Below are 69,509 nucleotides of genomic sequence, written 5' to 3'. Positions count from 1 at the left end.
CACAAGTTTGAGGTGGGGACAACTTCGGTGTGGGGTCCATCCTTCGATATAAGGATTTTTTGCAGTCAGGGCCAGGGGCCCCTGGGCACATCCTTTTTCCATTTTCCCTGGGAAAGAAAACTCAGCAGTCCAGGTTGCTGATGTCAGTTTGTAGGGCTCTCTTGGGTCTATCAGGGCAGCACAAGTTTGAGGTGGGGACAACTTCGGTGTGGGGTCCATCCTTCAATATAAGGATTCTTTGCAGTCACGACACAACCGTGGGCCAGGGGCCGCCGGGCACATCCTTTTTCCATTTTCCCTGGGAAAGTAAACTTAGCAGTCCAGGTTCCTGATGTCAGTTTGTAGGGCTCCCTTGGGTTTATCAGGGCAACACAAGTTTGAGGTGGGGACAACTTCGGTGTGGGGTCCATCCTTCGATATAAGGATTCTTTGCAGTCAGGGCCAGGGGCCCCTGGGCACATCCTTTTTCCATTTTCCCTGGGAAAGAAATCTCAGCAGTCCAGGTTGCTGATGTCAGTTTGTAGGGCTCCCTTGGGTCAATCAGGGTAGCACAAGTTTGAGGTGGGGACAACTTCGGTGTGGGGTCCATCCTTCGATATAATGATTCTTTGCAGTCAGGGCCAGGGGCCCCTGGGCACATCCTTTTTCCATTTTCCCTGGGAAAGAAATCTCAGCAGTCCAGGTTGCTGATGTCAGTTTGTAGGGCTCCCTTGGGTCAATCAGGGTAGCACAAGTTTGAGGTGGGGACAACTTCGGTGTGGGGTCCATCCTTCGATATAATGATTCTTTGCAGTCAGGGCCAGGGGCCCCTGGGAACATCCTTTTTCCATTTTCCCTGGGAAAGAAAACTCAGCAGTCCAGGTTCCTGATGTCAGTTTGTAGGGCTCCCTTGGGTCTATCAGGGTAGCACAAGTTAAAGGTGGGGACAACTTCGGTGTGGGGTCCATCCTTCGATATAAGGATTTTTTGCAGTCAGGGCCAGGGGCCCCTGGGCACATCCTTTTTCCATTTTCCCTGGGAAAGAAAACTCAGCAGTCCAGGTTCCTGATGTCAGTTTGTAGGGGTCCCTTGGGTCTATCAGGGTAGCACAAGTTTGAGGTGGGGATAACTTCGGTGTGGGGTCCATCCTTCGATATAAGGATTTTTTTGCAGTGAGGCCCCAGCCCTGCGTCAGGGGCACCTTGGCACATCCTTTTTCCATTTTCCCTGGGAAAGAAAACTCAGCAGTCCAGGTTGCTGATGTCAGTTTTTAGGGCTCCCTTGGGTCTATCAGGGCAGCACAAGTTTGAGGTGGGGACAACTTTGGTGTGGGGTCCATCCTTCGATATAAGGATTCTTTGCAGTCAGGGCCAGGGGCCCCCGGGCACAGCCTTTTTCCATTTTCCCTGGGAAAGAAAACTCAGCAGTCCAGGTTCCTGATGTCAGTTTGTAGGGCTCCCTTGGGTGTATCAGGGCAGCACAAGTTTGAGGTGGGGACAACTTCGGTGTGGGGTCCATCCTTCGATATAAGGATTTTTTTGCAGTGAGGCCCCAGCCCTGGGCCAGGGTCCCCTGGGCACACCCTTTTTCCATTTTCCCTGGGAAAGAAAACTCAGCAGTCCAGGTTCCTGATGTCCGTTTGTAGGGCTCTCTTGGGTCTATCAGGGTAGCACAAGTTTGAGGTGGGGACAACTTCGGTGTGGGGTCCATCCTTCGATATAAGGATTTTTTGCAGTCAGGGCCAGTGGCCGCCGGGCACATCCTTTTTCCATTTTCCCTGGGAAAGAAAACTCAGCAGTCCAGGTTCCTGATGTCAGTTTGTAGGGCTCCCTTGGGTTTATCAGGGCAGCACAAGTTTGAGGTGGGGACAACTTCGGTGTGGGGTCCATCCTTCGATATAAGGATTTTGTGCAGTGAGGCCCCTGCCCAGGCCTAGGGGCCCCTGGGCACATCCTTTTTCCATTTTCCCTGGGAAAGAAAACTCAGCAGTCCAGGTTCCTGATGTCAGTTTGTAGGGCTCCCTTGGGTCTATCAGGGCAGCACAAGTTTGAGGTGGGGACAACTTCGGTGTGGGGTCCATCCTTCGATATAAGGATTTTTTGCAGTCAGGGCCAGGGGCCCCTGGGCACATCCTTTTTCCATTTTCCCTGGGAAAGAAAACTCAGCAGTCCAGGTTGCTGATGTCAGTTTGTAGGGCTCTCTTGGGTCTATCAGGGCAGCACAAGTTTGAGGTGGGGACAACTTCGGTGTGGGGTCCATCCTTCAATATAAGGATTCTTTGCAGTCACGACACAACCGTGGGCCAGGGGCCGCCGGGCACATCCTTTTTCCATTTTCCCTGGGAAAGTAAACTTAGCAGTCCAGGTTCCTGATGTCAGTTTGTAAGGCTCCCTTGGGTTTATCAGGGCAACACAAGTTTGAGGTGGGGACAACTTCGGTGTGGGGTCCATCCTTCGATATAAGGATTCTTTGCAGTCAGGGCCAGGGGCCCCTGGGCACATCCTTTTTCCATTTTCCCTGGGAAAGAAATCTCAGCAGTCCAGGTTGCTGATGTCAGTTTGTAGGGCTCCCTTGGGTCAATCAGGGTAGCACAAGTTTGAGGTGGGGACAACTTCGGTGTGGGGTCCATCCTTCGATATAATGATTCTTTGCAGTCAGGGCCAGGGGCCCCTGGGAACATCCTTTTTCCATTTTCCCTGGGAAAGAAAACTCAGCAGTCCAGGTTCCTGATGTCAGTTTGTAGGGCTCCCTTGGGTCTATCAGGGCAGCACTAGTTTGAGGTAGGGACAACTTCGGTGTGGGGTCCATCCTTCGATATAAGGATTTTTTGCAGTGAGGCCCCAGCCCAGGGCCAGGGGCCCCTGGGCACATCCTTTTTCCATTTTCCCTGGGAAAGAAAACTCAGCAGTCCAGGTTGCTGATGTCAGTTTGTAGGGCTCCCTTGGGTCTATCAGGGCAGCACAACTTTGAGGTGGGGACAACTTCGGTGTGGGGTCCATCCTTCGATATAAGGATTTTTTGCAGTCAGGGCCAGGGGCCCCTGGGAACATCCTTTTTCCATTTTCCCTGGGAAAGAAAACTCAGCAGTCCAGGTTCCTGATGTCAGTTTGTAGGGCTCCCTTGGGTCTATCAGGGCAGCACAAGTTTGAGGTGGGGACAACTTCGGTGTGGGGTCCATCCTTCGATATAAGGATTTTTTTGCAGTGAGTCCCCAGCCATGGGCCAGGGGCACCTGGGCACATCCTTTTTCCATTTTCCCTGGGAAAGAAAACTCAGCAGTCCAGGTTGCTGATGTCAGTTTGTAGGGCTCCCTTGGGTCTATCAGGGCAGCACACGTTTGAGGTGGGGACAACTTCGGTGTGGGGTCCATCCTTCGATATAAGGATTCTTTGCAGTCAGGGCCAGGGGCCCCCGGGCACATCCTTTTTCCATTTTCCCTGGGAAAGAAAACTCAGCAGTCCAGGTTCCTGATGTCAGTTTGTAGGGCTCCCTTGGGTCTATCAGGGCAGCACAAGTTTGAGGTGGGGACAACTTCGGTGTGGGGTCCATCCTTCGATATAAGGATTTTTTGCAGTCAGGGCCAGGGGTCCCCGGGCACATCCTTTTTCAATTTTCCCTGGGAAAGAAAACTCAGCAGTCCAGGTTCCTGATGTCAGTTTGTAGGGCTCCCTTGGGTCTATCAGGGCAGCACAAGTTTGAGGTGGGGACAACTTCGGTGTGGGGTCCATCCTTCGATATAAGGATTTTTTGCAGTCAGGGCCAGGGGCCCTCGAGCACAACCTTTTTCCATTATCCCTGGGAAAGAAAACTCAGCAGTCCAGGTTCCTGATGTCAGTTTGTAGGGCTCCCTTGGGTCTATCAGGGCAGCACAAGTTTGAGGTGGGGACAACTTCGGTGTGGGGTCCATCCTTCGATATAAGGATTTTTTGCAGTCAGGGCCAGGGGCCCCCGGGCACATACTTTTTCCATTTTCCCTGGGAAAGAAAACTCAGCAGTCCAGGTTCCTGATGTCAGTTTGTAGGGCTTCCTTGGGTCTATCAAGGCAGCACAAGTTTGAGGTGGGGACAACTTCGGTGTGGGGTCCATCCTTCGATATAAGGATTTTTTGCAGTGAGGGCCCTTCCCAGGGCTATGGGCCCCCGGGCACAACCTTTTTCCATTTTCCCTGGGAAAGAAAACTCAGCAGTCCAGGTTCCTGATGTCAGTTTGTAGGGCTCCCTTGGGTTTATCAGGGCAGCACAAGTTTGAGGTGGGGACAACTTCGGTGTGGGGTCCATCCTTCGATATAAGGATTCTTTGCAGTCAGGGCCCAGCCCAGGGCCAGGGGCCCCTGGGCACATCCTTTTTCCATTTTCCCTGGGAAAGAAAACTCAGCAGTCCAGGTTCCTGATGTCAGTTTGTAGGGCTCCCTTGGGTCTATCAGGGCAGCACAAGTTTGAGGTGGGGACAACTTCGGTGTGGGGTCCATCCTTCGATATAAGGATTCTTTGCAGTCAGGGCCAGGGGCCCCTGGGCACATCCTTTTTCCATTTTCCCTGGGAAAGAAAACTCAGCAGTCCAGGTTCCTGATGTCAGTTTGTAGGGCTCCCTTGGGTCTATCAGGGTAGCACAAGTTAAAGGTGGGGACAACTTCGGTGTGGGGTCCATCCTTCGATATAAGGATTCTTTGCAGTCAGGGCCAGGGGCCCCTGGGCACATCCTTTTTCCATTTTCCCTGGGAAAGAAAACTCAGCAGTCCAGGTTCCTGATGTCAGTTTGTAGGGGTCCCTTGGGTCTATCAGGGTAGCACAAGTTTGAGGTGGGGATAACTTCGGTGTGGGGTCCATCCTTCGATATAAGGATTTTTTTGCAGAGAGGCCCCAGCCCTGCGTCAGGGGCACCTTGGCACATCCTTTTTCCATTTTCCCTGGGAAAGAAAACTCAGCAGTCCAGGTTGCTGATGTCAGTTTGTAGGGCTCCCTTGGGTCTATCAGGGCAGCACAAGTTTGAGGTGGGGACAACTTTGGTGTGGGGTCCATCCTTCGATATAAGGATTCTTTGCAGTCAGGGCCAGGGGCCCCCGGGCACAGCCTTTTTCCATTTTCCCTGGGAAAGAAAACTCAGCAGTCCAGGTTCCTGATGTCAGTTTGTAGGGCTCCCTTGGGTGTATCAGGGCAGCACAAGTTTGAGGTGGGGACAACTTCGGTGTGGGGTCCATCCTTCGATATAAGGATTTTTTTGCAGTGAGGCCCCAGCCCTGGGCCAGGGTCCCCTGGGCACATCCTTTTTCCATTTTCCCTGGGAAAGAAAACTCAGCAGTCCAGGTTCCTGATGTCAGTTTGTAGGGCTCCCTTGGGTCTATCAGGGTAGCACAAGTTAAAGGTGGGGACAACTTCGGTGTGGGGTCCATCCTTCGATATAAGGATTTTTTGCAGTCAGGGCCAGGGGCCCCTGGGCACATCCTTTTTCCATTTTCCCTGGGAAAGAAAACTCAGCAGTCCAGGTTCCTGATGTCAGTTTGTAGGGGTCCCTTGGGTCTATCAGGGTAGCACAAGTTTGAGGTGGGGATAACTTCGGTGTGGGGTCCATCCTTCGATATAAGGATTTTTTTGCAGTGAGGCCCCAGCCCTGCGTCAGGGGCACCTTGGCACATCCTTTTTCCATTTTCCCTGGGAAAGAAAACTCAGCAGTCCAGGTTGCTGATGTCAGTTTGTAGGGCTCCCTTGGGTCTATCAGGGCAGCACAAGTTTGAGGTGGGGACAACTTTGGTGTGGGGTCCATCCTTCGATATAAGGATTCTTTGCAGTCAGGGCCAGGGGCCCCCGGGCACAGCCTTTTTCCATTTTCCCTGGGAAAGAAAACTCAGCAGTCCAGGTTCCTGATGTCAGTTTGTAGGGCTCCCTTGGGTGTATCAGGGCAGCACAAGTTTGAGGTGGGGACAACTTCGGTGTGGGGTCCATCCTTCGATATAAGGATTTTTTTGCAGTGAGGCCCCAGCCCTGGGCCAGGGTCCCCTGGGCACACCCTTTTTCCATTTTCCCTGGGAAAGAAAACTCAGCAGTCCAGGTTCCTGATGTCAGTTTGTAGGGCTCTCTTGGGTCTATCAGGGCAGCACAAGTTTGAGGTGGGGACAACTTCGGTGTGGGGTCCATCCTTCGATATAAGGATTTTTTGCAGTCAGGGCCAGGGGCCCCCGGGCACATCCTTTTTCCATTTTCCCTGGGAAAGAAAACTCAGCAGTCCAGGTTCCTGATGTCAGTTTGTAGGGCTCCCTTGGGTTTATCAGGGCAGCACAAGTTTGAGGTGGGGACAACTTCGGTGTGGGGTCCATCCTTCGATATAAGGATTTTGTGCAGTGAGGCCCCTGCCCAGGCCTAGGGGCCCCTGGGCACATCCTTTTTCCATTTTCCCTGGGAAAGAAAACTCAGCAGTCCAGGTTCCTGATGTCAGTTTGTAGGGCTCCCTTGGGTCTATCAGGGCAGCACAAGTTTGAGGTGGGGACAACTTCGGTGTGGGGTCCATCCTTCGATATAAGGATTTTTTGCAGTCAGGGCCAGGGGCCCCTGGGCACATCCTTTTTCCATTTTCCCTGGGAAAGAAAACTCAGCAGTCCAGGTTGCTGATGTCAGTTTGTAGGGCTCTCTTGGGTCTATCAGGGCAGCACAAGTTTGAGGTGGGGACAACTTCGGTGTGGGGTCCATCCTTCAATATAAGGATTCTTTGCAGTCACGACACAACCGTGGGCCAGGGGCCGCCGGGCACATCCTTTTTCCATTTTCCCTGGGAAAGTAAACTTAGCAGTCCAGGTTCCTGATGTCAGTTTGTAAGGCTCCCTTGGGTTTATCAGGGCAACACAAGTTTGAGGTGGGGACAACTTCGGTGTGGGGTCCATCCTTCGATATAAGGATTCTTTGCAGTCAGGGCCAGGGGCCCCTGGGCACATCCTTTTTCCATTTTCCCTGGGAAAGAAATCTCAGCAGTCCAGGTTGCTGATGTCAGTTTGTAGGGCTCCCTTGGGTCAATCAGGGTAGCACAAGTTTGAGGTGGGGACAACTTCGGTGTGGGGTCCATCCTTCGATATAATGATTCTTTGCAGTCAGGGCCAGGGGCCCCTGGGAACATCCTTTTTCCATTTTCCCTGGGAAAGAAAACTCAGCAGTCCAGGTTCCTGATGTCAGTTTGTAGGGCTCCCTTGGGTCTATCAGGGCAGCACTAGTTTGAGGTAGGGACAACTTCGGTGTGGGGTCCATCCTTCGATATAAGGATTTTTTGCAGTGAGGCCCCAGCCCAGGGCCAGGGGCCCCTGGGCACATCCTTTTTCCATTTTCCCTGGGAAAGAAAACTCAGCAGTCCAGGTTGCTGATGTCAGTTTGTAGGGCTCCCTTGGGTCTATCAGGGCAGCACAACTTTGAGGTGGGGACAACTTCGGTGTGGGGTCCATCCTTCGATATAAGGATTTTTTGCAGTCAGGGCCAGGGGCCCCTGGGAACATCCTTTTTCCATTTTCCCTGGGAAAGAAAACTCAGCAGTCCAGGTTCCTGATGTCAGTTTGTAGGGCTCCCTTGGGTCTATCAGGGCAGCACAAGTTTGAGGTGGGGACAACTTCGGTGTGGGGTCCATCCTTCGATATAAGGATTTTTTTGCAGTGAGTCCCCAGCCATGGGCCAGGGGCACCTGGGCACATCCTTTTTCCATTTTCCCTGGGAAAGAAAACTCAGCAGTCCAGGTTGCTGATGTCAGTTTGTAGGGCTCCCTTGGGTCTATCAGGGCAGCACACGTTTGAGGTGGGGACAACTTCGGTGTGGGGTCCATCCTTCGATATAAGGATTCTTTGCAGTCAGGGCCAGGGGCCCCCGGGCACATCCTTTTTCCATTTTCCCTGGGAAAGAAATCTCAGCAGTCCAGGTTCCTGATGTCAGTTTGTAGGGCTCCCTTGGGTCTATCAGGGCAGCACAAGTTTGAGGTGGGGACAACTTCGGTGTGGGGTCCATCCTTCGATATAAGGATTTTTTGCAGTCAGGGCCAGGGGTCCCCGGGCACATCCTTTTTCAATTTTCCCTGGGAAAGAAAACTCAGCAGTCCAGGTTCCTGATGTCAGTTTGTAGGGCTCCCTTGGGTCTATCAGGGCAGCACAAGTTTGAGGTGGGGACAACTTCGGTGTGGGGTCCATCCTTCGATATAAGGATTTTTTGCAGTCAGGGCCAGGGGCCCTCGAGCACACCCTTTTTCCATTATCCCTGGGAAAGAAAACTCAGCAGTCCAGGTTCCTGATGTCAGTTTGTAGGGCTCCCTTGGGTCTATCAGGGCAGCACAAGTTTGAGGTGGGGACAACTTCGGTGTGGGGTCCATCCTTCGATATAAGGATTTTTTGCAGTCAGGGCCAGGGGCCCCCGGGCACATACTTTTTCCATTTTCCCTGGGAAAGAAAACTCAGCAGTCCAGGTTCCTGATGTCAGTTTGTAGGGCTTCCTTGGGTCTATCAAGGCAGCACAAGTTTGAGGTGGGGACAACTTCGGTGTGGGGTCCATCCTTCGATATAAGGATTTTTTGCAGTGAGGGCCCTTCCCAGGGCTATGGGCCCCCGGGCACAACCTTTTTCCATTTTCCCTAGGAAAGAAAACTCAGCAGTCCAGGTTCCTGATGTCAGTTTGTAGGGCTCCCTTGGGTTTATCAGGGCAGCACAAGTTTGAGGTGGGGACAACTTCGGTGTGGGGTCCATCCTTCGATATAAGGATTCTTTGCAGTCAGGGCCCAGCCCAGGGCCAGGGGCCCCTGGGCACATCCTTTTTCCATTTTCCCTGGGAAAGAAAACTCAGCAGTCCAGGTTCCTGATGTCAGTTTGTAGGGCTCCCTTGGGTCTATCAGGGCAGCACAAGTTTGAGGTGGGGACAACTTCGGTGTGGGGTCCATCCTTCGATATAAGGATTCTTTGCAGTCAGGGCCAGGGGCCCCTGGGCACATCCTTTTTCCATTTTCCCTGGGAAAGAAAACTCAGCAGTCCAGGTTCCTGATGTCAGTTTGTAGGGCTCCCTTGGGTCTATCAGGGTAGCACAAGTTAAAGGTGGGGACAACTTCGGTGTGGGGTCCATCCTTCGATATAAGGATTTTTTGCAGTCAGGGCCAGGGGCCCCTGGGCACATCCTTTTTCCATTTTCCCTGGGAAAGAAAACTCAGCAGTCCAGGTTCCTGATGTCAGTTTGTAGGGGTCCCTTGGGTCTATCAGGGTAGCACAAGTTTGAGGTGGGGATAACTTCGGTGTGCGGTCCATCCTTCGATATAAGGATTTTTTTGCAGTGAGGCCCCAGCCCTGCGTCAGGGGCACCTTGGCACATCCTTTTTCCATTTTCCCTGGGAAAGAAAACTCAGCAGTCCAGGTTGCTGATGTCAGTTTGTAGGGCTCCCTTGGGTCTATCAGGGCAGCACAAGTTTGAGGTGGGGACAACTTTGGTGTGGGGTCCATCCTTCGATATAAGGATTCTTTGCAGTCAGGGCCAGGGGCCCCCGGGCACAGCCTTTTTCCATTTTCCCTGGGAAAGAAAACTCAGCAGTCCAGGTTCCTGATGTCAGTTTGTAGGGCTCCCTTGGGTGTATCAGGGCAGCACAAGTTTGAGGTGGGGACAACTTCGGTGTGGGGTCCATCCTTCGATATAAGGATTTTTTTGCAGTGAGGCCCCAGCCCTGGGCCAGGGTCCCCTGGGCACACCCTTTTTCCATTTTCCCTGGGAAAGAAAACTCAGCAGTCCAGGTTCCTGATGTCAGTTTGTAGGGCTCTCTTGGGTCTATCAGGGCAGCACAAGTTTGAGGTGGGGACAACTTCGGTGTGGGGTCCATCCTTCGATATAAGGATTTTTTGCAGTCAGGGCCAGGGGCCCCCGGGAACATCCTTTTTCCATTTTCCCTGGGAAAGAAAACTCAGCAGTCCATGTTCCTGATGTCAGTTTGTAGGGCTCCCTTGGGTTTATCAGGGCAGCACAAGTTTGAGGTGGGGACAACTTCGGTGTGGGGTCCATCCTTCGATATAAGGATTTTGTGCAGTGAGGCCCCTGCCCAGGCCTAGGGGCCCCTGGGCACATCCTTTTTCCATTTTCCCTGGGAAAGAAAACTCAGCAGTCCAGGTTCCTGATGTCAGTTTGTAGGGCTCCCTTGGGTCTATCAGGGCAGCACAAGTTTGAGGTGGGGACAACTTCGGTGTGGGGTCCATCCTTCGATATAAGGATTTTTTGCAGTCAGGGCCAGGGGCCCCTGGGCACATCCTTTTTCCATTTTCCCTGGGAAAGAAAACTCAGCAGTCCAGGTTGCTGATGTCAGTTTGTAGGGCTCTCTTGGGTCTATCAGGGCAGCACAAGTTTGAGGTGGGGACAACTTCGGTGTGGGGTCCATCCTTCAATATAAGGATTCTTTGCAGTCACGACACAACCGTGGGCCAGGGGCCGCCGGGCACATCCTTTTTCCATTTTCCCTGGGAAAGTAAACTTAGCAGTCCAGGTTCCTGATGTCAGTTTGTAGGGCTCCCTTGGGTTTATCAGGGCAACACAAGTTTGAGGTGGGGACAACTTCGGTGTGGGGTCCATCCTTCGATATAAGGATTCTTTGCAGTCAGGGCCAGGGGCCCCTGGGCACATCCTTTTTCCATTTTCCCTGGGAAAGAAATCTCAGCAGTCCAGGTTGCTGATGTCAGTTTGTAGGGCTCCCTTGGGTCAATCAGGGTAGCACAAGTTTGAGGTGGGGACAACTTCGGTGTGGGGTCCATCCTTCGATATAATGATTCTTTGCAGTCAGGGCCAGGGGCCCCTGGGAACATCCTTTTTCCATTTTCCCTGGGAAAGAAAACTCAGCAGTCCAGGTTCCTGATGTCAGTTTGTAGGGCTCCCTTGGGTCTATCAGGGCAGCACTAGTTTGAGGTAGGGACAACTTCGGTGTGGGGTCCATCCTTCGATATAAGGATTTTTTGCAGTGAGGCCCCAGCCCAGGGCCAGGGGCCCCTGGGCACATCCTTTTTCCATTTTCCCTGGGAAAGAAAACTCAGCAGTCCAGGTTGCTGATGTCAGTTTGTAGGGCTCCCTTGGGTCTATCAGGGCAGCACAACTTTGAGGTGGGGACAACTTCGGTGTGGGGTCCATCCTTCGATATAAGGATTTTTTGCAGTCAGGGCCAGGGGCCCCTGGGAACATCCTTTTTCCATTTTCCCTGGGAAAGAAAACTCAGCAGTCCAGGTTCCTGATGTCAGTTTGTAGGGCTCCCTTGGGTCTATCAGGGCAGCACAAGTTTGAGGTGGGGACAACTTCGGTGTGGGGTCCATCCTTCGATATAAGGATTTTTTTGCAGTGAGTCCCCAGCCATGGGCCAGGGGCACCTGGGCACATCCTTTTTCCATTTTCCCTGGGAAAGAAAACTCAGCAGTCCAGGTTGCTGATGTCAGTTTGTAGGGCTCCCTTGGGTCTATCAGGGCAGCACACGTTTGAGGTGGGGACAACTTCGGTGTGGGGTCCATCCTTCGATATAAGGATTCTTTGCAGTCAGGGCCAGGGGCCCCCGGGCACATCCTTTTTCCATTTTCCCTGGGAAAGAAAACTCAGCAGTCCAGGTTCCTGATGTCAGTTTGTAGGGCTCCCTTGGGTCTATCAGGGCAGCACAAGTTTGAGGTGGGGACAACTTCGGTGTGGGGTCCATCCTTCGATATAAGGATTTTTTGCAGTCAGGGCCAGGGGTCCCCGGGCACATCCTTTTTCAATTTTCCCTGGGAAAGAAAACTCAGCAGTCCAGGTTCCTGATGTCAGTTTGTAGGGCTCCCTTGGGTCTATCAGGGCAGCACAAGTTTGAGGTGGGGACAACTTCGGTGTGGGGTCCATCCTTCGATATAAGGATTTTTTGCAGTCAGGGCCAGGGGCCCTCGAGCACACCCTTTTTCCATTATCCCTGGGAAAGAAAACTCAGCAGTCCAGGTTCCTGATGTCAGTTTGTAGGGCTCCCTTGGGTCTATCAGGGCAGCACAAGTTTGAGGTGGGGACAACTTCGGTGTGGGGTCCATCCTTCGATATAAGGATTTTTTGCAGTCAGGGCCAGGGGCCCCCGGGCACATACTTTTTCCATTTTCCCTGGGAAAGAAAACTCAGCAGTCCAGGTTCCTGATGTCAGTTTGTAGGGCTCCCTTGGGTCTATCAGGGCAGCACTAGTTTGAGGTAGGGACAACTTCGGTGTGGGGTCCATCCTTCGATATAAGGATTCTTTGCAGTGAGGTCCCTGCCCAGGGCCAGGGGCCCCCGGGCACATCCTTTGGCCATTTTCCCTGGGAAAGAAAACTCAGCAGTCCAGGTTGCTGATGTCAGTTTGTAGGGCTCCCTTGGGTCTATCAGGGCAGCACAAGTTTGAGGTGGGGACAACTTCGGTGTGGGGTCCATCCTTCGATATAAGGATTTTTTGCAGTCAGGGCCACGGGCTCCTGGGCACGTCCATTTTCCCATTTTCCCTGGGAAAGAAAACTTAGCAGTCCAGGTTGCTGATGTCAGTTTGTAGGGCTCCTTTGGGTGTATCAGGGCAGCACAAGTTTGAGGTGGGGACAACTTCGGTGTGGGGTCCATCCTTCGATATAAGGATTTTTTGCAGTCAGGGCCAGGGGCCCCTGGGCACATCCTTTTTCCATTTTCCCTGGGAAAGAAAACTCAGCAGTCCAGGTTCCTGATGTCAGTTTGTAGGGTTCCCTTGGGTCTATCACGGTGGTACAATTTTGAGGTGGGGACAACATCGGTGTGGGGTCCATCCTTCGATATAATGATTCTTTGCAGTCAGGACACAGCCCAGGTCCAGGGGCCCCTTGGCACGTCCTTTTTCCATTTTCCCTGGGAAAGAAAACTCAGCAGTCCAGGTTCCTGATGTCAGTTTGTAGGGCTCCCTTGGGTCTATCAAGGCAGCACAAGTTTGAGGTGGGGACACCTTCGGTGTGGGGTCCATCCTTCGATATAAGGATTTTTTACAGTGAGGCCCCTGCCCAGGGCTAGGGGCCCCCGGGCACATCCTTTTTCCATTTTCCCTGGGAAAGAAAACTCAGCAGTCCAGGTTCCTGATGTCAGTTTGTAGGGCTCCCTTGGGTCTATCAGGGCAGCACAAGTTTGAGGTGGGGACAACTTCGGTGTGGGGTCCATCCTTCGATATAAGGATTTTTCGCAGTCAGGGCCAGGGGCCCCTGGGCACATCCTTTTTCCATTTTCCCTGGGAAAGAAAACTCAGCAGTCCAGGTTCCTGATGTCTGTTTGTAGGGCTCCCTTGGGTCTATCAGGGCAGCACAAGTTTGAGGTGGGGACAACTTCGGTGTGGGGTCCATCCTTCGATATAAGGATTTTTTGCAGTCAGGGCCAGGGGCCCCCGGGCACATCCTTTGGCCATTTTCCCTGGGAAAGAAAACTCAGCAGTCCAGGTTCCTGATGTCAGTTTGTAGGGCTCCCTTGGGTCTATCAGGGCAGCACAAGTTTGAGGTGGGGACAACTTCGGTGTGGGGTCCATCCTTCGATATAAGGATTTTTTGCATTGAGGCCCCTGCCCAGGGCTAGGGGCCCCCGGGCACAACCTTTTTCCATTTTCCCTGGGAAAGAAAACTCAGCAGTCCAGGTTCCTGATGTCAGTTTGTAGGGCTCCCTTGGGTCTATCAGGGCAGCACAAGTTTGAGGTGGGGACAACTTCGGTGTGGGGTCCATCCTTCGATATAAGGATTTTTTGCAGTCAGGGCCAGGGGCCCCCGGGCACAGCCTTTTTCCATTTTCCCTGCGAAAGAAAACTCAGCAGTCCAGGTTCCTGATGTCATTTTGTAGGGTTCCCTTGGGTCTATCAGGGTAGCACAAGTTTGAGGTGGGGAGAACTTCTGTGTGGTGTCCATCCTTCGATATAAGGATTTTTTGCAGTCAGGGCCAGGGGCCCCTGGGCACATCCTTTTTCCATTTTCCCTGGGAAAGAAAACTCAGCAGTCCAGGTTGCTGATGTCAGTTTGTAGGGCTCCCCTGGGTCTATCAGGGCAGCACAAGTTTGAGGTGGGGACAACTTCGGTGTGGGGTCCATCCTTCGATATAAGGTTTTTTTACAGTGAGGCCCCTGCCCAGGGCTAGGGGCCCCCGGGCACATCCTTTTTCCATTTTCCCTGGGAAAGAAAACTCAGCAGTCCAGGTTCCTGATGTCAGTTTGTAGGGCTCCCTTGGGTCTATCAGGGCAGCACAAGTTTGAGGTGGGGACAACTTCGGTGTGGGGTCCATCCTTCGATATAAGGATTTTTTGCAGTGAGGGCCCTGCCCAGAACCAGTGGCCCCCGGGCACATCCTTTTTCCATTTTCCCTGGGAAAGAAAACTCAGCAGTCCAGGTTCCTGATGTCAGTTTGTAGGGCTTCCTTGGGTCTATCAAGGCAGCACAAGTTTGAGGTGGGGACAACTTCGGTGTGGGGTCCATCCTTCGATATAAGGATTTTTTGCAGTGAGGGCCCTTCCCAGGGCTATGGGCCCCCGGGCACAACCTTTTTCCATTTTCCCTGGGAAAGAAAACTCAGCAGTCCAGGTTCCTGATGTCAGTTTGTAGGGCTCCCTTGGGTTTATCAGGGCAGCACAAGTTTGAGGTGGGGACAACTTCGGTGTGGGGTCCATCCTTCGATATAAGGATTCTTTGCAGTCAGGGCCCAGCCCAGGGCCAGGGGCCCCTGGGCACATCCTTTTTCCATTTTCCCTGGGAAAGAAAACTCAGCAGTCCAGGTTCCTGATGTCAGTTTGTAGGGCTCCCTTGGGTCTATCAGGGCAGCACAAGTTTGAGGTGGGGACAACTTCGGTGTGGGGTCCATCCTTCGATATAAGGATTCTTTGCAGTCAGGGCCAGGGGCCCCTGGGCACATCCTTTTTCCATTTTCCCTGGGAAAGAAAACTCAGCAGTCCAGGTTCCTGATGTCAGTTTGTAGGGCTCCCTTGGGTCTATCAGGGTAGCACAAGTTTGAGGTGGGGACAACTTCGGTGTGGGGTCCATCCTTCGATATAAGGATTCTTTGCAGTCAGGGCCAAGGGCCCCTGGGCTCATCCTTTTTCCATTTTCCCTGGGAAAGAAAACTCAGCAGTCCAGGTTGCTGATGTCAGTTTGTAGGGCTCCCTTGGGTCTATCAGGGCAGCACAACTTTGAGGTGGGGACGACTTCGGTGTGGGGTCCATCCTTCGATATAAGGATTTTTTGCAGTGAGGGCCCTGCCCAGGGCCAGGGGCCCCCGGGCACAACCTTTGGCCATTTTCCCTGGGAAAGAAAACTCAGCAGTCCAGGTTCGTGAAGTCAGTTTGTAGGGCTCCCTTGGGTCTATCAGGGTAGCACAAGTTTGAGGTGGGGACAACTTCAGTGTGGGGTCCATCCTTCGATATAAGGATTTTTTGCAGTCAGGGCCAGGGGCCCCTGGGCACATCCTTTTTCCATTTTCCCTGGGAAAGAAAACTCAGCAGTCCAGGTTGCTGATGTCAGTTTGTAGGGCTCCCTTGGGTCTATCATGGCAGCACAAGTTTGAGGTGGGGACAAATTTGGTGTGGGGTCCATCCTTCGATATAAGGATTTTTTGCAGTCAGGGCCAGGGGCCCCCGGGCACATCCTTTGGCCATTTTCCCTGGGAAAGAAAACTCAGCAGTCCAGGTTCCAGATGTCAGTTTGTAGGGCTCCCTTGGGTCTATCAGGGCAGCACAAGTTTGAGGTGGGGACAACTTCGGTGTGGGTCCATCCTTAGATATAAGGATTATTTGCAGTGCGGGCCCGGCCCACGTCCAGGGGCCCCTGGGCACATCCTTTTTCCATTTTCCCTGGGAAAGAAAACTCAGCAGTCCAGGTTCCTGATGTCAGTTTGTAGGGCTCCCTTGGGTCTATCAAGGCAGCACAAGTTTGAGGTGGGGACAACTTCGGTGTGGGGTCCATCCTTCGATATAAGGATTTTTTACAGTGAGGCCCCTGCCCAGGGCTAGGGGCCCCCGGTCACATCCTTTTTCCATTTTCCCTGGGAAAGAAAACTCAGCAGTCCAGGTTCCTGATGTCAGTTTGTAGGGCTCCCTTGGGTCTATCAGGGCAGCACAAGTTTGAGGTGGGGACAACTTCGGTGTGGGGTCCATCCTTTGATATAAGGATTTTTTGCAGTGAGGGCCCTGCCCAGAACCAGTGGCCGCCGGGCACATCCTTTTTCCATTTTCCCTGGGAAAGAAAACTCAGCAGTCCAGGTTCCTGATGTCAGTTTGTAGGGCTCCCTTGGGTCTATCAGGGCAGCACAAGTTTGAGGTGGGGACAACTTCGGTGTGGGGTCCATCCGTCGATATAAGGATTCTTTGCAGTGAGGCCCCTGCCCAGGGCCAGGGGCCCCCGGGCACATCCTTTGGCCATTTTGCCTGAGAAAGAAAACTCAGCAGTCCAGGTTCCTGATGTCAGTTTGTAGGGCTCCCTTGGGTCTATCAGGACAGCACAAGTTTGAGGTGGGGACAACTTCGGTGTGGGGTCCATCCTTCGATATAAGGATTCTTTGCAGTGTGGGCCCTGCCCAGGGCCAGGGGCCCCCGGGCACATCCTTTGGCCATTTTCCCTGGGAAAGAAAACTCAGCAGTCCAGGTTCCTGATGTCAGTTTGTAGGGCTCCCTTGGGTCTATCAGGGCAGCACAAGTTTGAGGTGGGGACAACTTCGGTGTGGGGTCCATCCTTCGATATAAGGATTTTTTTGCAGTGAGGCCCCAGCCCTGCGTCAGGGGCACCTGGGCACATCCTTTTTCCATTTTCCCTGGGAAAGAAAACTCAGCAGTCCAGGTTCCTGATGTCAGTTTGTAGGGTTCCCTTGGGTCTATCACGGTGGCACAAGTTTGAGGTGGGGACAACATCGGTGTGGGGTCCATCCTTCGATATAATGATTCTTTGCAGTCAGGACACAGCCCAGGGCCAGGGGCCCATTGGCACGTCCTTTTTCCATTTTCCCTGGGAAAGAAAACTCAGCAGTCCAGGTTCCTGATGTCAGTTTGTAGGGCTCCCTTGGGTCTATCAAGGCAGCACAAGTTTGAGGCGGGGACAACTTCGGTGTGGGGTCCATCCTTCGATATAAGGATTTTTTACAGTGAGGCCCCTGCCCAGGGCTAGGGGCCCCCGGGCACATCCTTTTTCCATTTTCCCTGGGAAAGAAAACTCAGCAGTCCAGGTTCCTGATGTCAGTTTGTAGGGCTCCCTTGGGTCTATCAGGGCAGCACAAGTTTGAGGTGGGGACAACTTCGGTGTGGGGTCCATCCTTCGATATAAGGATTTTTCGCAGTCAGGGCCAGGGGCCCCTGGGCACATCCTTTTTCCATTTTCCCTGGGAAAGAAAACTCAGCAGTCCAGGTTCCTGATGTCTGTTTGTAGGGCTCCCTTGGGTCTATCAGGGCAGCACAAGTTTGAGGTGGGGACAACTTCGGTGTGGGGTCCATCCTTCGATATAAGGATTTTTTGCATTCAGGGCCAGGGGCCCCCGGGCACATCCTTTGGCCATTTTCCCTGGGAAAGAAAACTCAGCAGTCCAGGTTGCTGATGTCAGTTTGTAGGGCTCCCTTGGGTCTATCAGGGCAGCACAAGTTTGAGGTGGGGACAACTTCAGTGTGGGGTCCATCCTTCGATATAAGGATTTTTTGCATTGAGGCCCCTGCCCAGGGCTAGGGGCCCCCGGGCACAACCTTTTTCCATTTTCCCTGGGAAAGAAAACTCAGCAGTCCAGGTTGCTGATGTCAGTTTGTAGGGCTCCCTTGGGTCTATCAGGGCAGCACAAGTTTGAGGTGGGGACAACTTCGGTGTGGGGTCCATCCTTCGATATAAGGATTTTTTGCAGTCAGGGCCAGGGGCCCCCGGGCATATCCTTTGGCCATTTTCCCTGGGAAAGAAAACTCAGCAGTCCAGGTTCCTGATGTCAGTTTGTAGGGCTCCCTTGGGTCTATCAGGGTAGCACAAGTTTGAGGTGGGGACAAATTTGGTGTGGGGTCCATCCTTCGATATAAGGATTTTTTGCAGTGAGGGCCCTTCCCAGGGCTATGGGCCCCTGGGCACAACCTTTTTCCATTTTCCCTGGGAAAGAAAACTTAGCAGTCCAGGTTCCTGATGTCAGTTTGTAGGGCTCCCTTGGGTCTATCAGGGCAGCACAAGTTTGAGGTGGGGACAACTTCGGTGTGGGGTCCATCCTTCGATATAAGGATTCTTTGCAGTCAGGGCCCAACCCAGGTCCAGGGGCCCCTGGGCACATCCTTTTTCCATTTTCCCTGGGAAAGAAAACTCAGCAGTCCAGGTTCGTGAAGTCAGTTTGTAGGGCTCCCTTGGGTCTATCAGGGCAGCACAAGTTTGAGGTGGGGACAACTTTGGTGTGGGGTCCATCCTTCGATATAAGGATTCTTTGCAGTCAGGGCCAGGGGCCCCCGGGCACAGCCTTTTTCCATTTTCCCTGGGAAAGAAAACTCAGCAGTCCAGGTTCCTGATGTCATTTTGTAGGGTTCCCTTGGGTCTATCAGGGTAGCACAAGTTTGAGGTGGGGAGAACTTCTGTGTGGTGTCCATCCTTCGATATAAGGATTTTTTGCAGTCAGGGCCAGGGGCCCCTGGGCACATCCTTTTTCCATTTTCCCTGGGAAAGAAAACTCAGCAGTCCAGGTTGCTGATGTCAGTTTGTAGGGCTCCCCTGGGTCTATCAGGGCAGCACAAGTTTGAGGTGGGGACAACTTCGGTGTGGGGTCCATCCTTCGATATAAGGTTTTTTTACAGTGAGGCCCCTGCCCAGGGCTAGGGGCCCCCGGGCACATCCTTTTTCCATTTTCCCTGGGAAAGAAAACTCAGCAGTCCAGGTTCCTGATGTCAGTTTGTAGGGCTCCCTTGGGTCTATAAGGGCAGCACAAGTTTGAGGTGGGGACAACTTCGGTGTGGGGTCCATCCTTCGATATAAGGATTTTTTGCAGTGAGGGCCCTGCCCAGAACCAGTGGCCCCCGGGCACATCCTTTTTCCATTTTCCCTGGGAAAGAAAACTCAGCAGTCCAGGTTCCTGATGTCAGTTTGTAGGGCTTCCTTGGGTCTATCAAGGCAGCACAAGTTTGAGGTGGGGACAACTTCGGTGTGGGGTCCATCCTTCGATATAAGGATTTTTTGCAGTGAGGGCCCTTCCCAGGGCTATGGGCCCCCGGGGACAACCTTTTTCCATTTTCCCTGGGAAAGAAAACTCAGCAGTCCAGGTTGCTGATGTCAGTTTGTAGGGCTCCCTTGGGTCTATCAGGGCAGCACAAGTTTGAGGTGGGGACAACTTCGGTGTGGGGTCCATCCTTCGATATAAGGATTCTTTGCAGTCAGGGCCCAGCCCAGGGGCAGGGGCCCCTGGGCACATCCTTTTTCCATTTTCCCTGGGAAAGAAAACTCAGCAGTCCAGGTTCCTGATGTCAGTTTGTAGGGCTCCCTTGGGTCTATCAGGGCAGCACAAGTTTGAGGTGGGGACAACTTCGGTGTGGGGTCCATCCTTCGATATAAGGATTCTTTGCAGTCAGGGCCAGGGGCCCCTGGGCACATCCTTTTTCCATTTTCCCTGGGAAAGAAAACTCAGCAGTCCAGGTTCCTGATGTCAGTTTGTAGGGCTCCCTTGGGTCTATCAGGGTAGCACAAGTTTGAGGTGGGGACAACTTCGGTGTGGGGTCCATCCTTCGATATAAGGATTCTTTGCAGTCAGGGCCAAGGGCCCCTGGGCTCATCCTTTTTCCATTTTCCCTGGGAAAGAAAACTCAGCAGTCCAGGTTCCTGATGTCAGTTTGTAGGGCTCCCTTGGGTCTATCAGGGCAGCACAACTTTGAGGTGGGGACGACTTCGGTGTGGGGTCCATCCTTCGATATAAGGATTCTTTGCAGTGAGGTCCCTGCCCAGGGCCAGGGGCCCCCGGGCACATCCTTTGGCCATTTTCCCTGGGAAAGAAAACTCAGCAGTCCAGGTTCGTGAAGTCAGTTTGTAGGGCTCCCTTGGGTCTATCAGGGTAGCACAAGTTTGAGGTGGGGACAACTTCAGTGTGGGGTCCATCCTTCGATATAAGGATTTTTTGCAGTCAGGGCCAGGGGCCCCTGGGCACATCCTTTTTCCATTTTCCCTGGGAAAGAAAACTCAGCAGTCCAGGTTGCTGATGTCAGTTTGTAGGGCTCCCCTGGGTCTATCAAGGCGGCACAAGTTTGAGGTGGGGACAAATTTGGTGTGGGGTCCATCCTTCGATATAAGGATTTTTTGCAGTCAGGGCCAGGGGCCCCTGGGCACATCCTTTTTCCATTTTCCCTGGGAAAGAAAACTCAGCAGTCCAGGTTCCTGATGTCAGTTTGTAGGGGTCCCTTGGGTCTATCAGGGTAGCACAAGTTTGAGGTGGGGATAACTTCGGTGTGGGGTCCATCCTTCGATATAAGGATTTTTTTGCAGTGAGGCCCCAGCCCTGCGTCAGGGGTACCTTGGCACATCCTTTTTCCATTTTCCCTGGGAAAGAAAACTCAGCAGTCCAGGTTGCTGATGTCAGTTTGTAGGGCTCCCTTGGGTCTATCAGGGCAGCACAAGTTTGAGGTGGGGACAACTTTGGTGTGGGGTCCATCCTTCGATATAAGGATTCTTTGCAGTCAGGGCCAGGGGCCCCCGGGCACAGCCTTTTTCCATTTTCCCTGGGAAAGAAAACTCAGCAGTCCAGGTTCCTGATGTCAGTTTGTAGGGCTCCCTTGGGTGTATCAGGGCAGCACAAGTTTGAGGTGGGGACAACTTCGGTGTGGGGTCCATCCTTCGATATAAGGATTTTTTTGCAGTGAGGCCCCAGCCCAGGGCCAGGGTCCCCTGGGCACACTTTTTTTCCATTTTCCCTGGGAAAGAAAACTCAGCAGTCCAGGTTGCTGATGTCAGTTTGTAGGGCTCTCTTGGGTCTATCAGGGCAGCACAAGTTTGAGGTGGGGACAACTTCGGTGTGGGGTCCATCCTTCGATATAAGGATTCTTTGCAGTCAGGGCCAGGGGCCCCCGGGCACATCCTTTTTCCATTTTCCCTGGGAAAGAAAACTCAGCAGTCCAGGTTCCTGATGTCAGTTTGTAGGGCTCCCTTGGGTTTATCAGGGCAGCACAAGTTTGAGGTGGGGACAACTTCGGTGTGGGGTCCATCCTTCGATATAAGGATTTTGTGCAGTGAGGCCCCTGCCCAGGCCTAGGGGCCCCTGGGCACATCCTTTTTCCATTTTCCCTGGGAAAGAAAACTCAGCAGTCCAGGTTCCTGATGTCAGTTTGTAGGGCTCCCTTGGGTCTATCAGGGCAGCACAAGTTTGAGGTGGGGACAACTTCGGTGTGGGGTCCATCCTTCGATATAAGGATTTTTTGCAGTCAGGGCCAGGGGCCCCTGGGCACATCCTTTTTCCATTTTCCCTGGGAAAGAAAACTCAGCAGTCCAGGTTGCTGATGTCAGTTTGTAGGGCTCTCTTGGGTCTATCAGGGCAGCACAAGTTTGAGGTGGGGACAACTTCGGTGTGGGGTCCATCCTTCAATATAAGGATTCTTTGCAGTCACGACACAACCGTGGGCCAGGGGCCGCCGGGCACATCCTTTTTCCATTTTCCCTGGGAAAGTAAACTTAGCAGTCCAGGTTCCTGATGTCAGTTTGTAGGGCTCCCTTGGGTTTATCAGGGCAACACAAGTTTGAGGTGGGGACAACTTCGGTGTGGGGTCCATCCTTCGATATAAGGATTCTTTGCAGTCAGGGCCAGGGGCCCCTGGGCACATCCTTTTTCCATTTTCCCTGGGAAAGAAAACTCAGCAGTCCAGGTTGCTGATGTCAGTTTGTAGGGCTCCCTTGGGTCAATCAGGGTAGCACAAGTTTGAGGTGGGGACAACTTCGGTGTGGGGTCCATCCTTCGATATAATGATTCTTTGCAGTCAGGGCCAGGGGCCCCTGGGAACATCCTTTTTCCATTTTCCCTGGGAAAGAAAACTCAGCAGTCCAGGTTCCTGATGTCAGTTTGTAGGGCTCCCTTGGGTCTATCAGGGCAGCACTAGTTTGAGGTAGGGACAACTTCGGTGTGGGGTCCATCCTTCGATATAAGGATTTTTTGCAGTGAGGCCCCAGCCCAGGGCCAGGGGCCCCTGGGCACATCCTTTTTCCATTTTCCCTGGGAAAGAAAACTCAGCAGTCCAGGTTGCTGATGTCAGTTTGTAGGGCTCCCTTGGGTCTATCAGGGCAGCACAACTTTGAGGTGGGGACAACTTCGGTGTGGGGTCCATCCTTCGATATAAGGATTTTTTGCAGTCAGGGCCAGGGGCCCCTGGGAACATCCTTTTTCCATTTTCCCTGGGAAAGAAAACTCAGCAGTCCAGGTTCCTGATGTCAGTTTGTAGGGCTCCCTTGGGTCTATCAGGGCAGCACAAGTTTGAGGTGGGGACAACTTCGGTGTGGGGTCCATCCTTCGATATAAGGATTTTTTTGCAGTGAGTCCCCAGCCATGGGCCAGGGGCACCTGGGCACATCCTTTTTCCATTTTCCCTGGGAAAGAAAACTCAGCAGTCCAGGTTGCTGATGTCAGTTTGTAGGGCTCCCTTGGGTCTATCAGGGCAGCACACGTTTGAGGTGGGGACAACTTCGGTGTGGGGTCCATCCTTCGATATAAGGATTCTTTGCAGTCAGGGCCAGGGGCCCCCGGGCACATCCTTTTTCCATTTTCCCTGGGAAAGAAAACTCAGCAGTCCAGGTTCCTGATGTCAGTTTGTAGGGCTCCCTTGGGTCTATCAGGGCAGCACAAGTTAGAGGTGGGGACAACTTCGGTGTGGGGTCCATCCTTCGATATAAGGATTTTTTGCAGTCAGGGCCAGGGGTCCCCGGGCACATCCTTTTTCAATTTTCCCTGGGAAAGAAAACTCAGCAGTCCAGGTTCCTGATGTCAGTTTGTAGGGCTCCCTTGGGTCTATCAGGGCAGCACAAGTTTGAGGTGGGGACAACTTCGGTGTGGGGTCCATCCTTCGATATAAGGATTTTTTGCAGTCAGGGCCAGGGGCCCTCGAGCACACCCTTTTTCCATTATCCCTGGGAAAGAAAACTCAGCAGTCCAGGTTCCTGATGTCAGTTTGTAGGGCTCCCTTGGGTCTATCAGGGCAGCACAAGTTTGAGGTGGGGACAACTTCGGTGTGGGGTCCATCCTTCGATATAAGGATTTTTTGCAGTCAGGGCCAGGGGCCCCCGGGCACATACTTTTTCCATTTTCCCTGGGAAAGAAAACTCAGCAGTCCAGGTTCCTGATGTCAGTTTGTAGGGCTCCCTTGGGTCTATCAGGGCAGCACTAGTTTGAGGTAGGGACAACTTCGGTGTGGGGTCCATCCTTCGATATAAGGATTCTTTGCAGTGAGGTCCCTGCCCAGGGCCAGGGGCCCCCGGGCACATCCTTTGGCCATTTTCCCTGGGAAAGAAAACTCAGCAGTCCAGGTTGCTGATGTCAGTTTGTAGGGCTCCCTTGGGTCTATCAGGGCAGCACAAGTTTGAGGTGGGGACAACTTCGGTGTGGTGTCCATCCTTCGATATAAGGATTTTTTGCAGTCAGGGCCACGGGCTCCTGGGCACGTCCATTTTCCCATTTTCCCTGGGAAAGAAAACTTAGCAGTCCAGGTTGCTGATGTCAGTTTGTAGGGCTCCTTTGGGTGTATCAGGGCAGCACAAGTTTGAGGTGGGGACAACTTCGGTGTGGGGTCCATCCTTCGATATAAGGATTTTTTGCAGTCAGGGCCAGGGGCCCCTGGGCACATCCTTTTTCCATTTTCCCTGGGAAAGAAAACTCAGCAGTCCAGGTTCCTGATGTCAGTTTGTAGGGTTCCCTTGGGTCTATCACGGTGGTACAAGTTTGAGGTGGGGACAACCTCGGTGTGGGTTCCATCCTTCGATATAATGATTCTTTGCAGTCAGGACACAGCCCAGGGCCAGGGGCCCCTTGGCACGTCCTTTTTCCATTTTCCCTGGGAAAGAAAACTCAGCAGTCCAGGTTCCTGATGTCAGTTTGTAGGGCTCCCTTGGGTCTATCAAGGCAGCACAAGTTTGAGGTGGGGACAACTTCGGTGTGGGGTCCATCCTTCGATATAAGGATTTTTTACAGTCAGGGCCAGGGGCCCCTGGGCACATCCTTTTTCCATTTTCCCTGGGAAAGAAAACTCAGCAGTCCAGGTTCCTGATGTCTGTTTGTAGGGCTCCCTTGGGTCTATCAGGGCAGCACAAGTTTGAGGTGGGGACAACTTCGGTGTGGGGTCCATCCTTCGATATAAGGATTTTTTGCAGTCAGGGCCAGGGGCCCCCGGGCACATCCTTTGGCCATTTTCCCTGGGAAAGAAAACTCAGCAGTCCAGGTTCCTGATGTCAGTTTGTAGGGCTCCCTTGGGTCTATCAGGGCAGCACAAGTTTGAGGTGGGGACAACTTCGGTGTGGGGTCCATCCTTCGATATAAGGATTTTTTGCATTGAGGCCCCTGCCCAGGGCTAGGGGCCCCCGGGCACAACCTTTTTCCATTTTCCCTGGGAAAGAAAACTCAGCAGTCCAGGTTCCTGATGTCAGTTTGTAGGGCTCCCTTGGGTCTATCAGGGCAGCACAAGTTTGAGGTGGGGACAACTTCGGTGTGGGGTCCATCCTTCGATATAAGGATTTTTTGCAGTCAGGGCCAGGGGCCCCCGGGCATATCCTTTGGCCATTTTCCCTGGGAAAGAAAACTCAGCAGTCCAGGTTCCTGATGTCAGTTTGTAGGGCTCCCTTGGGTCTATCAGGGTAGCACAAGTTTGAGGTGGGGACAAATTTGGTGTGGGGTCCATCCTTCGATATAAGGATTTTTTGCAGTGAGGGCCCTTCCCAGGGCTATGGGCCCCTGGGCACAACCTTTTTCCATTTTCCCTGGGAAAGAAAACTTAGCAGTCCAGGTTCCTGATGTCAGTTTGTAGGGCTCCCTTGGGTCTATCAGGGCAGCACAAGTTTGAGGTGGGGACAACTTCGGTGTGGGGTCCATCCTTCGATATAAGGATTCTTTGCAGTCAGGGCCCAACCCAGGTCCAGGGGCCCCTGGGCACATCCTTTTTCCATTTTCCCTGGGAAAGAAAACTCAGCAGTCCAGGTTCCTGATGTCAGTTTGTAGGGCTCCCTTGGGTCTATCAGGGCAGCACAAGTTTGAGGTGGGGACAACTTTGGTGTGGGGTCCATCCTTCGATATAAGGATTCTTTGCAGTCAGGGCCAGGGGCCCCCGGGCACAGCCTTTTTCCATTTTCCCTGGGAAAGAAAACTCAGCAGTCCAGGTTCCTGATGTCATTTTGTAGGGTTCCCTTGGGTCTATCAGGGTAGCACAAGTTTGAGGTGGGGAGAACTTCTGTGTGGTGTCCATCCTTCGATATAAGGATTTTTTGCAGTCAGGGCCAGGGGCCCCCGGGCACAGCCTTTTTCCATTTTCCCTGGGAAAGAAAACTCAGCAGTCCAGGTTGCTGATGTCAGTTTGTAGGGCTCCCCTGGGTCTATCAGGGCAGCACAAGTTTGAGGTGGGGACAACTTCGGTGTGGGGTCCATCCTTCGATATAAGGTTTTTTTACAGTGAGGCCCCTGCCCAGGGCTAGGGGCCCCCGGGCACATCCTTTTTCCATTTTCCCTGGGAAAGAAAACTCAGCAGTCCAGGTTCCTGATGTCAGTTTGTAGGGCTCCCTTGGGTCTATCAGGGCAGCACAAGTTTGAGGTGGGGACAACTTCGGTGTGGGGTCCATCCTTCGATATAAGGATTTTTTGCAGTGAGGGCCCTGCCCAGAACCAGTGGCCCCCGGGCACATCCTTTTTCCATTTTCCCTGGGAAAGAAAACTCAGCAGTCCAGGTTCCTGATGTCAGTTTGTAGGGCTTCCTTGGGTCTATCAAGGCAGCACAAGTTTGAGGTGGGGACAACTTCGGTGTGGGGTCCATCCTTCGATATAAGGATTTTTTGCAGTGAGGGCCCTTCCCAGGGCTATGGGCCCCCGGGCACAACCTTTTTCCATTTTCCCTGGGAAAGAAAACTCAGCAGTCCAGGTTCCTGATGTCAGTTTGTAGGGCTCCCTTGGGTTTATCAGGCAGCACAAGTTTGAGGTGGGGACAACTTCGGTGTGGGGTCCATCCTTCGATATAAGGATTCTTTGCAGTCAGGGCCAGGGGCCCCTGGGCACATCCTTTTTCCATTTTCCCTGGGAAAGAAAACTCAGCAGTCCAGGTTCCTGATGTCAGTTTGTAGGGCTCCCTTGGGTCTATCAGGGCAGCACAAGTTTGAGGTGGGGACAACTTCGGTGTGGGGTCCATCCTTCGATATAAGGATTCTTTGCAGTCAGGGCCAGGGGCCCCTGGGCACATCCTTTTTCCATTTTCCCTGGGAAAGAAAACTCAGCAGTCCAGGTTCCTGATGTCAGTTTGTAGGGCTCCCTTGGGTCTATCAGGGTAGCACAAGTTTGAGGTGGGGACAACTTCGGTGTGGGGTCCATCCTTCGATATAAGGATTCTTTGCAGTCAGGGCCAAGGGCCCCTGGGCTCATCCTTTTTCCATTTTCCCTGGGAAAGAAAACTCAGCAGTCCAGGTTCCTGATGTCAGTTTGTAGGGCTCCCTTGGGTCTATCAGGGCAGCACAACTTTGAGGTGGGGACGACTTCGGTGTGGGGTCCATCCTTCGATATAAGGATTTTTTGCAGTGAGGGCCCTGCCCAGGGCCAGGGGCCCCCGGGCACATCCTTTGGCCATTTTCCCTGGGAAAGAAAACTCAGCAGTCCAGGTTCGTGAAGTCAGTTTGTAGGGCTCCCTTGGGTCTATCAGGGTAGCACAAGTTTGAGGTGGGGACAACTTCAGTGTGGGGTCCATCCTTCGATATAAGGATTTTTTGCAGTCAGGGCCAGGGGCCCCTGGGCACATCCTTTTTCCATTTTCCCTGGGAAAGAAAACTCAGCAGTCCAGGTTGCTGATGTCAGTTTGTAGGGCTCCCCTGGGTCTATCAAGGCAGCACAAGTTTGAGGTGGGGACAAATTTGGTGTGGGGTCCATCCTTCGATATAAGTATTCTTTGCAGTCAGGGCCAGGGGCCCCCGGGCACATCCTTTGGCCATTTTCCCTGGGAAAGAAAACTCAGCAGTCCAGGTTCCAGATGTCAGTTTGTAGGGCTCCCTTGGGTCTATCAGGGCAGCACAAGTTTGAGGTGGGGACAACTTCGGTGTGGGGTCCATCCTTAGATATAAGGATTATTTGCAGTGCGGGCCCGGCCCACGTCCAGGGGCCCCTGGGCACATCCTTTTTCCATTTTCCCTGGGAAAGAAAACTCAGCAGTCCAGGTTCCTGATGTCAGTTTGTAGGGCTCCCTTGGGTCTATCAAGGCAGCACAAGTTTGAGGTGGGGACAACTTCGGTGTGGGGTCCATCCTTCGATATAAGGATTTTTTACAGTGAGGCCCCTGCCCAGGGCTAGGGGCCCCCGGTCACATCCTTTTTCCATTTTCCCTGGGAAAGAAAACTCAGCAGTCCAGGTTCCTGATGTCAGTTTGTAGGGCTCCCTTGGGTCTATCAGGGCAGCACAAGTTTGAGGTGGGGACAACTTCGGTGTGGGGTCCATCCTTTGATATAAGGATTTTTTGCAGTGAGGGCCCTGCCCAGAACCAGTGGCCCCCGGGCACATCCTTTTTCCATTTTCCCTGGGAAAGAAAACTCAGCAGTCCAGGTTCCTGATGTCAGTTTGTAGGGCTCCCTTGGGTCTATCAGGGCAGCACAAGTTTGAGGTGGGGACAACTTCGGTGTGGGGTCCATCCTTCGATATAAGGATTCTTTGCAGTGAGGTCCCTGCCCAGGGCCAGGGGCCCCCGGGCACATCCTTTGGCCATTTTGCCTGAGAAAGAAAACTCAGCAGTCCAGGTTCCTGATGTCAGTTTGTAGGGCTCCCTTGGGTCTATCAGGGCAGCACAAGTTTGAGGTGGGGACAACTTCGGTGTGGGGTCCATCCTTCGATATAAGGATTCTTTGCAGTGAGGTCCCTGCCCAGGGCCAGGGGCCCCCGGGCACATCCTTTGGCCATTTCCCCTGGGAAAGAAAACTCAGCAGTCCAGGTTCCTGATGTCAGTTTGTAGGGCTCCCTTGGGTCTATCAGGGCAGCACAAGTTTGAGGTGGGGACAACTTCGGTGTGGGGTCCATCCTTCGATATAAGGATTTTTTGCAGTCAGGGCCAGGGGCTCCTGGGCACGTCCATTTTCCCATTTTCCCTGGGAAAGAAAACTTAGCAGTCCAGGTTGCTGATGTCAGTTTGTAGGGCTTTTTTGGGTGTATCAGGGCAGCACAAGTTTGAGGTGGGGACAACTTCGGTGTGGGGTCCATCCTTCGATATAAGGATTTTTTTGCAGTGAGGCCCCAGCCCTGCGTCAGGGGCACCTGGGCACATCCTTTTTCCATTTTCCCTGGGAAAGAAAACTCAGCAGTCCAGGTTCCTGATGTCAGTTTGTAGGGTTCCCTTGGGTCTATCACGGTGGCACAAGTTTGAGGTGGGGACAACATCGGTGTGGGGTCCATCCTTCGATATAATGATTCTTTGCAGTCAGGACACAGCCCAGGGCCAGGGGCCCATTGGCACGTCCTTTTTCCATTTTCCCTGGGAAAGAAAACTCAGCAGTCCAGGTTCCTGATGTCAGTTTGTAGGGCTCCCTTGGGTCTATCAAGGCAGCACAAGTTTGAGGCGGGGACAACTTCGGTGTGGGGTCCATCCTTCGATATAAGGATTTTTTACAGTGAGGCCCCTGCCCAGGGCTAGGGGCCCCCGGGCACATCCTTTTTCCATTTTCCCTGGGAAAGAAAACTCAGCAGTCCAGGTTCCTGATGTCTGTTTGTAGGGCTCCCTTGGGTCTATCAGGGCAGCACAAGTTTGAGGTGGGGACAACTTCGGTGTGGGGTCCATCCTTCGATATAAGGATTTTTTGCAGTCAGGGCCAGGGGCCCCCGGGCATATCCTTTGGCCATTTTCCCTGGGAAAGAAAACTCAGCAGTCCAGGTTCCTGATGTCAGTTTGTAGGGCTCCCTTGGGTCTATCAGGGTAGCACAAGTTTGAGGTGGGGACAAATTTGGTGTGGGGTCCATCCTTCGATATAAGGATTTTTTGCAGTGAGGGCCCTTCCCAGGGCTATGGGCCCCTGGGCACAACCTTTTTCCATTTTCCCTGGGAAAGAAAACTTAGCAGTCCAGGTTCCTGATGTCAGTTTGTAGGGCTCCCTTGGGTCTATCAGGGCAGCACAAGTTTGAGGTGGGGACAACTTCGGTGTGGGGTCCATCCTTCGATATAAGGATTCTTTGCAGTCAGGGCCCAACCCAGGTCCAGGGGCCCCTGGGCACATCGTTTTTCCATTTTCCCTGGGAAAGAAAACTCAGCAGTCCAGGTTCCTGATGTCAGTTTGTAGGGCTCCCTTGGGTCTATCAGGGCAGCACAAGTTTGAGGTGGGGACAACTTTGGTGTGGGGTCCATCCTTCGATATAAGGATTCTTTGCAGTCAGGGCCAGGGGCCCCCGGGCACAGCCTTTTTCCATTTTCCCTGGGAAAGAAAACTCAGCAGTCCAGGTTCCTGATGTCATTTTGTAGGGTTCCCTTGGGTCTATCAGGGTAGCACAAGTTTGAGGTGGGGAGAACTTCTGTGTGGTGTCCATCCTTCGATATAAGGATTTTTTGCAGTCAGGGCCAGGGGCCCCTGGGCACATCCTTTTTCCATTTTCCCTGGGAAAGAAAACTCAGCAGTCCAGGTTGCTGATGTCAGTTTGTAGGGCTCCCCTGGGTCTATCAGGGCAGCACAAGTTTGAGGTGGGGACAACTTCGGTGTGGGGTCCATCCTTCGATATAAGGTTTTTTTACAGTGAGGCCCCTGCCCAGGGCTAGGGGCCCCCGGGCACATCCTTTTTCCATTTTCCCTGGGAAAGAAAACTCAGCAGTCCAGGTTCCTGATGTCAGTTTGTAGGGCTCCCTTGGGTCTATAAGGGCAGCACAAGTTTGAGGTGGGGACAACTTCGGTGTGGGGTCCATCCTTCGATATAAGGATTTTTTGCAGTGAGGGCCCTGCCCAGAACCAGTGGCCCCTGGGCACATCCTTTTTCCATTTTCCCTGGGAAAGAAAACTCAGCAGTCCAGGTTCCTGATGTCAGTTTGTAGGGCTTCCTTGGGTCTATCAAGGCAGCACAAGTTTGAGGTGGGGACAACTTCGGTGTGGGGTCCATCCTTCGATATAAGGATTTTTTGCAGTGAGGGCCCTTCCCAGGGCTATGGGCCCCCGGGGACAACCTTTTTCCATTTTCCCTGGGAAAGAAAACTCAGCAGTCCAGGTTGCTGATGTCAGTTTGTAGGGCTCCCTTGGGTCTATCAGGGCAGCACAAGTTTGAGGTGGGGACAACTTCGGTGTGGGGTCCATCCTTCGATATAAGGATTCTTTGCAGTCAGGGCCCAGCCCAGGGGCAGGGGCCCCTGGGCACATCCTTTTTCCATTTTCCCTGGGAAAGAAAACTCAGCAGTCCAGGTTCCTGATGTCAGTTTGTAGGGCTCCCTTGGGTCTATCAGGGCAGCACAAGTTTGAGGTGGGGACAACTTCGGTGTGGGGTCCATCCTTCGATATAAGGATTCTTTGCAGTCAGGGCCAGGGGCCCCTGGGCACATCCTTTTTCCATTTTCCCTGGGAAAGAAAACTCAGCAGTCCAGGTTCCTGATGTCAGTTTGTAGGGCTCCCTTGGGTCTATCAGGGTAGCACAAGTTTGAGGTGGGGACAACTTCGGTGTGGGGTCCATCCTTCGATATAAGGATTCTTTGCAGTCAGGGCCAAGGGCCCCTGGGCTCATCCTTTTTCCATTTTCCCTGGGAAAGAAAACTCAGCAGTCCAGGTTCCTGATGTCAGTTTGTAGGGCTCCCTTGGGTCTATCAGGGCAGCACAACTTTGAGGTGGGGACGACTTCGGTGTGGGGTCCATCCTTCGATATAAGGATTCTTTGCAGTGAGGTCCCTGCCCAGGGCCAGGGGCCCCCGGGCACATCCTTTGGCCATTTTCCCTGGGAAAGAAAACTCAGCAGTCCAGGTTGCTGATGTCAGTTTGTAGGGCTCCCTTGGGTCTATCAGGGTAGCACAAGTTTGAGGTGGGGACAACTTCAGTGTGGGGTCCATCCTTCGATATAAGGATTTTTTGCAGTCAGGGCCAGGGGCCCCTGGGCACATCCTTTTTCCATTTTCCCTGGGAAAGAAAACTCAGCAGTCCAGGTTGCTGATGTCAGTTTGTAGGGCTCCCCTGGGTCTATCAAGGCGGCACAAGTTTGAGGTGGGGACAAATTTGGTGTGGGGTCCATCCTTCGATATAAGGATTCTTTGCAGTCAGGGCCAGGGGCCCCCGGGCACATCCTTTGGCCATTTTCCCTGGGAAAGAAAACTCAGCAGTCCAGGTTCCAGATGTCAGTTTGTAGGGCTCCCTTGGGTCTATCAGGGCAGCACAAGTTTGAGGTGGGGACAACTTCGGTGTGGGGTCCATCCTTAGATATAAGGATTATTTGCAGTGCGGGCCCGGCCCACGTCCAGGGGCCCCTGGGCACATCCTTTTTCCATTTTCCCTGGGAAAGAAAACTCAGCAGTCCAGGTTCCTGATGTCAGTTTGTAGGGCTCCCTTGGGTCTATCAAGGCAGCACAAGTTTGAGGTGGGGACAACTTCGGTGTGGGGTCCATCCTTCGATATAAGGATTTTTTACAGTGAGGCCCCTGCCCAGGGCTAGGGGCCCCCGGTCACATCCTTTTTCCATTTTCCCTGGGAAAGAAAACTCAGCAGTCCAGGTTCCTGATGTCAGTTTGTAGGGCTCCCTTGGGTCTATCAGGGCAGCACAAGTTTGAGGTGGGGACAACTTCGGTGTGGGGTCCATCCTTTGATATAAGGATTTTTTGCAGTGAGGGCCCTGCCCAGAACCAGTGGCCCCCGGGCACATCCTTTTTCCATTTTCCCTGGGAAAGAAAACTCAGCAGTCCAGGTTCCTGATGTCAGTTTGTAGGGCTCCCTTGGGTCTATCAGGGCAGCACAAGTTTGAGGTGGGGACAACTTCGGTGTGGGGTCCATCCTTCGATATAAGGATTCTTTGCAGTGTGGGCCCTGCCCAGGGCCAGGGGCCCCCGGGCACATCCTTTGGCCATTTTCCCTGGGAAAGAAAACTCAGAAGTCCAGGTTCCTGATGTCAGTTTGTAGGGCTCCCTTGGGTCTATCAGGGCAGCACAAGTTTGAGGTGGGGACAACTTCGGTGTGGGGTCCATCCTTCGATATAAGGATTTTTTGCAGTCAGGGCCAGGGGCTCCTGGGCACGTCCATTTTCCCATTTTCCCTGGGAAAGAAAACTTAGCAGTCCAGGTTGCTGATGTCAGTTTGTAGGGCTCCTTTGGGTGTATCAGGGCAGCACAAGTTTGAGGTGGGGACAACTTCGGTGTGGGGTCCATCCTTCGATATAAGGATTTTTTGCAGTCAGGGCCAGGGGCCCCTGGGCACATCCTTTTTCCATTTTCCCTGGGAAAGAAAACTCAGCAGTCCAGGTTCCTGATGTCAATTTGTAGGGCTCCCTTGGGTCTATCAGGGTAGCACAAGTTTGAGGTGGGGACAACTTCGGTGTGGGGTCCATCCTTCGATATAAGGATTTTTTTGCAGTGAGGCCCCAGCCCTGCGTCAGGGGCACCTGGGCACATCATTTTTCCATTTTCCCTGGGAAAGAAAACTCAGCAGTCCAGGTTCCTGATGTCAGTTTGTAGGGTTCCCTTGGGTCTATCACGGTGGCATAAGTTTGAGGTGGGGACAACATCGGTGTGGGGTCCATCCTTCGATATAATGATTCTTTGCAGTCAGGACACAGCCCAGGGCCAGGGGCCCCTTGGCACGTCCTTTTTCCATTTTCCCTGGGAAAGAAAACTCAGCAGTCCAGGTTCCTGATGTCAGTTTGTAGGGCTCCCTTGGGTCTATCAAGGCAGCACAAGTTTGAGGTGGGGACAACTTCGGTGTGGGGTCCATCCTTCGATATAAGGATTTTTTACAGTGAGGCCCCTGCCCAGGGCTATGGGCCCCCGGGCACATCCTTTTTCCATTTTCCCTGGGAAAGAAAACTCAGCAGTCCAGGTTCCTGATGTCAGTTTGTAGGGCTCCCTTGGGTCTATCAGGGCAGCACAAGTTTGAGGTGGGGACAACTTCGGTGTGGGGTCCATCCTTCGATATAAGGATTTTTCGCAGTCAGGGCCAGGGGCCCCTGGGCACATCCTTTTTCCATTTTCCCTGGGAAAGAAAACTCAGCAGTCCAGGTTCCTGATGTCTGTTTGTAGGGCTCCCTTGGGTCTATCAGGGCAGCACAAGTTTGAGGTGGGGACAACTTCGGTGTGGGGTCCATCCTTCGATATAAGGATTTTTTGCAGTCAGGGCCAGGGGCCCCCGGGCACATCCTTTGGCCATTTTCCCTGGGAAAGAAAACTCAGCAGTCCAGGTTCCTGATGTCAGTTTGTAGGGCTCCCTTGGGTCTATCAGGGCAGCACAAGTTTGAGGTGGGGACAACTTCGGTGTGGGGTCCATCCTTCGATATAAGGATTTTTTGCATTGAGGCCCCTGCCCAGGGCTAGGGGCCCCCGGGCACAACCTTTTTCCATTTTCCCTGGGAAAGAAAACTCAGCAGTCCAGGTTCCTGATGTCAGTTTGTAGGGCTCCCTTGGGTCTATCAGGGCAGCACAAGTTTGAGGTGGGGACAACTTCGGTGTGGGGTCCATCCTTCGATATAAGGATTTTTTGCAGTCAGGGCCAGGGGCCCCCGGGCATATCCTTTGGCCATTTTCCCTGGGAAAGAAAACTCAGCAGTCCAGGTTCCTGATGTCAGTTTGTAGGGCTCCCTTGGGTCTATCAGGGTAGCACAAGTTTGAGGTGGGGACAAATTTGGTGTGGGGTCCATCCTTCGATATAAGGATTTTTTGCAGTGAGGGCCCTTCCCAGGGCTATGGGCCCCTGGGCACAACCTTTTTCCATTTTCCCTGGGAAAGAAAACTCAGCAGTCCAGGTTCCTGATGTCAGTTTGTAGGGCTCCCTTGGGTCTATCAGGGCAGCACAAGTTTGAGGTGGGGACAACTTTGGTGTGGGGTCCATCCTTCGATATAAGGATTCTTTGCAGTCAGGGCCAGGGGCCCCCGGGCACAGCCTTTTTCCATTTTCCCTGGGAAAGAAAACTCAGCAGTCCAGGTTCCTGATGTCATTTTGTAGGGTTCCCTTGGGTCTATCAGGGTAGCACAAGTTTGAGGTGGGGAGAACTTCTGTGTGGTGTCCATCCTTCGATATAAGGATTTTTTGCAGTCAGGGCCAGGGGCCCCTGGGCACATCCTTTTTCCATTTTCCCTGGGAAAGAAAACTCAGCAGTCCAGGTTGCTGATGTCAGTTTGTAGGGCTCCCCTGGGTCTATCAGGGCAGCACAAGTTTGAGGTGGGGACAACTTCGGTGTGGGGTCCATCCTTCGATATAAGGTTTTTTTACAGTGAGGCCCCTGCCCAGGGCTAGGGGCCCCCGGGCACATCCTTTTTCCATTTTCCCTGGGAAAGAAAACTCAGCAGTCCAGGTTCCTGATGTCAGTTTGTAGGGCTCCCTTGGGTCTATCAGGGCAGCACAAGTTTGAGGTGGGGACAACTTCGGTGTGGGGTCCATCCTTCGATATAAGGATTTTTTGCAGTGAGGGCCCTGCCCAGAACCAGTGGCCCCCGGGCACATCCTTTTTCCATTTTCCCTGGGAAAGAAAACTCAGCAGTCCAGGTTCCTGATGTCAGTTTGTAGGGCTTCCTTGGGTCTATCAAGGCAGCACAAGTTTGAGGTGGGGACAACTTCGGTGTGGGGTCCATCCTTCGATATAAGGATTTTTTGCAGTGAGGGCCCTTCCCAGGGCTATGGGCCCCCGGGCACAACCTTTTTCCATTTTCCCTGGGAAAGAAAACTCAGCAGTCCAGGTTGCTGATGTCAGTTTGTAGGGCTCCCTTGGGTCTATCAGGGCAGCACAAGTTTGAGGTGGGGACAACTTCGGTGTGGGGTCCATCCTTCGATATAAGGATTCTTTGCAGTCAGGGCCCAGCCCAGGGCCAGGGGCCCCTGGGCACATCCTTTTTCCATTTTCCCTGGGAAAGAAAACTCAGCAGTCCAGGTTCCTGATGTCAGTTTGTAGGGCTCCCTTGGGTCTATCAGGGCAGCACAAGTTTGAGGTGGGGACAACTTCGGTGTGGGGTCCATCCTTCGATATAAGGATTCTTTGCAGTCAGGGCCAGGGGCCCCTGGGCACACCCTTTTTCCATTTTCCCTGGGAAAGAAAACTCAGCAGTCCAGGTTCCTGATGTCAGTTTGTAGGGCTCCCTTGGGTCTATCAGGGTAGCACAAGTTTGAGGTGGGGACAACTTCGGTGTGGGGTCCATCCTTCGATATAAGGATTCTTTGCAGTCAGGGCCAAGGGCCCCTGGGCTCATCCTTTTTCCATTTTCCCTGGGAAAGAAAACTCAGCAGTCCAGGTTCCTGATGTCAGTTTGTAGGGCTCCCTTGGGTCTATCAGGGCAGCGCAACTTTGAGGTGGGGACGACTTCGGTGTGGGGTCCATCCTTCGATATAAGGATTCTTTGAAGTGAGGTCCCTGCCCAGGGCCAGGGGCCCCCGGGCACATCCTTTGGCCATTTTCCCTGGGAAAGAAAACTCAGCAGTCCAGGTTCGTGAAGTCAGTTTGTAGGGCTCCCTTGGGTCTATCAGGGTAGCACAAGTTTGAGGTGGGGACAACTTCAGTGTGGGGTCCATCCTTCGATATAAGGATTTTTTGCAGTCAGGGCCAGGGGCCCCTGGGCACATCCTTTTTCCATTTTCCCTGGGAAAGAAAACTCAGCAGTCCAGGTTGCTGATGTCAGTTTGTAGGGCTCCCCTGGGTCTATCAAGGCGGCACAAGTTTGAGGTGGGGACAAATTTGGTGTGGGGTCCATCCTTCGATATAAGGATTCTTTGCAGTCAGGGCCAGGGGCCCCCGGGCACATCCTTTGGCCATTTTCCCTGGGAAAGAAAACTCAGCAGTCCAGGTTCCAGATGTCAGTTTGTAGGGCTCCCTTGGGTCTATCAGGGCAGCACAAGTTTGAGGTGGGGACAACTTCGGTGTGGGGTCCATCCTTAGATATAAGGATTATTTGCAGTGCGGGCCCGGCCCACGTCCAGGGGCCCCTGGGCACATCCTTTTTCCATTTTCCCTGGGAAAGAAAACTCAGCAGTCCAGGTTGCTGATGTCAGTTTGTAGGGCTCCCTTGGGTCTATCAAGGCAGCACAAGTTTGAGGTGGGGACAACTTCGGTGTGGGGTCCATCCTTCGATATAAGGATTTTTTACAGTGAGGCCCCTGCCCAGGGCTAGGGGCCCCCGGTCACATCCTTTTTCCATTTTCCCTGGGAAAGAAAACTCAGCAGTCCAGGTTCCTGATGTCAGTTTGTAGGGCTCCCTTGGGTCTATCAGGGCAGCACAAGTTTGAGGTGGGGACAACTTCGGTGTGGGGTCCATCCTTCGATATAAGGATTTTTTGCAGTGAGGGCCCTGCCCAGAACCAGTGGCCCCCGGGCACATCCTTTTTCCATTTTCCCTGGGAAAGAAAACTCAGCAGTCCAGGTTCCTGATGTCAGTTTGTAGGGCTCCCTTGGGTCTATCAGGGCAGCACAAGTTTGAGGTGGGGACAACTTCGGTGTGGGGTCCATCCTTCGATATAAGGATTCTTTGCAGTGAGGTCCCTGCCCAGGGCCAGGGGCCCCCGGGCACATCCTTTGGCCATTTTGCCTGAGAAAGAAAACTCAGCAGTCCAGGTTCCTGATGTCAGTTTGTAGGGCTCCCTTGGGTCTATCAGGGCAGCACAAGTTTGAGGTGGGGACAACTTCGGTGTGGGGTCCATCCTTCGATATAAGGATTCTTTGCAGTGTGGGCCCTGCCCAGGGCCAGGGGCCCCCGGGCACATCCTTTGGCCATTTTCCCTGGGAAAGAAAACTCAGCAGTCCAGGTTCCTGATGTCAGTTTGTAGGGCTCCCTTGGGTCTATCAGGGCAGCACAAGTTTGAGGTGGGGACAACTTCGGTGTGGGGTCCATCCTTCGATATAAGGATTTTTTGCAGTCAGGGCCAGGGGCCCCCGGGCACATCCTTTTTCCATTTTCCCTGGGAAAGAAAACTCAGCAGTCCAGGTTCCTGATGTCAGTTTGTAGGGCTCCCTTGGGTTTATCAGGGCAGCACAAGTTTGAGGTTGGGACAACTTCGGTGTGGGGTCCATCCTTCGATATAAGGATTTTGTGCAGTGAGGCCCCTGCCCAGGCCTAGGGGCCCCTGGGCACATCCTTTGTCCATTTTCCCTGGGAAAGAAAACTCAGCAGTCCAGGTTCCTGATGTCAGTTTGTAGGGCTCCCTTGGGTCTATCAGGGCAGCACAAGTTTGAGGTGGGGACAACTTCGGTGTGGGGTCCATCCTTCGTTATAAGGATTTTTTGCAGTCAGGGCCAGGGGCCCCCGGGCACATCCTTTGGCCATTTTCCCTGGGAAAGAAAACTCAGCAGTCCAGGTTCCTGATGTCAGTTTGTAGGGCTCCCTTGGGTCTATCAGGGCAGCACAAGTTTGAGGTGGGGACAACTTCGGTGTGGGGTCCATCCTTCGATATAAGGATTCTTTGCAGTCAGGGCCAGGGGCCCCCGGGAACATCCTTTTTCCATTTTCCCTGGGAAAGAAAACTCAGCAGTCCAGGTTCCTGATGTCAGTTTGTAGGGCTCCCTTGGGTCTATCAGGGCAGCACAAGTTTGAGGTGGGGACAACTTCGGTGTGGGGTCCATCCTTCGATATAAGGATTCTTTGCAGTCAGGACACAACCGTGGGCCAGGGGCCCCCGGGCACATCCTTTTTCCATTTTCCCTGGGAAAGTAAACTTAGCAGTCCAGGTTCCTGATGTCAGTTTGTAGGGCTCCCTTGGGTTTATCAGGGCAACACAAGTTTGAGGTGGGGACAACTTCGGTGTGGGGTCCATCCTTCGATATAAGGATTCTTTGCAGTCAGGGCCAGGGGCCCCTGGGCACATCCTTTTTCCATTTTCCCTGGGAAAGAAAACTCAGCAGTCCAGGTTGCTGATGTCAGTTTGTAGGGCTCCCTTGGGTCAATCAGGGTAGCACAAGTTTGAGGTGGGGACAACTTCGGTGTGGGGTCCATCCTTCGATATAAGGATTCTTTGCAGTCAGGGCCAGGGGCCCCTGGGAACATCCTTTTTCCATTTTCCCTGGGAAAGAAAACTCAGCAGTCCAGGTTCCTGATGTCAGTTTGTAGGGCTCCCTTGGGTCTATCAGGGCAGCACAAGTTTGAGGTGGGGACAACTTCGGTGTGGGGTCCATCCTTCGATATAAGGATTTTTTTGCAGTGAGTCCCCAGCCATGGGCCAGGGGCACCTGGGCACATCCTTTTTCCATTTTCCCTGGGAAAGAAAACTCAGCAGTCCAGGTTGCTGATGTCAGTTTGTAGGGCTCTCTTGGGTCTATCAGGGCAGCACATGTTTGAGGTGGGGACAACTTCGGTGTGGGGTCCATCCTTCGATATAAGGATTCTTTGCAGTCAGGGCCAGGGGCCCCCGGGCACATCCTTTTTCCATTTTCCCTGGGAAAGAAAACTCAGCAGTCCAGGTTCCTGATGTCAGTTTGTAGGGCTCCCTTGGGTCTATCAGGGCAGCACAAGTTTGAGGTGGGGACAACTTCGGTGTGGGGTCCATCCTTCGATATAAGGATTTTTTACAGTCAGGGCCAGGGGTCGCCTGGCACATCCTTTTTCAATTTTCCCTGGGAAAGAAAACTCAGCAGTCCAGGTTGCTGATGTCAGTTTGTAGGGCTCCCTTGGGTCTATCAGGGCAGCACAAGTTTGAGGTGGGGACAACTTCGGTGTGGGGTCCATCCTTCGATATAAGGATTTTTTGCAGTCAGGGCCAGGGGTCGCCGGGCACATCCTTTTTCAATTTTCCCTGGGAAAGAAAACTTAGCAGTCCAGGTTCCTGATGTCAGTTTGTAGGGCTCCCTTGGGTCTATCAGGGCAGCACTAGTTTGAGGTAGGGACAACTTCGGTGTGGGGTCCATCCTTCGATATAAGGATTCTTTGCAGTGAGTCCCCAGCCCAGGGCCAGGGGCCCCTGGGCACATCCTTTTTCCATTTTCCCTGGGAAAGAAAACTCAGCAGTCCAGGTTCCTGATGTCAGTTTGTAGGGCTCCCTTGGGTCTATCAGGGCAGCACAAGTTTGAGGTGGGGACAACTTCGGTGTGGGGTCCATCCTTCGATATAAGGATTTTTTGCAGTCAGGGCCAGGGGCCCCTGGGAACATCCTTTTTCCATTTTCCCTGGGAAAGAAAACTCAGCAGTCCAGGTTCCTGATGTCAGTTTGTAGGGCTCCCTTGGGTCTATCAGGGCAGCACAACTTTGAGGTGGGGAGAACTTCGGTGTGGGGTCCATCCTTCGATATAAGGATTTTTTGCAGTCAGGGCCAGGGGCCCCTGGGCACATCCTTTTTCCATTTTCCCTGGGAAAGAAAACTCAGCAGTCCAGGTTGCTGATGTCAGTTTGTAGGGCTCCCTTGGGTCTATCAGGGCAGCAAAAGTCTGAGGTGGGGACAACTTCGGTGTGGGGTCCATCCTTCGATATAAGGATTTTTTTGCAGTGAGGCCCAAGCCCTGGACCAGTGTCCCCTGGGCACAACCTTTTTCCATTTTCCCTGGGAAAGAAAACTCAGCAGTCCAGGTTGCTGATGTCAGTTTGTAGGGCTCTCTTGGGTCTATCAGGGCAGCACAAGTTTGAGGTGGGGACAACTTCGGTGTGGGGTCCATCCTTCGATATAAGGATTTTTTGCAGTGAGGGCCCTGCCCAGGGCCAGGGGCCCCCGGGCACATCCTTTTTCCATTTTCCCTGGGAAAGAAAACTCAGCAGTCCAGGTTCGTGATGTCAGTTTGTAGTGCTCCCTTGGGTCTATCAGGGCAGCACAAGTTTGAGGTGGGGACAACTTTGGTGTGGGGTCCATCCTTCGATATAAGGATTTTTTGCAGTCAGGGCCAGGGGCCCCTGGGCACATCCTTTTTCCATTTTCCCTGGGAAAGAAAACTCAGCAGTCCAGGTTGCTGATGTCAGTTTGTAGGGCTCCCTTGGGTCTATCAGGGCAGCACAACTTTGAGGTGGGGACAACTTCGGTGTGGGGTCCATCCTTCGATATAAGGATTCTTTGCAGTCAGGGCCAGGGGCCCCTGGGCGCATCCTTTTTCCATTTTCCCTGGGAAAGAAAACTCAGCAGTCCAGGTTCCTGATGTCAGTTTGTAGGGCTCCCTTGGGTCTATCAGGGCAGCACAAGTTTGAGGTGGGGAGAACTTCGGTGTGGGGTCCATCCTTCGATATAAGGATTCTTTGCAGACAGGGCAAGGGGCCCCCGGGCACATCCTTTTTCCATTTTCCCTGGGAAAGAAAACTCAGCAGTCCAGGTTCCTGATGTCAGTTTGTAGGGCTCCCTTGGGTCTATCAGGGCAGCACAAGTTTGAGGTGGGGACAACTTCGTTGTGGGGTCCATCCTTCGATATAAGGATTCTTTGCAGTCAGGACACAACCGTGGGCCAGGGACCCCCGGGCACAGCCTTTTTCCATTTTCCCTGGGAAAGAAAACTTACCAGTCCAGGTTCCTGATGTCAGTTTGTAGGGCTCCCTTGGGTCTATCAGGGCAGCACAAGTTTGAGGTGGGGACAACTTCGGTGTGGGGTCCATCCTTCGATATAAGGATTTTTTGCAGTCAGGTCCAGGGGCCCCTGGGAACATCCTTTTTCCATTTTTCCTGGGAAAGAAAACTCAGCAGTCCAGGTTCCTGATGTCAGTTTGTAGGGCTCCCTTGGGTCAATCAGGGTAGCACAAGTTTGAGGTGGGGACAACTTCGGTGTGGGGTCCATCCTTCGATATAAGGATTCTTTGCAGTCAGGGCCAGGGGCCCCTGGGAACATCCTTTTTCCATTTTCCCTGGGAAAGAAAACTCAGCAGTCCAGGTTCCTGATGTCAGTTTGTAGGGCTCTCTTGGGTCTATCAGGGCAGCACAAGTTTGAGGAGGGGACAACTTCGGTGTGGGGTCCATCCTTCGATATAAGGATTCTTTGCAGTCAGGGCCAGGGGCCCCCGGGATCATCCTTTGGCCATTTTCCCTGGGAAAGAAAACTCAGCAGTCCAGGTTCCTGATGTCAGTTTGTAGGGCTCCCTTGGGTCTATCAGGGCAGCACAAGTTTGAGGTGGGGACAACTTCGGTGTGGGGTCCATCCTTCGATATAAGGATTTTTTGCAGTCAGGGCCAGGGGCCCCCGGGCACATCCTTTTTCCATTTTCCCTGGGAAAGAAAACTCAGCAGTCCAGGTTCCTGATGTCAGTTTGTAGTGCTCACTTGGGTCTATCAGGGCAGCACTAGTTTGAGGTAGGGACAACTTCGGTGTGGGGTCCATCCTTCGATATAAGGATTTTTTGCAGTGAGGGCCCTGCCCAGGGCCAGGGGCCCCTGGGCACATCCTTTTTCCATTTTCCCTGGGAAAGAAAACTCAGCAGTCCAGGTTCCTGATGTCAGTTTGTAGGGCTCTCTTGGGTCTATCAGGGCAGCACATGTTTGAGGTGGGGACAACTTCGGTGTGGGGTCCATCCTTCGATATAAGGATTTTTTGCAGTCAGGGCCAGGGGCCGCCGGGCACATCCTTTTTCCATTTTCCCTGGGAAAGAAAACTCAGCAGTCCAGGTTCCTGATGTCAGTTTGTAGGGCTCCCTTGAGTCTATCAAGGCAGCACAAGTTTGAGGTGGGGACAACTTCGGTGTGGGGTCCATCCTTCGATATAAGGATTTTTTGCAGTCAGGGCCAGGGGCCCCCGGGCACATCCTTTTTCCATTTTCCCTGGGAAAGAAAACTCAGCAGTCCAGGTTCCTGATGTCAGTTTGTAGGGCTCCCTTGGGTCTATCAGGGCAGCACAATTTTGAGGTGGGGAGAACTTCGGTGTGGGGTCCATCCTTCGATATAAGGATTTTTTGCACTCAGGGCCAGGGGCCCCCGGGCACATCCTTTGGCCATTTTCCCTGGGAAAGAAAACTCAGCAGTCCAGGTTCCTGATGTCAGTTTGTAGGGCTCCCTTGGGTCTATCAGGGCAGCACAAGTTTGAGGTGGGGACAACTTCGGTGTGGGGTCCATCCTTCGATATAAGGATTTTTTACAGTGAGGCCCCTGCCCAGGGCTAGGGGCCCCCGGTCACATCCTTTTTCCATTTTCCCTGGGAAAGAAAACTCAGCAGTCCAGGTTCCTGATGTCAGTTTGTAGGGCTCCCTTGGGTCTATCAGGGCAGCACAAGTTAGAGGTGGGGACAACTTCGGTGTGGGGTCCATCCTTCGATATAAGGATTTTTTGCAGTGAGGGCCCTGCCCAGAACCAGTGGCCCCCGGGCACACCCTTTTTCCATTTTCCCTGGGAAAGAAAACTCAGCAGTCCAGGTTCCTGATGTCAGTTTGTAGGGCTCCCTTGGGTCTATCAGGGCAGCACAAGTTTGAGGTGGGGACAACTTCGGTGTGGGGTCCATCCTTCGATATAAGGATTCTTTGCAGTGTGGGCCCTGCCCAGGGCCAGGGGCCCCCGGGCACATCCTTTGGCCATTTTCCCTGGGAAAGAAAACTCAGCAGTCCAGGTTCCTGATGTCAGTTTGTAGGGCTCCCTTGGGTCTATCAGGGCAGCACAAGTTTGAGGTGGGGACAACTTCGGTGTGGGGTCCATCCTTCGATATAAGGATTTTTTGCAGTCAGGGCCAGGGGCTCCTGGGCACGTCCTTTTTCCATTTTCCCTGGGAAAGAAAACTTAGCAGTCCAGGTTCCTGATGTCAGTTTGTAGGGCTCCCTTGGGTGTATCAGGGCAGCACAAGTTAGAGGTGGGGACAACTTCGGTGTGGGGTCCATCCTTCGATATAAGGATTCTTTGCAGTCAGGGCCAGGGGCCCCCGGGCACAGCCTTTTTCCATTTTCCCTGGGAAAGAAAACTCAGCAGTCCAGGTTGCTGATGTCAGTTTGTAGGGCTCTCTTGGGTCTATCAGGGCAGCACAAGTTTGAGGTGGGGACAACTTCGGTGTGGGGTCCATCCTTCGATATAAGGATTTTTTGCAGTGAGGGCCCTGCCCAGGGCCAGGGGCCCCCGGGCACATCCTTTTTCCATTTTCCCTGGGAAAGAAAACTCAGCAGTCCAGGTTCGTGATGTCAGTTTGTAGTGCTCCCTTGGGTCTATCAGGGCAGCACAAGTTTGAGGTGGGGACAACTTCGGTGTGGGGTCCATCCTTCGATATAAGGATTTTTTGCAGTCAGGGCCAGGGGCCCCCGGGCACATCCTTTTTCCATTTTCCCTGGGAAAGAAAACTCAGCAGTCCAGGTTCCTGATGTCAGTTTGTAGGGCTCCCTTGGGTTTATCAGGGCAGCACAAGTTTGAGGTTGGGACAACTTCGGTGTGGGGTCCATCCTTTGATATAAGGATTTTGTGCAGTGAGGCCCCTGCCCAGGCCTAGGGGCCCCTGGGCACATCCTTTTTCCATTTTCCCTGGGAAAGAAAACTCAGCAGTCCAGGTTCCTGATGTCAGTTTGTAGGGCTCCCTTGGGTCTCTCAGGGCAGCACAAGTTTGAGGTGGGGACAACTTCGGTGTGGGGTCCATCCTTCGTTATAAGGATTTTTTGCAGTCAGGGCCAGGGGCCCCCGGGCACATCCTTTTTCCATTTTCCCTGGGAAAGAAAACTCAGCAGTCCAGGTTCCTGATGTCAGTTTGTAGGGCTCCCTTGGGTCTATCAGGGCAGCACAAGTTTGAGGTGGGGACAACTTCGGTGTGGGGTCCATCCTTCGATATAAGGATTCTTTGCAGTCAGGGCCAGTGTCCCCTGGGCACAACCTTTTTCCATTTTCCCTGGGAAAGAAAACTCAGCAGTCCAGGTTCCTGATGTCAGTTTGTAGGGCTCCCTTGGGTCTATCAGGGCAGCACAAGTTTGAGGTGGGGACAACTTCGGTGTGGGGTCCATCCTTCGATATAAGGATTCTTTGCAGTCAGGACACAACCGTGGGCCAGGGGCCCCCGGGCACATCCTTTTTCCATTTTCCCTGGGAAAGTAAACTTAGCAGTCCAGGTTCCTGATGTCAGTTTGTAGGGCTCCCTTGGGTTTATCAGGGCAACACAAGTTTGAGGTGGGGACAACTTCGGTGTGGGGTCCATCCTTCGATATAAGGATTCTTTGCAGTCAGGGCCAGGGGCCCCTGGGCACATCCTTTTTCCATTTTCCCTGGGAAAGAAAACTCAGCAGTCCAGGTTGCTGATGTCAGTTTGTAGGGCTCCCTTGGGTCAATCAGGGTAGCACAAGTTTGAGGTGGGGACAACTTTGGTGTGGGGTCCATCCTTCGATATAATGATTCTTTGCAGTCAGGGCCAGGGGCCCCTGGGAACATCCTTTTTCCATTTTCCCTGGGAAAGAAAACTCAGCAGTCCAGGTTCCTGATGTCAGTTTGTAGGGCTCCCTTGGGTCTATCAGGGCAGCACAAGTTTGAGGTGGGGACAACTTCGGTGTGGGGTCCATCCTTCGATATAAGGATTTTTTTGCAGTGAGTCCCCAGCCATGGGCCAGGGGCACCTGGGCACATCCTTTTTCCATTTTCCCTGGGAAAGAAAACTCAGCAGTCCAGGTTGCTGATGTCAGTTTGTAGGGCTCCCTTGGGTCTATCAGGGCAGCACAAGTTTGAGGTGGGGACAACTTCGGTGTGGGGTCCATCCTTCGATATAAGGATTTTTTGCAGTCAGGGCCAGGGGCCCCTGGGCACATCCTTTTTCCATTTTCCCTGGGAAAGAAAACTCAGCAGTCCAGGTTCCTGATGTCAGTTTGTAGGGCTCCCTTGGGTCAATCAGGGTAGCACAAGTTTGAGGTGGGGACAACTTCGGTGTGGGGTCCATCCTTCGATATAAGGATTCTTTGCAGTCAGGGCCAGGGGCCCCCGGGAACATCCTTTTTCCATTTTCCCTGGGAAAGAAAACTCAGCAGTCCAGGTTCCTGATGTCAGTTTGTAGGGCTCTCTTGGGTCTATCAGGGCAGCACAAGTTTGAGGAGGGGACAACTTCGGTGTGGGGTCCATCCTTCGATATAAGGATTCTTTGCAGTCAGGGCCAGGGGCCCCCGGGATCATCCTTTGGCCATTTTCCCTGGGAAAGAAAACTCAGCAGTCCAGGTTCCTGATGTCAGTTTGTAGGGCTCCCTTGGGTCTATCAGCGCAGCACAAGTTTGAGGTGGGGACAACTTCGGTGTGGGGTCCATCCTTCGATATAAGGATTTTTTGCAGTCAGGGCCAGGGGCCCCCGGGCACATCCTTTTTCCATTTTCCCTGGGAAAGAAAACTCAGCAGTCCAGGTTCCTGATGTCAGTTTGTAGTGCTCCCTTGGGTCTATCAGGGCAGCACTAGTTTGAGGTAGGGACAACTTCGGTGTGGGGTCCATCCTTCGATATAAGGATTTTTTGCAGTGAGGGCCCTGCCCATGGCCAGGGGCCCCTGGGCACATCCTTTTTCCATTTTCCCTGGGAAAGAAAACTCAGCAGTCCAGGTTCCTGATGTCAGTTTGTAGGGCTCCCTTGAGTCTATCAGGGCAGCACAAGTTTGAGGTGGGGACAACTTCGGTGTGGGGTCCATCCTTCGATATAAGGATTTTTTGCAGTCAGGGCCAGGGGCCCCCGGGCACATCCTTTTTCCATTTTCCCTGGGAAAGAAAACTCAGCAGTCCAGGTTCCTGATGTCAGTTTGTAGGGCTCCCTTGGGTCTATCAGGGCAGCACAATTTTGAGGTGGGGAGAACTTCGGTGTGGGGTCCATCCTTCGATATAAGGATTTTTTGCACTCAGGGCCAGGGGCCCCCGGGCACATCCTTTGGCCATTTTCCCTGGGAAAGAAAACTCAGCAGTCCAGGTTCCTGATGTCAGTTTGTAGGGCTCCCTTGGGTCTATCAGGGCAGCACAAGTTTGAGGTGGGGACAACTTCGGTGTGGGGTCCATCCTTCGATATAAGGATTTTTTACAGTGAGGCCCCTGCCCAGGGCTAGGGGCCCCCGGGCACATCCTTTTTCCATTTTCCCTGGGAAAGAAAACTCAGCAGTCCAGGTTCCTGATGTCAGTTTGTAGGGCTCCCTTGGGTCTATCAGGGCAGCACAAGTTTGAGGTGGGGACAACTTCGGTGTGGGGTCCATCCTTCGATATAAGGATTTTTCGCAGTCAGGGCCAGGGGCCCCTGGGCACATCCTTTTTCCATTTTCCCTGGGAAAGAAAACTCAGCAGTCCAGGTTCCTGATGTCTGTTTGTAGGGCTCCCTTGGGTCTATCAGGGCAGCACAAGTTTGAGGTGGGGACAACTTCGGTGTGGGGTCCATCCTTCGATATAAGGATTTTTTGCAGTCAGGGCCAGGGGCCCCCGGGCACATCCTTTGGCCATTTTCCCTGGGAAAGAAAACTCAGCAGTCCAGGTTCCTGATGTCAGTTTGTAGGGCTCCCTTGGGTCTATCAGGGCAGCACAAGTTTGAGGTGGGGACAACTTCGGTGTGGGGTCCATCCTTCGATATAAGGATTTTTTGCATTGAGGCCCCTGCCCAGGGCTAGGGGCCCCCGGGCAAAACCTTTTTCCATTTTCCCTGGGAAAGAAAACTCAGCAGTCCAGGTTCCTGATGTCAGTTTGTAGGGCTCCCTTGGGTCTATCAGGGCAGCACAAGTTTGAGGTGGGGACAACTTCGGTGTGGGGTCCATCCTTCGATATAAGGATTTTTTGCAGTCAGGGCCAGGGGCCCCCGGGCATATCCTTTGGCCATTTTCCCTGGGAAAGAAAACTCAGCAGTCCAGGTTCCTGATGTCAGTTTGTAGGGCTCCCTTGGGTCTATCAGGGTAGCACAAGTTTGAGGTGGGGACAAATTTGGTGTGGGGTCCATCCTTCGATATAAGGATTTTTTGCAGTGAGGGCCCTTCCCAGGGCTATGGGCCCCTGGGCACAACCTTTTTCCATTTTCCCTGGGAAAGAAAACTTAGCAGTCCAGGTTCCTGATGTCAGTTTGTAGGGCTCCCTTGGGTCTATCAGGGCAGCACAAGTTTGAGGTGGGGACAACTTCGGTGTGGGGTCCATCCTTCGATATAAGGATTCTTTGCAGTCAGGGCCCAACCCAGGTCCAGGGGCCCCTGGGCACATCCTTTTTCCATTTTCCCTGGGAAAGAAAACTCAGCAGTCCAGGTTCCTGATGTCAGTTTGTAGGGCTCCCTTGGGTCTATCAGGGCAGCACAAGTTTGAGGTGGGGACAACTTTGGTGTGGGGTCCATCCTTCGATATAAGGATTCTTTGCAGTCAGGGCCAGGGGCCCCCGGGCACAGCCTTTTTCCATTTTCCCTGGGAAAGAAAACTCAGCAGTCCAGGTTCCTGATGTCATTTTGTAGGGTTCCCTTGGGTCTATCAGGGTAGCACAAGTTTGAGGTGGGGAGAACTTCTGTGTGGTGTCCATCCTTCGATATAAGGATTTTTTGCAGTCAGGGCCAGGGGCCCCTGGGCACATCCTTTTTCCATTTTCCCTGGGAAAGAAAACTCAGCAGTCCAGGTTGCTGATGTCAGTTTGTAGGGCTCCCCTGGGTCTATCAGGGCAGCACAAGTTTGAGGTGGGGACAACTTCGGTGTGGGGTCCATCCTTCGATATAAGGTTTTTTTACAGTGAGGCTCCTGCCCAGGGCTAGGGGCCCCCGGGCACATCCTTTTTCCATTTTCCCTGGGAAAGAAAACTCAGCAGTCCAGGTTCCTGATGTCAGTTTGTAGGGCTCCCTTGGGTCTATCAGGGCAGCACAAGTTTGAGGTGGGGACAACTTCGGTGTGGGGTCCATCCTTCGATATAAGGATTTTTTGCAGTGAGGGCCCTGCCCAGAACCAGTGGCCCCCGGGCACATCCTTTTTCCATTTTCCCTGGGAAAGAAAACTCAGCAGTCCAGGTTCCTGATGTCAGTTTGTAGGGCTTCCTTGGGTCTATCAAGGCAGCACAAGTTTGAGGTGGGGACAACTTCGGTGTGGGGTCCATCCTTCGATATAAGGATTTTTTGCAGTGAGGGCCCTTCCCAGGGCTATGGGCCCCCGGGCACAACCTCTTTCCATTTTCCCTGGGAAAGAAAACTCAGCAGTCCAGGTTGCTGATGTCAGTTTGTAGGGCTCCCTTGGGTCTATCAGGGCAGCACAAGTTTGAGGTGGGGACAACTTCGGTGTGGGGTCCATCCTTCGATATAAGGATTCTTTGCAGTCAGGGCCCAGCCCAGGGCCAGGGGCCCCTGGGCACATCCTTTTTCCATTTTCCCTGGGAAAGAAAACTCAGCAGTCCAGGTTCCTGATGTCAGTTTGTAGGGCTCCCTTGGGTCTATCAGGGCAGCACAACTTTGAGGTGGGGACGACTTCGGTGTGGGGTCCATCCTTCGATATAAGGATTCTTTGCAGTGAGGTCCCTGCCCAGGGCCAGGGGCCCCCGGGCACATCCTTTGGCCATTTTCCCTGGGAAAGAAAACTCAGCAGTCCAGGTTCGTGAAGTCAGTTTGTAGGGCTCCCTTGGGTCTATCAGGGTAGCACAAGTTTGAGGTGGGGACAACTTCAGTGTGGGGTCCATCCTTCGATATAAGGATTTTTTGCAGTCAGGGCCAGGGGCCCCTGGGCACATCCTTTTTCCATTTTCCCTGGGAAAGAAAACTCAGCAGTCCAGGTTGCTGATGTCAGTTTGTAGGGCTCCCCTGGGTCTATCAAGGCGGCACAAGTTTGAGGTGGGGACAAATTTGGTGTGGGGTCCATCCTTCGATATAAGGATTCTTTGCAGTCAGGGCCAGGGGCCCCCGGGCACATCCTTTGGCCATTTTCCCTGGGAAAGAAAACTCAGCAGTCCAGGTTCCAGATGTCAGTTTGTAGGGCTCCCTTGGGTCTATCAGGGCAGCACAAGTTTGAGGTGGGGACAACTTCGGTGTGGGGTCCATCCTTAGATATAAGGATTATTTGCAGTGCGGGCCCGGCCCAGGTCCAGGGGCCCCTGGGCACATCCTTTTTCCATTTTCCCTGGGAAAGAAAACTCAGCAGTCCAGGTTGCTGATGTCAGTTTGTAGGGCTCCCTTGGGTCTATCAAGGCAGCACAAGTTTGAGGTGGGGACAACTTCGGTGTGGGGTCCATCCTTCGATATAAGGATTTTTTACAGTGAGGCCCCTGCCCAGGGCTAGGGGCCCCCGGGCACATCCTTTTTCCATTTTCCCTGGGAAAGAAAACTCAGCAGTCCAGGTTCCTGATGTCAGTTTGTAGGGCTCCCTTGGGTCTATCAGGGCAGCACAAGTTTGAGGTGGGGACAACTTCGGTGTGGGGTCCATCCTTCGATATAAGGATTTTTTGCAGTGAGGGCCCTGCCCAGAACCAGTGGCCCCCGGGCACATCCTTTTTCCATTTTCCCTGGGAAAGTAAACTTAGCAGTCCAGGTTCCTGATGTCAGTTTGTAGGGCTCCCTTGGGTTTATCAGGGCAACACAAGTTTGAGGTGGGGACAACTTCGGTGTGGGGTCCATCCTTCGATATAAGGATTCTTTGCAGTCAGGGCCAGGGGCCCCTGGGCACATCCTTTTTCCATTTTCCCTGGGAAAGAAAACTCAGCAGTCCAGGTTGCTGATGTCAGTTTGTAGGGCTCCCTTGGGTCAATCAGGGTAGCACAAGTTTGAGGTGGGGACAACTTCGGTGTGGGGTCCATCCTTCGATATAAGGATTCTTTGCAGTCAGGGCCAGGGGCCCCTGGGAACATCCTTTTTCCATTTTCCCTGGGAAAGAAAACTCAGCAGTCCAGGTTCCTGATGTCAGTTTGTAGGGCTCCCTTGGGTCTATCAGGGCAGCACAAGTTTGAGGTGGGGACAACTTCGGTGTGGGGTCCATCCTTCGATATAAGGATTTTTTTGCAGTGAGTCCCCAGCCATGGGCCAGGGGCACCTGGGCACATCCTTTTTCCATTTTCCCTGGGAAAGAAAACTCAGCAGTCCAGGTTGCTGATGTCAGTTTGTAGGGCTCTCTTGGGTCTATCAGGGCAGCACATGTTTGAGGTGGGGAGAACTTCGGTGTGGGGTCCATCCTTCGATATAAGGATTCTTTGCAGTCAGGGCCAGGGGCCCCCGGGCACATCCTTTTTCCATTTTCCCTGGGAAAGAAAACTCAGCAGTCCAGGTTCCTGATGTCAGTTTGTAGGGCTCCCTTGGGTCTATCAGGGCAGCACAAGTTTGAGGTGGGGACAACTTCGGTGTGGGGTCCATCCTTCGATATAAGGATTTTTTACAGTCAGGGCCAGGGGTCGCCTGGCACATCCTTTTTCAATTTTCCCTGGGAAAGAAAACTCAGCAGTCCAGGTTGCTGATGTCAGTTTGTAGGGCTCCCTTGGGTCTATCAGGGCAGCACAAGTTTGAGGTGGGGACAACTTCGGTGTGGGGTCCATCCTTCGATATAAGGATTTTTTGCAGTCAGGGCCAGGGGTCGCCGGGCACATCCTTTTTCAATTTTCCCTGGGAAAGAAAACTTAGCAGTCCAGGTTCCTGATGTCAGTTTGTAGGGCTCCCTTGGGTCTATCAGGGCAGCACTAGTTTGAGGTAGGGACAACTTCGGTGTGGGGTCCATCCTTCGATATAAGGATTCTTTGCAGTGAGTCCCCAGCCCAGGGCCAGGGGCCCCTGGGCACATCCTTTTTCCATTTTCCCTGGGAAAGAAAACTCAGCAGTCCAGGTTCCTGATGTCAGTTTGTAGGGCTCCCTTGGGTCTATCAGGGCAGCACAAGTTTGAGGTGGGGACAACTTCGGTGTGGGGTCCATCCTTCGATATAAGGATTTTTTGCAGTCAGGGCCAGGGGCCCCTGGGAACATCCTTTTTCCATTTTCCCTGGGAAAGAAAACTCAGCAGTCCAGGTTCCTGATGTCAGTTTGTAGGGCTCCCTTGGGTCTATCAGGGCAGCACAACTTTGAGGTGGGGAGAACTTCGGTGTGGGGTCCATCCTTCGATATAAGGATTTTTTGCAGTCAGGGCCAGGGGCCCCTGGGCACATCCTTTTTCCATTTTCCCTGGGAAAGAAAACTCAGCAGTCCAGGTTGCTGATGTCAGTTTGTAGGGCTCCCTTGGGTCTATCAGGGCAGCAAAAGTCTGAGGTGGGGACAACTTCGGTGTGGGGTCCATCCTTCGATATAAGGATTTTTTTGCAGTGAGGCCCAAGCCCTGGACCAGTGTCCCCTGGGCACAACCTTTTTCCATTTTCCCTGGGAAAGAAAACTCAGCAGTCCAGGTTGCTGATGTCAGTTTGTAGGGCTCTCTTGGGTCTATCAGGGCAGCACAAGTTTGAGGTGGGGACAACTTCGGTGTGGGGTCCATCCTTCGATATAAGGATTTTTTGCAGTGAGGGCCCTGCCCAGGGCCAGGGGCCCCCGGGCACATCCTTTTTCCATTTTCCCTGGGAAAGAAAACTCAGCAGTCCAGGTTCGTGATGTCAGTTTGTAGTGCTCCCTTGGGTCTATCAGGGCAGCACAAGTTTGAGGTGGGGACAACTTTGGTGTGGGGTCCATCCTTCGATATAAGGATTTTTTGCAGTCAGGGCCAGGGGCCCCTGGGCACATCCTTTTTCCATTTTCCCTGGGAAAGAAAACTCAGCAGTCCAGGTTGCTGATGTCAGTTTGTAGGGCTCCCTTGGGTCTATCAGGGCAGCACAACTTTGAGGTGGGGACAACTTCGGTGTGGGGTCCATCCTTCGATATAAGGATTCTTTGCAGTCAGGGCCAGGGGCCCCTGGGCGCATCCTTTTTCCATTTTCCCTGGGAAAGAAAACTCAGCAGTCCAGGTTCCTGATGTCAGTTTGTAGGGCTCCCTTGGGTCTATCAGGGCAGCACAAGTTTGAGGTGGGGAGAACTTCGGTGTGGGGTCCATCCTTCGATATAAGGATTCTTTGCAGACAGGGCAAGGGGCCCCCGGGCACATCCTTTTTCCATTTTCCCTGGGAAAGAAAACTCAGCAGTCCAGGTTCCTGATGTCAGTTTGTAGGGCTCCCTTGGGTCTATCAGGGCAGCACAAGTTTGAGGTGGGGACAACTTCGTTGTGGGGTCCATCCTTCGATATAAGGATTCTTTGCAGTCAGGACACAACCGTGGGCCAGGGACCCCCGGGCACAGCCTTTTTCCATTTTCCCTGGGAAAGAAAACTTACCAGTCCAGGTTCCTGATGTCAGTTTGTAGGGCTCCCTTGGGTCTATCAGGGCAGCACAAGTTTGAGGTGGGGACAACTTCGGTGTGGGGTCCATCCTTCGATATAAGGATTTTTTGCAGTCAGGTCCAGGGGCCCCTGGGAACATCCTTTTTCCATTTTTCCTGGGAAAGAAAACTCAGCAGTCCAGGTTCCTGATGTCAGTTTGTAGGGCTCCCTTGGGTCAATCAGGGTAGCACAAGTTTGAGGTGGGGACAACTTCGGTGTGGGGTCCATCCTTCGATATAAGGATTCTTTGCAGTCAGGGCCAGGGGCCCCTGGGAACATCCTTTTTCCATTTTCCCTGGGAAAGAAAACTCAGCAGTCCAGGTTCCTGATGTCAGTTTGTAGGGCTCTCTTGGGTCTATCAGGGCAGCACAAGTTTGAGGAGGGGACAACTTCGGTGTGGGGTCCATCCTTCGATATAAGGATTCTTTGCAGTCAGGGCCAGGGGCCCCCGGGATCATCCTTTGGCCATTTTCCCTGGGAAAGAAAACTCAGCAGTCCAGGTTCCTGATGTCAGTTTGTAGGGCTCCCTTGGGTCTATCAGGGCAGCACAAGTTTGAGGTGGGGACAACTTCGGTGTGGGGTCCATCCTTCGATATAAGGATTTTTTGCAGTCAGGGCCAGGGGCCCCCGGGCACATCCTTTTTCCATTTTCCCTGGGAAAGAAAACTCAGCAGTCCAGGTTCCTGATGTCAGTTTGTAGTGCTCACTTGGGTCTATCAGGGCAGCACTAGTTTGAGGTAGGGACAACTTCGGTGTGGGGTCCATCCTTCGATATAAGGATTTTTTGCAGTGAGGGCCCTGCCCAGGGCCAGGGGCCCCTGGGCACATCCTTTTTCCATTTTCCCTGGGAAAGAAAACTCAGCAGTCCAGGTTCCTGATGTCAGTTTGTAGGGCTCTCTTGGGTCTATCAGGGCAGCACATGTTTGAGGTGGGGACAACTTCGGTGTGGGGTCCATCCTTCGATATAAGGATTTTTTGCAGTCAGGGCCAGGGGCCCCCGGGCACATCCTTTTTCCATTTTCCCTGGGAAAGAAAACTCAGCAGTCCAGGTTCCTGATGTCAGTTTGTAGGGCTCCCTTGAGTCTATCAGGGCAGCACAAGTTTGAGGTGGGGACAACTTCGGTGTGGGGTCCATCCTTCGATATAAGGATTTTTTGCAGTCAGGGCCAGGGGCCCCTGGGCACATCCTTTTTCCATTTTCCCTGGGAAAGAAAACTCAGCAGTCCAGGTTGCTGATGTCAGTTTGTAGGGCTCCCTTGGGTCTATCAGGGCAGCACAACTTTGAGGTGGGGACAACTTCGGTGTGGGGTCCATCCTTCGATATAAGGATTCTTTGCAGTCAGGGCCAGGGGCCCCTGGGCGCATCCTTTTTCCATTTTCCCTGGGAAAGAAAACTCAGCAGTCCAGGTTCCTGATGTCAGTTTGTAGGGCTCCCTTGGGTCTATCAGGGCAGCACAAGTTTGAGGTGGGGAGAACTTCGGTGTGGGGTCCATCCTTCGATATAAGGATTCTTTGCAGACAGGGCAAGGGGCCCCCGGGCACATCCTTTTTCCATTTTCCCTGGGAAAGAAAACTCAGCAGTCCAGGTTCCTGATGTCAGTTTGTAGGGCTCCCTTGGGTCTATCAGGGCAGCACAAGTTTGAGGTGGGGACAACTTCGTTGTGGGGTCCATCCTTCGATATAAGGATTCTTTGCAGTCAGGACACAACCGTGGGCCAGGGACCCCCGGGCACAGCCTTTTTCCATTTTCCCTGGGAAAGAAAACTTACCAGTCCAGGTTCCTGATGTCAGTTTGTAGGGCTCCCTTGGGTCTATCAGGGCAGCACAAGTTTGAGGTGGGGACAACTTCGGTGTGGGGTCCATCCTTCGATATAAGGATTTTTTGCAGTCAGGTCCAGGGGCCCCTGGGAACATCCTTTTTCCATTTTTCCTGGGAAAGAAAACTCAGCAGTCCAGGTTCCTGATGTCAGTTTGTAGGGCTCCCTTGGGTCAATCAGGGTAGCACAAGTTTGAGGTGGGGACAACTTCGGTGTGGGGTCCATCCTTCGATATAAGGATTCTTTGCAGTCAGGGCCAGGGGCCCCTGGGAACATCCTTTTTCCATTTTCCCTGGGAAAGAAAACTCAGCAGTCCAGGTTCCTGATGTCAGTTTGTAGGGCTCTCTTGGGTCTATCAGGGCAGCACAAGTTTGAGGAGGGGACAACTTCGGTGTGGGGTCCATCCTTCGATATAAGGATTCTTTGCAGTCAGGGCCAGGGGCCCCCGGGATCATCCTTTGGCCATTTTCCCTGGGAAAGAAAACTCAGCAGTCCAGGTTCCTGATGTCAGTTTGTAGGGCTCCCTTGGGTCTATCAGGGCAGCACAAGTTTGAGGTGGGGACAACTTCGGTGTGGGGTCCATCCTTCGATATAAGGATTTTTTGCAGTCAGGGCCAGGGGCCCCCGGGCACATCCTTTTTCCATTTTCCCTGGGAAAGAAAACTCAGCAGTCCAGGTTCCTGATGTCAGTTTGTAGTGCTCACTTGGGTCTATCAGGGCAGCACTAGTTTGAGGTAGGGACAACTTCGGTGTGGGGTCCATCCTTCGATATAAGGATTTTTTGCAGTGAGGGCCCTGCCCAGGGCCAGGGGCCCCTGGGCACATCCTTTTTCCATTTTCCCTGGGAAAGAAAACTCAGCAGTCCAGGTTCCTGATGTCAGTTTGTAGGGCTCTCTTGGGTCTATCAGGGCAGCACATGTTTGAGGTGGGGACAACTTCGGTGTGGGGTCCATCCTTCGATATAAGGATTTTTTGCAGTCAGGGCCAGGGGCCCCCGGGCACATCCTTTTTCCATTTTCCCTGGGAAAGAAAACTCAGCAGTCCAGGTTCCTGATGTCAGTTTGTAGGGCTCCCTTGAGTCTATCAGGGCAGCACAAGTTTGAGGTGGGGACAACTTCGGTGTGGGGTCCATCCTTCGATATAAGGATTTTTTGCAGTCAGGGCCAGGGGCCCCCGGGCACATCCTTTTTCCATTTTCCCTGGGAAAGAAAACTCAGCAGTCCAGGTTCCTGATGTCAGTTTGTAGGGCTCCCTTGGGTCTATCAGGGCAGCACAATTTTGAGGTGGGGAGAACTTCGGTGTGGGGTCCATCCTTCGATATAAGGATTTTTTGCACTCAGGGCCAGGGGCCCCCGGGCACATCCTTTGGCCATTTTCCCTGGGAAAGAAAACTCAGCAGTCCAGGTTCCTGATGTCAGTTTGTAGGGCTCCCTTGGGTCTATCAGGGCAGCACAAGTTAGAGGTGGGGACAACTTCGGTGTGGGGTCCATCCTTCGATATAAGGATTTTTTGCAGTGAGGGCCCTGCCCAGAACCAGTGGCCCCCGGGCACACCCTTTTTCCATTTTCCCTGGGAAAGAAAACTCAGCAGTCCAGGTTCCTGATGTCAGTTTGTAGGGCTCCCTTGGGTCTATCAGGGCAGCACAAGTTTGAGGTGGGGACAACTTCGGTGTGGGGTCCATCCTTCGATATAAGGATTCTTTGCAGTGTGGGCCCTGCCCAGGGCCAGGGGCCCCCGGGCACATCCTTTGGCCATTTTCCCTGGGAAAGAAAACTCAGCAGTCCAGGTTCCTGATGTCAGTTTGTAGGGCTCCCTTGGGTCTATCAGGGCAGCACAAGTTTGAGGTGGGGACAACTTCGGTGTGGGGTCCATCCTTCGATATAAGGATTTTTTGCAGTCAGGGCCAGGGGCTCCTGGGCACGTCCTTTTTCCATTTTCCCTGGGAAAGAAAACTTAGCAGTCCAGGTTCCTGATGTCAGTTTGTAGGGCTCCCTTGGGTGTATCAGGGCAGCACAAGTTAGAGGTGGGGACAACTTCGGTGTGGGGTCCATCCTTCGATATAAGGATTCTTTGCAGTCAGGGCCAGGGGCCCCCGGGCACAGCCTTTTTCCATTTTCCCTGGGAAAGAAAACTCAGCAGTCCAGGTTGCTGATGTCAGTTTGTAGGGCTCTCTTGGGTCTATCAGGGCAGCACAAGTTTGAGGTGGGGACAACTTCGGTGTGGGGTCCATCCTTCGATATAAGGATTTTTTGCAGTGAGGGCCCTGCCCAGGGCCAGGGGCCCCCGGGCACATCCTTTTTCCATTTTCCCTGGGAAAGAAAACTCAGCAGTCCAGGTTCGTGATGTCAGTTTGTAGTGCTCCCTTGGGTCTATCAGGGCAGCACAAGTTTGAGGTGGGGACAACTTCGGTGTGGGGTCCATCCTTCGATATAAGGATTTTTTGCAGTCAGGGCCAGGGGCCCCCGGGCACATCCTTTTTCCATTTTCCCTGGGAAAGAAAACTCAGCAGTCCAGGTTCCTGATGTCAGTTTGTAGGGCTCCCTTGGGTTTATCAGGGCAGCACAAGTTTGAGGTTGGGACAACTTCGGTGTGGGGTCCATCCTTTGATATAAGGATTTTGTGCAGTGAGGCCCCTGCCCAGGCCTAGGGGCCCCTGGGCACATCCTTTTTCCATTTTCCCTGGGAAAGAAAACTCAGCAGTCCAGGTTCCTGATGTCAGTTTGTAGGGCTCCCTTGGGTCTCTCAGGGCAGCACAAGTTTGAGGTGGGGACAACTTCGGTGTGGGGTCCATCCTTCGTTATAAGGATTTTTTGCAGTCAGGGCCAGGGGCCCCCGGGCACATCCTTTTTCCATTTTCCCTGGGAAAGAAAACTCAGCAGTCCAGGTTCCTGATGTCAGTTTGTAGGGCTCCCTTGGGTCTATCAGGGCAGCACAAGTTTGAGGTGGGGACAACTTCGGTGTGGGGTCCATCCTTCGATATAAGGATTCTTTGCAGTCAGGGCCAGGGGCCCCCGGGCACATCCTTTTTCCATTTTCCCTGGGAAAGAAAACTCAGCAGTCCAGGTTCCTGATGTCAGTTTGTAGGGCTCCCTTGGGTCTATCAGGGCAGCACAAGTTTGAGGTGGGGACAACTTCGGTGTGGGGTCCATCCTTCGATATAAGGATTCTTTGCAGTCAGGACACAACCGTGGGCCAGGGGCCCCCGGGCACATCCTTTTTCCATTTTCCCTGGGAAGGTAAACTTAGCAGTCCAGGTTCCTGATGTCAGTTTGTAGGGCTCCCTTGGGTTTATCAGGGCAACACAAGTTTGAGGTGGGGACAACTTCGGTGTGGGGTCCATCCTTCGATATAAGGATTCTTTGCAGTCAGGGCCAGGGGCCCCTGGGCACATCCTTTTTCCATTTTCCCTGGGAAAGAAAACTCAGCAGTCCAGGTTGCTGATGTCAGTTTGTAGGGCTCCCTTGGGTCAATCAGGGTAGCACAAGTTTGAGGTGGGGACAACTTCGGTGTGGGGTCCATCCTTCGATATAATGATTCTTTGCAGTCAGGGCCAGGGGCCCCTGGGAACATCCTTTTTCCATTTTCCCTGGGAAAGAAAACTCAGCAGTCCAGGTTCCTGATGTCAGTTTGTAGGGCTCCCTTGGGTCTATCAGGGCAGCACAAGTTTGAGGTGGGGACAACTTCGGTGTGGGGTCCATCCTTCGATATAAGGATTTTTTTGCAGTGAGTCCCCAGCCATGGGCCAGGGGCACCTGGGCACATCCTTTTTCCATTTTCCCTGGGAAAGAAAACTCAGCAGTCCAGGTTGCTGATGTCAGTTTGTAGGGCTCCCTTGGGTCTATCAGGGCAGCACAAGTTTGAGGTGGGGACAACTTCGGTGTGGGGTCCATCCTTCGATATAAGGATTTTTTGCAGTCAGGGCCAGGGGCCCCTGGGCACATCCTTTTTCCATTTTCCCTGGGAAAGAAAACTCAGCAGTCCAGGTTCCTGATGTCAGTTTGTAGGGCTCCCTTGGGTCAATCAGGGTAGCACAAGTTTGAGGTGGGGACAACTTCGGTGTGGGGTCCATCCTTCGATATAAGGATTCTTTGCAGTCAGGGCCAGGGGCCCCCGGGAACATCCTTTTTCCATTTTCCCTGGGAAAGAAAACTCAGCAGTCCAGGTTCCTGATGTCAGTTTGTAGGGCTCTCTTGGGTCTATCAGGGCAGCACAAGTTTGAGGAGGGGACAACTTCGGTGTGGGGTCCATCCTTCGATATAAGGATTCTTTGCAGTCAGGGCCAGGGGCCCCCGGGATCATCCTTTGGCCATTTTCCCTGGGAAAGAAAACTCAGCAGTCCAGGTTCCTGATGTCAGTTTGTAGGGCTCCCTTGGGTCTATCAGCGCAGCACAAGTTTGAGGTGGGGACAACTTCGGTGTGGGGTCCATCCTTCGATATAAGGATTTTTTGCAGTCAGGGCCAGGGGCCCCCGGGCACATCCTTTTTCCATTTTCCCTGGGAAAGAAAACTCAGCAGTCCAGGTTCCTGATGTCAGTTTGTAGTGCTCCCTTGGGTCTATCAGGGCAGCACTAGTTTGAGGTAGGGACAACTTCGGTGTGGGGTCCATCCTTCGATATAAGGATTTTTTGCAGTGAGGGCCCTGCCCATGGCCAGGGGCCCCTGGGCACATCCTTTTTCCATTTTCCCTGGGAAAGAAAACTCAGCAGTCCAGGTTCCTGATGTCAGTTTGTAGGGCTCCCTTGAGTCTATCAGGGCAGCACAAGTTTGAGGTGGGGACAACTTCGGTGTGGGGTCCATCCTTCGATATAAGGATTTTTTGCAGTCAGGGCCAGGGGCCCCCGGGCACATCCTTTTTCCATTTTCCCTGGGAAAGAAAACTCAGCAGTCCAGGTTCCTGATGTCAGTTTGTAGGGCTCCCTTGGGTCTATCAGGGCAGCACAATTTTGAGGTGGGGAGAACTTCGGTGTGGGGTCCATCCTTCGATATAAGGATTTTTTGCACTCAGGGCCAGGGGCCCCCGGGCACATCCTTTGGCCATTTTCCCTGGGAAAGAAAACTCAGCAGTCCAGGTTCCTGATGTCAGTTTGTAGGGCTCCCTTGGGTCTATCAGGGCAGCACAAGTTTGAGGTGGGGACAACTTCGGTGTGGGGTCCATCCTTCGATATAAGGATTTTTTACAGTGAGGCCCCTGCCCAGGGCTAGGGGCCCCCGGGCACATCCTTTTTCCATTTTCCCTGGGAAAGAAAACTCAGCAGTCCAGGTTCCTGATGTCAGTTTGTAGGGCTCCCTTGGGTCTATCAGGGCAGCACAAGTTTGAGGTGGGGACAACTTCGGTGTGGGGTCCATCCTTCGATATAAGGATTTTTCGCAGTCAGGGCCAGGGGCCCCTGGGCACATCCTTTTTCCATTTTCCCTGGGAAAGAAAACTCAGCAGTCCAGGTTCCTGATGTCTGTTTGTAGGGCTCCCTTGGGTCTATCAGGGCAGCACAAGTTTGAGGTGGGGACAACTTCGGTGTGGGGTCCATCCTTCGATATAAGGATTTTTTGCAGTCAGGGCCAGGGGCCCCCGGGCACATCCTTTTTCCATTTTCCCTGGGAAAGAAAACTCAGCAGTCCAGGTTCCTGATGTCAGTTTGTAGGGCTCCCTTGGGTCTATCAGGGCAGCACAAGTTTGAGGTGGGGACAACTTCGGTGTGGGGTCCATCCTTCGATATAAGGATTTTTTGCATTGAGGCCCCTGCCCAGGGCTAGGGGCCCCCGGGCAAAACCTTTTTCCATTTTCCCTGGGAAAGAAAACTCAGCAGTCCAGGTTCCTGATGTCAGTTTGTAGGGCTCCCTTGGGTCTATCAGGGCAGCACAAGTTTGAGGTGGGGACAACTTCGGTGTGGGGTCCATCCTTCGATATAAGGATTTTTTGCAGTCAGGGCCAGGGGCCCCCGGGCATATCCTTTGGCCATTTTCCCTGGGAAAGAAAACTCAGCAGTCCAGGTTCCTGATGTCAGTTTGTAGGGCTCCCTTGGGTCTATCAGGGTAGCACAAGTTTGAGGTGGGGACAAATTTGGTGTGGGGTCCATCCTTCGATATAAGGATTTTTTGCAGTGAGGGCCCTTCCCAGGGCTATGGGCCCCTGGGCACAACCTTTTTCCATTTTCCCTGGGAAAGAAAACTTAGCAGTCCAGGTTCCTGATGTCAGTTTGTAGGGCTCCCTTGGGTCTATCAGGGCAGCACAAGTTTGAGGTGGGGACAACTTCGGTGTGGGGTCCATCCTTCGATATAAGGATTCTTTGCAGTCAGGGCCCAACCCAGGTCCAGGGGCCCCTGGGCACATCCTTTTTCCATTTTCCCTGGGAAAGAAAACTCAGCAGTCCAGGTTCCTGATGTCAGTTTGTAGGGCTCCCTTGGGTCTATCAGGGCAGCACAAGTTTGAGGTGGGGACAACTTTGGTGTGGGGTCCATCCTTCGATATAAGGATTCTTTGCAGTCAGGGCCAGGGGCCCCCGGGCACAGCCTTTTTCCATTTTCCCTGGGAAAGAAAACTCAGCAGTCCAGGTTCCTGATGTCATTTTGTAGGGTTCCCTTGGGTCTATCAGGGTAGCACAAGTTTGAGGTGGGGAGAACTTCTGTGTGGTGTCCATCCTTCGATATAAGGATTTTTTGCAGTCAGGGCCAGGGGCCCCTGGGCACATCCTTTTTCCATTTTCCCTGGGAAAGAAAACTCAGCAGTCCAGGTTGCTGATGTCAGTTTGTAGGGCTCCCCTGGGTCTATCAGGGCAGCACAAGTTTGAGGTGGGGACAACTTCGGTGTGGGGTCCATCCTTCGATATAAGGTTTTTTTACAGTGAGGCTCCTGCCCAGGGCTAGGGGCCCCCGGGCACATCCTTTTTCCATTTTCCCTGGGAAAGAAAACTCAGCAGTCCAGGTTCCTGATGTCAGTTTGTAGGGCTCCCTTGGGTCTATCAGGGCAGCACAAGTTTGAGGTGGGGACAACTTCGGTGTGGGGTCCATCCTTCGATATAAGGATTTTTTGCAGTGAGGGCCCTGCCCAGAACCAGTGGCCCCCGGGCACATCCTTTTTCCATTTTCCCTGGGAAAGAAAACTCAGCAGTCCAGGTTCCTGATGTCAGTTTGTAGGGCTTCCTTGGGTCTATCAAGGCAGCACAAGTTTGAGGTGGGGACAACTTCGGTGTGGGGTCCATCCTTCGATATAAGGATTTTTTGCAGTGAGGGCCCTTCCCAGGGCTATGGGCCCCCGGGCACAACCTCTTTCCATTTTCCCTGGGAAAGAAAACTCAGCAGTCCAGGTTGCTGATGTCAGTTTGTAGGGCTCCCTTGGGTCTATCAGGGCAGCACAAGTTTGAGGTGGGGACAACTTCGGTGTGGGGTCCATCCTTCGATATAAGGATTCTTTGCAGTCAGGGCCCAGCCCAGGGCCAGGGGCCCCTGGGCACATCCTTTTTCCATTTTCCCTGGGAAAGAAAACTCAGCAGTCCAGGTTCCTGATGTCAGTTTGTAGGGCTCCCTTGGGTCTATCAGGGCAGCACAACTTTGAGGTGGGGACGACTTCGGTGTGGGGTCCATCCTTCGATATAAGGATTCTTTGCAGTGAGGTCCCTGCCCAGGGCCAGGGGCCCCCGGGCACATCCTTTGGCCATTTTCCCTGGGAAAGAAAACTCAGCAGTCCAGGTTCGTGAAGTCAGTTTGTAGGGCTCCCTTGGGTCTATCAGGGTAGCACAAGTTTGAGGTGGGGACAACTTCAGTGTGGGGTCCATCCTTCGATATAAGGATTTTTTGCAGTCAGGGCCAGGGGCCCCTGGGCACATCCTTTTTCCATTTTCCCTGGGAAAGAAAACTCAGCAGTCCAGGTTGCTGATGTCAGTTTGTAGGGCTCCCCTGGGTCTATCAAGGCGGCACAAGTTTGAGGTGGGGACAAATTTGGTGTGGGGTCCATCCTTCGATATAAGGATTCTTTGCAGTCAGGGCCAGGGGCCCCCGGGCACATCCTTTGGCCATTTTCCCTGGGAAAGAAAACTCAGCAGTCCAGGTTCCTGATGTCAGTTTGTAGTGCTCCCTTGGGTCTATCAGGGCAGCACAAGTTTGAGGTGGGGACAACTTCGGTGTGGGGTCCATCCTTAGATATAAGGATTATTTGCGGTGCGGGCCCGGCCCAGGTCCAGGGGCCCCTGGGCACATCCTTTTTCCATTTTCCCTGGGAAAGAAAACTCAGCAGTCCAGGTTGCTGATGTCAGTTTGTAGGGCTCCCTTGGGTCTATCAAGGCAGCACAAGTTTGAGGTGGGGACAACTTCGGTGTGGGGTCCATCCTTCGATATAAGGATTTTTTACAGTGAGGCCCCTGCCCAGGGCTAGGGGCCCCCGGGCACATCCTTTTTCCATTTTCCCTGGGAAAGAAAACTCAGCAGTCCAGGTTCCTGATGTCAGTTTGTAGGGCTCCCTTGGGTCTATCAGGGCAGCACAAGTTTGAGGTGGGGACAACTTCGGTGTGGGGTCCATCCTTCGATATAAGGATTTTTTGCAGTGAGGGCCCTGCCCAGAACCAGTGGCCCCCGGGCACATCCTTTTTCCATTTTCCCTGGGAAAGAAAACTCAGCAGTCCAGGTTCCTGATGTCAGTTTGTAGGGCTCCCTTGGGTCTATCAGGGCAGCACAAGTTTGAGGTGGGGACAACTTCGGTGTGGGGTCCATCCTTCGATATAAGGATTCTTTGCAGTGAGGTCCCTGCCCAGGGCCAGGGGCCCCCGGGCACATCCTTTGGCCATTTTGCCTGAGAAAGAAAACTCAGCAGTCCAGGTTCCTGATGTCAGTTTGTAGGGATCCCTTGGGTCTATCAGGGCAGCACAAGTTTGAGGTGGGGACAACTTCGGTGTGGGGTCCATCCTTCGATATAAGGATTCTTTGCAGTGTGGGCCCTGCCCAGGGCCAGGGGCCCCCGGGCACATCCTTTGGCCATTTTCCCTGGGAAAGAAAACTCAGCAGTCCAGGTTCCTGATGTCAGTTTGTAGGGCTCCCTTGGGTCTATCAGGGCAGCACAAGTTAGAGGTGGGGACAACTTCGGTGTGGGGTCCATCCTTCGATATAAGGATTTTTTGCAGTCAGGGCCAGGGGCTCCTGGGTACGTCCTTTTTCCATTTTCCCTGGGAAAGAAAACTCAGCAGTCCAGGTTGCTGATGTCAGTTTGTAGGGCTCTCTTGGGTCTATCAGGGCAGCACAAGTTTGAGGTGGGGACAACTTCGGTGTGGGGTCCATCCTTCGATATAAGGATTTTTTGCAGTGAGGGCCCTGCCCAGGGCCAGGGGCCCCCGGGCACATCCTTTTTCCATTTTCCCTGGGAAAGAAAACTCAGCAGTCCAGGTTCGTGATGTCAGTTTGTAGTGCTCCCTTGGGTCTATCAGGGCAGCACAAGTTTGAGGTGGGGACAACTTCGGTGTGGGGTCCATCCTTCGATATAAGGATTTTTTGCAGTCAGGGCCAGGGGCCCCCGGGCACATCCTTTTTCCATTTTCCCTGGGAAAGAAAACTCAGCAGTCCAGGTTCCTGATGTCAGTTTGTAGGGCTCCCTTGGGTTTATCAGGGCAGCACAAGTTTGAGGTTGGGACAACTTCGGTGTGGGGTCCATCCTTCGATATAAGGATTCTTTGCAGGCAGGACACAACCGTGGGCCAGGGGCCCCCGGGCACATCCTTTTTCCATTTTCCCTGGGAAAGTAAACTTAGCAGTCCAGGTTCCTGATGTCAGTTTGTAGGGCTCCCTTGGGTTTATCAGGGCAACACAAGTTTGAGGTGGGGACAACTTCGGTGTGGGGTCCATCCTTCGATATAAGGATTCTTTGCAGTCAGGGCCAGGGGCCCCTGGGCACATCCTTTTTCCATTTTCCCTGGGAAAGAAAACTCAGCAGTCCAGGTTGCTGATGTCAGTTTGTAGGGCTCCCTTGGGTCAATCAGGGTAGCACAAGTTTGAGGTGGGGACAACTTCGGTGTGGGGTCCATCCTTCGATATAATGATTCTTTGCAGTCAGGGCCAGGGGCCCCTGGGAACATCCTTTTTCCATTTTCCCTGGGAAAGAAAACTCAGCAGTCCAGGTTCCTGATGTCAGTTTGTAGGGCTCCCTTGGGTCTATCAGGGCAGCACAAGTTTGAGGTGGGGACAACTTCGGTGTGGGGTCCATCCTTCGATATAAGGATTTTTTTGCAGTGAGTCCCCAGCCATGGGCCAGGGGCACCTGGGCACATCCTTTTTCCATTTTCCCTGGGAAAGAAAACTCAGCAGTCCAGGTTGCTGATGTCAGTTTGTAGGGCTCTCTTGGGTCTATCAGGGCAGCACATGTTTGAGGTGGGGACAACTTCGGTGTGGGGTCCATCCTTCGATATAAGGATTCTTTGCAGTCAGGGCCAGGGGCCCCCGGGCACATCCTTTTTCCATTTTCCCTGGGAAAGAAAACTCAGCAGTCCAGGTTCCTGATGTCAGTTTGTAGGGCTCCCTTGGGTCTATCAGGGCAGCACAAGTTTGAGGTGGGGACAACTTCGGTGTGGGGTCCATCCTTCGATTTAAGGATTTTTTGCAGTCAGGGCCAGGGGCCCTCGAGCACACCCTTTTCCATTATCCCTGGGAAAGAAAACTCAGCAGTCCAGGTTCCTGATGTCAGTTTGTAGGGCTCCCTTGGGTCTATCAGGGCAGCACAAGTTAGAGGTGGGGACAACTTCGGTGTGGGGTCCATCCTTCGATATAAGGATTTTTTGCAGTCAGGGCCAGGGGCCCCCGGGCACATCCTTTTTCCATTTTCCCTGGGAAAGAAAACTCAGCAGTCCAGGTTCCTGATGTCAGTTTGTAGGGCTCCCTTGGGTCTATCAGGGCAGCGCTAGTTTGAGGTAGGGACAACTTCGGTGTGGGGTCCATCCTTCGATATAAGGATTTTTTGCAGTGAGTCCCCAGCCCAGGGCCAGGGGCCCCTGGGCACATCCTTTTTCCATTTTCCCTGGGAAAGAAAACTCAGCAGTCCAGGTTCCTGATGTCAGTTTGTAGGGCTCCCTTGGGTCTATCAGGGCAGCACAACTTTGAGGTGGGGAGAACTTCGGTGTGGGGTCCATCCTTCGATATAAGGATTTTTTGCAGTCAGGGCCAGGGGCCCCCGGGCACATCCTTTTTCCATTTTCCCTGGGAAAGAAAACTCAGCAGTCCAGGTTGCTGATGTCAGTTTGTAGGGCTCCCTTGGGTCTATCAGGGCAGCACAAGTCTGAGGTGGGGACAACTTCGGTGTGGGGTCCATCCTTCGATATAAGGATTTTTTTGCAGTGAGGCCCAAGCCCTGGACCAGTGTCCCCTGGGCACAACCTTTTTCCATTTTCCCTGGGAAAGAAAACTCAGCAGTCCAGGTTGCTGATGTCAGTTTGTAGGGCTCTCTTGGGTCTATCAGGGCAGCACAAGTTTGAGGTGGGGACAACTTCGGTGTGGGGTCCATCCTTCGATATAAGGATTTTTTGCAGTGAGGGCCCTGCCCAGGGCCAGGGGCCCCCGGGCACATCCTTTTTCCATTTTCCCTGGGAAAGAAAACTCAGCAGTCCAGGTTCGTGATGTCAGTTTGTAGTGCTCCCTTGGGTCTATCAGGGCAGCACAAGTTTGAGGTGGGGACAACTTTGGTGTGGGGTCCATCCTTCGATATAAGGATTTTTTGCAGTCAGGGCCAGGGGCCCCTGGGCACATCCTTTTTCCATTTTCCCTGGGAAAGAAAACTCAGCAGTCCAGGTTGCTGATGTCAGTTTGTAGGGCTCCCTTGGGTCTATCAGGGCAGCACAAGTTTGAGGTGGGGACAACTTCGGTGTGGGGTCCATCCTTCGATATAAGGATTCTTTGCAGTCAGGGCCAGGGGCCCCTGGGCGCATCCTTTTTCCATTTTCCCTGGGAAAGAAAACTCAGCAGTCCAGGTTCCTGATGTCAGTTTGTAGGGCTCCCTTGGGTCTATCAGGGCAGCACAAGTTTGAGGTGGGGAGAACTTCGGTGTGGGGTCCATCCTTCGATATAAGGATTTTTTGCAGACAGGGCCAGGGGCCCCCGGGCACATCCTTTGGCCATTTTCCCTGGGAAAGAAAACTCAGCAGTCCAGGTTGCTGATGTCAGTTTGTAGGGCTCCCTTGGGTCTATCAGGGCAGCACAAGTTTGAGGTGGGGACAACTTCGGTGTGGGGTCCATCCTTCGATATAAGGATTCTTTGCAGTCAGGACACAACCGTGGGCCAGGGACCCCCGGGCACAGCCTTTTTCCATTTTCCCTGGGAAAGAAAACTTACCAGTCCAGGTTCCTGATGTCAGTTTGTAGGGCTCCCTTGGGTCTATCAGGGCAGCACAAGTTTGAGGTGGGGACAACTTCGGTGTGGGGTCCATCCTTCGATATAAGGATTTTTTGCAGTCAGGGCCAGGGGCCCCTGGGCACATCCTTTTTCCATTTTCCCTGGGAAAGAAAACTCAGCAGTCCAGGTTCCTGATGTCAGTTTGTAGGGCTCCCTTGGGTCAATCAGGGTAGCACAAGTTTGAGGTGGGGACAACTTCGGTGTGGGGTCCATCCTTCGATATAAGGATTCTTTGCAGTCAGGGCCAGGGGCCCCTGGGAACATCCTTTGGCCATTTTGCCTGAGAAAGAAAACTCAGCAGTCCAGGTTCCTGATGTCAGTTTGTAGGGCTCTCTTGGGTCTATCAGGGCAGCACAAGTTTGAGGAGGGGACAACTTCGGTGTGGGGTCCATCCTTCGATATAAGGATTTTTTGCAGTGAGGGCCCTGCCCAGGGCCAGGGGCCCCTGGGCACATCCTTTTTCCATTTTCCCTGGGAAAGAAAACTCAGCAGTCCAGGTTCCTGAAGTCAGTTTGTAGGGCTCTCTTGGGTCTATCAGGGCAGCACAAGTTTGAGGTGGGGACAACTTCGGTGTGGGGTCCATCCTTCGATATAAGGATTTTTTGCAGTCAGGGCCAGGGGCCCCCGGGCACATCCTTTTTCCATTTTCCCTGGGAAAGAAAACTCAGCAGTCCAGGTTCCTGATGTCAGTTTGTAGGGCTCCCTTGAGTCTATCAGGGCAGCACAAGTTTGAGGTGGGGACAACTTCGGTGTGGGGTCCATCCTTCGATATAAGGATTTTTTGCAGTCAGGGCCAGGGGCCCCTGGGCACATCCTTTTTCCATTTTCCCTGGGAAAGAAAACTCAGCAGTCCAGGTTCCTGATGTCAGTTTGTAGGGCTCCCTTGGGTCTATCAGGGCAGCACAAGTTTGAGGTGGGGACAACTTCGGTGTGGGGTCCATCCTTCGATATAAGGATTCTTTGCAGTCAGGGCCCAACCCAGGTCCAGGGGCCCCTGGGCACATCCTTTTTCCATTTTCCCTGGGAAAGAAAACTCAGCAGTCCAGGTTCCTGATGTCAGTTTGTAGGGCTCCCTTGGGTCTATCAGGGCAGCACAAGTTTGAGGTGGGGACAACTTTGGTGTGGGGTCCATCCTTCGATATAAGGATTCTTTGCAGTCAGGGCCAGGGGCCCCCGGGCACAGCCTTTTTCCATTTTCCCTGGGAAAGAAAACTCAGCAGTCCAGGTTCCTGATGTCATTTTGTAGGGTTCCCTTGGGTCTATCAGGGTAGCACAAGTTTGAGGTGGGGAGAACTTCTGTGTGGTGTCCATCCTTCGATATAAGGATTTTTTGCAGTCAGGGCCAGGGGCCCCTGGGCACATCCTTTTTCCATTTTCCCTGGGAAAGAAAACTCAGCAGTCCAGGTTGCTGATGTCAGTTTGTAGGGCTCCCCTGGGTCTATCAGGGCAGCACAAGTTTGAGGTGGGGACAACTTCGGTGTGGGGTCCATCCTTCGATATAAGGTTTTTTTACAGTGAGGCTCCTGCCCAGGGCTAGGGGCCCCCGGGCACATCCTTTTTCCATTTTCCCTGGGAAAGAAAACTCAGCAGTCCAGGTTCCTGATGTCAGTTTGTAGGGCTCCCTTGGGTCTATCAGGGCAGCACAAGTTTGAGGTGGGGACAACTTCGGTGTGGGGTCCATCCTTCGATATAAGGATTTTTTGCAGTGAGGGCCCTGCCCAGAACCAGTGGCCCCCGGGCACATCCTTTTTCCATTTTCCCTGGGAAAGAAAACTCAGCAGTCCAGGTTCCTGATGTCAGTTTGTAGGGCTTCCTTGGGTCTATCAAGGCAGCACAAGTTTGAGGTGGGGACAACTTCGGTGTGGGGTCCATCCTTCGATATAAGGATTTTTTGCAGTGAGGGCCCTTCCCAGGGCTATGGGCCCCCGGGCACAACCTCTTTCCATTTTCCCTGGGAAAGAAAACTCAGCAGTCCAGGTTGCTGATGTCAGTTTGTAGGGCTCCCTTGGGTCTATCAGGGCAGCACAAGTTTGAGGTGGGGACAACTTCGGTGTGGGGTCCATCCTTCGATATAAGGATTCTTTGCAGTCAGGGCCCAGCCCAGGGCCAGGGGCCCCTGGGCACATCCTTTTTCCATTTTCCCTGGGAAAGAAAACTCAGCAGTCCAGGTTCCTGATGTCAGTTTGTAGGGCTCCCTTGGGTCTATCAGGGCAGCACAACTTTGAGGTGGGGACGACTTCGGTGTGGGGTCCATCCTTCGATATAAGGATTCTTTGCAGTGAGGTCCCTGCCCAGGGCCAGGGGCCCCCGGGCACATCCTTTGGCCATTTTCCCTGGGAAAGAAAACTCAGCAGTCCAGGTTCGTGAAGTCAGTTTGTAGGGCTCCCTTGGGTCTATCAGGGTAGCACAAGTTTGAGGTGGGGACAACTTCAGTGTGGGGTCCATCCTTCGATATAAGGATTTTTTGCAGTCAGGGCCAGGGGCCCCTGGGCACATCCTTTTTCCATTTTCCCTGGGAAAGAAAACTCAGCAGTCCAGGTTGCTGATGTCAGTTTGTAGGGCTCCCCTGGGTCTATCAAGGCGGCACAAGTTTGAGGTGGGGACAAATTTGGTGTGGGGTCCATCCTTCGATATAAGGATTCTTTGCAGTCAGGGCCAGGGGCCCCCGGGCACATCCTTTGGCCATTTTCCCTGGGAAAGAAAACTCAGCAGTCCAGGTTCCTGATGTCAGTTTGTAGTGCTCCCTTGGGTCTATCAGGGCAGCACAAGTTTGAGGTGGGGACAACTTCGGTGTGGGGTCCATCCTTAGATATAAGGATTATTTGCGGTGCGGGCCCGGCCCAGGTCCAGGGGCCCCTGGGCACATCCTTTTTCCATTTTCCCTGGGAAAGAAAACTCAGCAGTCCAGGTTGCTGATGTCAGTTTGTAGGGCTCCCTTGGGTCTATCAAGGCAGCACAAGTTTGAGGTGGGGACAACTTCGGTGTGGGGTCCATCCTTCGATATAAGGATTTTTTACAGTGAGGCCCCTGCCCAGGGCTAGGGGCCCCCGGGCACATCCTTTTTCCATTTTCCCTGGGAAA

This window comes from Lonchura striata, chromosome 30 (assembly GCF_046129695.1).
Source record: "Lonchura striata isolate bLonStr1 chromosome 30, bLonStr1.mat, whole genome shotgun sequence".
In the NCBI taxonomy this organism is placed as follows: Eukaryota; Metazoa; Chordata; class Aves; order Passeriformes; family Estrildidae; genus Lonchura; species Lonchura striata.
The sequence above is the reverse complement of the archived record's forward strand: the minus strand, read 5'-3'. Positions refer to the sequence as shown.